Source organism: Rhamphochromis sp. 'chilingali' (genome assembly GCF_963969265.1).
Source record: "Rhamphochromis sp. 'chilingali' genome assembly, chromosome: 8".
NCBI lineage: Eukaryota > Metazoa > Chordata > Actinopteri > Cichliformes > Cichlidae > Rhamphochromis > Rhamphochromis sp. 'chilingali'.
The window spans coordinates 38,001,112-38,073,200 of record NC_137935.1 but is presented as its reverse complement, the minus strand read 5'-3'; the positions used below and the strand labels follow the sequence as shown (position 1 = coordinate 38,073,200).

At 42.0% G+C, this 72,089-nt stretch overlaps 1 protein-coding gene and 1 long non-coding RNA gene across 3 annotated transcripts; one reads left to right on the top strand and one right to left on the bottom strand.

Moving 5' to 3' along the window:
- Positions 1-22,944: 22,944 nt before the first annotated feature.
- LOC308400963 (uncharacterized protein) lies at positions 22,945-26,079 on the bottom strand. 2 transcript variants are annotated; one of them, XM_080889028.1, is made up of 5 exons: positions 25,291-26,079; positions 24,331-24,400; positions 23,748-23,922; positions 23,438-23,603; positions 22,945-23,285 (listed from the first exon to the last, which is right to left on the bottom strand). In XM_080889028.1, the coding sequence occupies exons 1-4, from the start codon at positions 25,366-25,368 to the stop codon at positions 23,438-23,440; spliced, it is 489 nt and encodes a 162-aa protein (XP_080745154.1). In that variant the 5' UTR covers positions 25,369-26,079; the 3' UTR covers positions 22,945-23,285. The 2 variants fall into 2 exon arrangements, with proteins under 2 accessions (XP_080745154.1, XP_080745155.1); XM_080889029.1 differs by having other exon boundaries at positions 24,331-25,097; positions 25,291-26,077.
- Positions 26,080-26,913: 834 nt separating this feature from the next.
- On the top strand, positions 26,914-33,415 carry LOC308401400. Its single transcript, XR_013972560.1, has 3 exons — positions 26,914-27,052; positions 31,841-33,287; positions 33,355-33,415. It is a non-coding gene; the product is annotated as an uncharacterized lncRNA (long non-coding RNA).
- Positions 33,416-72,089: the final 38,674 nt, after the last annotated feature.

The window sequence follows — 72,089 nt, the reverse complement described above, 5'->3', positions numbered from 1 at the left end:
TGGTTATGGCGTTCCATGTATGCCTTGCCTGCTAGCATCTTGCACCCTGCTGTTATGTGCTGGATTGTCTCTGGGGCATCTTTACACAGCCTGCACCTGGGGTCTTGCCTGGTGTGATAGACCCCAGCCTCTATGGATCTTGTGCTCAGAGCTTGTTCTTGTGCTGCCATGATTAGTGCCTCTGTGCTGTCTTTCAGTCCAGCTTTGTCCAGCCACTGGTAGGATTTCTGGATATCAGCCACCTCCTCTATCTGCCGGTGGTACATACCGTGCAGGGGCCTGTCCTTCCATGATGGTTCCTCGTCTCCCTCCTCTTTCTTGGGTTTCTGCTGCCTGAGGTATTCACTGAGCACTCGGTCAGTTGGGGCCATCTTCCCAATGTATTCTTGGATGTTCCTTGTCTCATCCTGGACTGTGGTGCTGACACTCACCAGTCCCCGGCCCCCTTCCTTCCGCTTAGCGTACAGCCTCAGGGTGCTGGACTTGGGGTGAAACCCTCCATGCATGGTAAGGAGCTTTCTTGTCTTTATGTCAGTGGCTTCTATCTCCTCCTTTGGCCAGCCTATTACCCCAGCAGGGTACCTGATCACGGGCAGGGCGTACGTGTTGATGGCCCGGATCTTGTTCTTACCATTCAGCTGACTCCTCAGGACTTGCCTGACCCTCTGCAGGTACTTGGTGGTTGCAGCTTTTCTAGCGGCCTCTTCATGGTTCCCATTCGCCTGCGGGATCCCCAAGTACTTGTAACTGTCCTCTATGTCTGCAATGTTGCCTTCTGGTAGTTCAATCCCCTCAGTTCTGACTACCTTCCCTCTCTTTGTTGCCATCCGACTACACTTCTCCAGTCCGAACGACATTCCAATGTCATTGCTGTATAGCCTGGTAGTGTGGATCAGTGAATCGATGTCTCGTTCACTCTTGGCATACAGCTTGATGTCATCCATGTATAGGAGGTGGCTTACAACTGCTCCGTTCCGTAGTCGGTATCCGTAGCCAGTCTTGTTAATGTTCTCACTGAGGGGGTTCAGGCCTATGCAGAACAGCAGTGTGTGTGTGTATGTATATATATATATATATATATATATAGGCTAGACCCCTTTTGCTAAGCAAGCCTACCGCAGACATGAGCGAGACAGATAAATATGAAGGCATGCCGGCTCGGACGTCGCCCGGATCAACAAGGTCCGCGTCAGGTGTTGAGGAACCAGGGCACCCTGACGAAAAGTGGGCTACTGGAACAAGAAGGCATCGGTGGGCAAGAGACGAAAACAGGGCGTTGTTGGAATGCTACTACGCAAGTAACCCCGGCGGAAGGGGCTACATGAATAGGATGAGGGACCTATGGATTCTTCGATACCCAACATCCACAATGACGGCGAAACAACTAGTAGCTCAGTGTTCCAACATTCGAAAGAAAGGACTGCTCTCACAGCTAGAGATTGACGAGGTACAACACAAATGCTACGGCAAGGAGGAGTCGCCAGGTCAGGGGGGCGATATCATCACCCCCACCCGAGATTGGGTACATAGCCCCAAGTGTGATAGGAGAAGGATCGTTGAGTGCGAGAGGAACTGACCTGAAAAATAGGATCATGGCCAAGCTTGAAACCTGGATCCCCCGTAGCCGGTTACCAAGATTACGTGAAGTACCCTCAGAAGGTCTGCTAGATGATGTTAATGCAGCACTACGGACAATACCTACAACCACGATTACCGACACTAACAAGCTGATCTACAATGCAGCAGCAGTGATCAGTGAGATGCTTGGCTACAAGTTGAACAGCCACAAGGGGCAGTACCCTCCATGGAGAAGGAGGCTAGAGGGCAAGATCAAAGTAGCACGGAGGGAGGTTAGCCAACTAACGGAGTTGCAGAAAGGTGCGACAAATAAGGTGCCTAAGAAATACAGCAAGCTGTCCATACCTGAGGCCTTGGAAACTGCCAAGCAAAGACTCACAGCCTTGGCCAGCCGCTTGAGGAGGTACACCAGAGAGATAGAAGGCAGGAGAATAAACCAGCTGTTCTCCACAGAACCAGCAAAGGTGTACTCTCAGTGGCAAGGGAACAATAAGAGAACAGCACCACCAAGGCTGGAGACGGAGCAATACTGGAAGAGCATATGGGAGAAGGATGCAACCCATAACGGCAATGCTCAGTGGCTAGAGGATCTGAGGGCAGACCACAGCGACCTCCCTGAACAGGGTCCAGTAACCATCACAGTGGCAGATATCCAAGAAAGGGTCTCCAGTATGAAGAGTTGGACAGCACCAGGGCCCGACATGGTTCACGCCTACTGGCTGAAGAAGCTGACTGCACTCCACGAGCGTCTGGCAGCACAAATGAACCAGATGCTAGTTAACGAGAGACACCCGGAATGGCTAACTGAAGGCCGGACGGTCCTGATCCCCAAGGACCCCAAGAAGGGACCGGTCCCCTCCAACTACCGACCAATAACCTGCCTCAGTACTACATGGAAGCTCCTTTCAGGCATCATATCGGCTAAGATGAACAGACACATGGGTCAATACATGAGCGGGACACAGAAAGGAATTGGCAAGAATACCAGAGGCGCAAAACACCAGCTACTGGTAGACAGAACAATCAGCCGAGACTGCAAGACCAGACTGACCAACCTGTGCACTGCCTGGATTGATTGCAAGAAGGCCTATGACTCAATGCCCCACAGCTGGATACTGGAATGCCTAGAATTGTACAAGATCAATGGGACCCTAAGAGCCTTCATCAGGAACTCAATGGGGATGTGGCGTACAACACTAGAGGCCAACTCCAAGCCCATAGCACAAGTCACCATCAAGTGCGGGATCTACCAAGGAGATGCTCTGTCCCCACTGCTGTTCTGCATAGGCCTGAACCCCCTCAGTGAGATCATTAACAAGACCGGCTACGGATACCGACTACGGAACGGAGCAGTTGTCAGCCACCTCCTGTACATGGATGACATCAAGCTGTATGCCAAGAGTGAACGAGACATCGATTCACTGATCCACACTACCAGGCTATACAGCAATGACATTGGAATGTCGTTCGGACTGGAGAAGTGTAGTCAGATGGTAACAAAGAGGGGGAAGGTAGTCAGAACTGAGGGGATTGAACTACCAGAAGGCAACATTGCAGACATAGAGGACAGTTACAAGTACCTGGGGATCCCACAGGCGAATGGGAACCATGAAGAGGCCGCTAGAAAAGCTGCAACCACCAAGTACCTGCAGAGGGTCAGGCAAGTCCTGAGGAGTCAGCTGAATGGTAAGAACAAGATCCGGGCCATCAACACGTACGCCCTGCCCGTGATCAGGTACCCTGCTGGGGTAATAGGCTGGCCAAAGGAGGAGATAGAAGCCACTGACATAAAGACAAGAAAGCTCCTTACCATGCATGGAGGGTTTCACCCCAAGTCCAGCACCCTGAGGCTGTACGCTAAGCGGAAGGAAGGGGGCCGGGGACTGGTGAGTGTCAACACCACAGTCCAGGATGAGACAACGAACATCCAAGAATACATTGGGAAGATGGCCCCAACTGACCGTGTGCTCAGTGAATACCTCAGGCAGCAGAAACCCAAGAAAGAGGAGGGAGACAAGGAACCATCATGGAAGGACAGGCCCCTGCACGGTATGTACCACCGGCAGATAGAGGAGGTGGCTGATATCCAGAAATCCTACCAGTGGCTGGACAAAGCTGGACTGAAAGACAGCACAGAGGCACTAATCATGGCAGCACAAGAACAAGCTCTGAGCACAAGATCCATAGAGGCTGGGGTCTATCACACCAGGCAAGACCCCAGGTGCAGGCTGTGTAAAGATGCCCCAGAGACAATCCAGCACATAACAAGATGCTAGCAGGCAAGGCATACATGGAACGCCATAACCAAGTGGCCTGCATAGTGTAGAGGAACATCTGTGCCGAGTACAACCTGGAAGTCCCGAGGTCAAAATGGGAGATGCCCCCAAGGGTGGTGGAGAATGACCGAGCTAAGATCCTGTGGGACTTCCAGATACAGACGGACAAAATGGTGGTGGCTAACCAACCGGACATAGTGGTGGTAGACAAACAGAAGAAGGCGGCCGTAGTGATCGATGTAGCGGTTCCGAATGACAGCAATATCAGGAAGAAGGAACACGAGAAGCTGGAGAAATACCAAGGGCTCAGAGAAGAGCTCGAGAGGATGTGGAGGGTGAAGGTAACGGTGGTCCCCGTGGTAATCGGAGCACTAGGTGCGGTGACTCCCAAGCTAGGCGAGTGGCTCCAGCAGATCCCGGGAACAACATCAGAAATCTCTGTCCAGAAGAGCGCAGTCCTGGGAACAGCTAAGATACTGCGCAGGACCCTCAAGCTCCCAGGCCTCTGGTAGAGGACCCGAGCTTGAAGGATAAACCGCCCGCAGGGGCGTGCTGGGTGTTTTTTTTTTATTAGGGGGTTCAACGATACACAAAATTCACGGTTTGGTTCGGTTCGATACTTTGGTGTCACGGTTCGATATTTTTTCGATACAAAAAAATGTTCATGTTTTTTAATTTTGTCATTTATTAAAATTATATATTTTAACTCATACATACAGTTTTTAAATTTAATGTTGCTGAAACAACATATATATATATATATTAGGGGTGCAACGATATTCGTATCGATATTGAACCGTTCGATACAGTGCTTTCGGTTCGGTACGCATATGTATCGAACAATACAAAATTTGTAATTTATTTCATCAACTTTCCTTCTGACGATGCTGTCTGCGTTGAGCGCTCAGTGAATCTGCGTTCGACTACTCCGCCTACACTGTCGAGCGCAGATCCACTGAGCGCTCAACACAGACAGCATCGACAGAAGGAAGAGTGCAGGGCAAGCTAGCGAGACAGAAGTTAAGCTCTCCTTGCAACATGGCAAATTGAACCTCCCCCACCCTCATTCAGATGTGGCGTTTGGAATTATTTTGGTTTTCATGTGATGTATGACCCTGAAGGTAAGCGAGTCATGGACTAAAGTAAAACAGTATGTTGGATGTGCCACGCAATGCTCAATTACATGGGTGGGAACTAGTGTGTTAGCGCAGTTAGCTCGTTAACGTGTTGGCCGTCTAGCCCCATGCACGGGGCGATCAGGGGTAGCTCGTTAACGGAGATATGCCGTGTTGTGGTGTTAACGTCATTTCAACGAGATTAACCTGAAAGCACTAGTGGGAACACAACGAATATGACTGCACATTTACATCATCCTAGTGCAAAAACAACAAGCATGCATGCTACAAACTTTAGCCGAGTCATTTAGACAGCCGTTAGCACATGAGTCTCCTTATGGGGACCTGATATGTTTAATATGCTGCTGAGAATATAGCCCAGAAGAAGCGGATAGTATAGCTTTTATTTTGGAAAGAGCCATTTCTCTGTAATAAACTCTCTTTTCCAAAGATGCATGATTCCTCAATCAGATACAGGGCTCGCAATATCGCTAGCCCGACGTCCAGGGGCTAGCGATTTTTCCAGTCGGGCTACCAAAATCTATCTCTGCCCTGCCCGTCGGGCTATTGTAGGAAGGAAAAATATATGTCAGTGCTTTTGCATTCTTTCAGAAATGTAGCTGGGTAATTATGTCATTGGCATCGGTGAGCCACTGTCAATATGTGACATATTGAAATCGCGTTTGAATTTGCGCTTGTTTTTTTGCTTTCACTTTGCAATCGTGCGAACTGTGTATAGAGAGCGACAGCACTGATTGGTGAGTGATGATAATTTGCGCACCAATTCCTCTGACATCGTCTTATTAATCGTTAGCTTACTACACTAACATGACAAGTGAAATCTCCCGCAGCAAGCTTAAACATGTGAGAGGTTGATCGCGCAGAGAATCGCTGAGCTTATGTGAGTGCGTGTGTAAAAGCAGCAGGATATATATTTCAGTTCTGCTGAGCCAAATAACACAGGTCAGGGTGAAGAAGTGACAGCCAAAGAAAAGCTTACCACAAAACGGAAAAGTTATGACAAATCAGACTATAAGGCAAAAAGTTGCACCCCTAATATATATATATATATATATATATATATATATATATATATATATATATATATATTAGGGGTGCAACGATATTCGTATCGATATTGAACCGTTCGATACAGTGCTTTCGGTTCGGTACGCATATGTATCGAACAATACAACATTTGTAATTTATTTTATCAACTTTCCTTCTGACGATGCTGTCTGTGTTGAGCGCTCAGTGAATCTGCGTTCGACTACTCCGCCTAGGCTGCACTGTCGAGCGCAGATCCACTGAGCGCTCAACACAGACAGCATAGTCAGAAGGAAGAGCGCAGGGCACCTCCCCCACCCTCATTCAGATCTGGCGTTTGGAATTATTTTGGTTTTCATGTGACGTATGACCCTGAAGGTAAGCGAGTCATGGACTAAAGTAAAACAGTATGTTGGATGTGCCATGCAATGCTCAATTACATGGGTGGGAACTAGTGTGTTAGCACAGTTAGCTCGTTAACGTGTTGGCCGTCTAGCCCCATGCACGGAGCGATCGGCGGTAGCTCGTTAACGGAGATTTGCCGTGTTGTGGTGTTAAGGTCATTTCAACGAGATTAACCTGAAAGCACTAGTGGGAACACAACGAATATGACTGCACATTTACGCCGACATCATCCTAGTGCAAAGACAAAAACAACAAGCATGCTACTAACTTTAGCCGAGTCATTTAGACAGCTGTTAGCACATGATTCTCCTTATGCTGCTGAGAATATAGCCCAGAAGAAGCGGATAGTATAGCTTTTATTTTGGAAAGAGACATTTCTCTGTAATAAACTCTCTTTTCCAAAGATGCATGATTCCTCAATCAGATACAGGGCTTGCAATATCGCTAGCCTGACGTCGTGGGGCTAGCGATTTTTTCAGTCGGGCTACCGAAATCTATCTCTTCCCTGCCCGTCGGGCTATTGTAGGAAGGAAAAATATATGTCAATGCTTTTGCATTCTTTCAGAAATGTAGCTGGGTAATTATGTCATTGGCATCGGTGAGCCACTGTCAATATGTGACATATTGAAATCGCGTTTGAATTTGCGCTTGTTTTTTTGCTTTCACTTTGCAATCGTGCGAACTGTGTATAGAGAGCGACAGCACTGATCTGTGAGTGATGATAATTTGTGCACCAATGCCTCTGACATCGTCTTATTAATCGTTAGCTTACTATGCAAACATGACAAGTGAAATCTCCCGCAGCAAGCTTAAACATGTGAGAGGTTGATCGCGCAGAGAATCGCTGAGCTTATGTGAGTGCGTGTGTAAAAGCAGCAGGATTTATATTTGACTACGATGACCTGGATGACTGAGAACCTTCACAGACAGATATATATTTTAGTTCTGCTGAGCCAAATAAGACAGGTCAGGGTGAAGAAGTGACAGCCAAAGAAAAGCTTACCACAAAACGGAGAAGTTATGACAAATCAGACTATAAGGCAAAAAGAAAGTGCAGCTTTATGGTTTCATGGACAAAAGAATTTCTGTGGCTGCAATATGACGAGCTAAATAACCAGGGGTGCACATAAGTGGTCCGCAGGTGCGCATTCGCTGTCAAAATAAAAAACACGCACAAGGGTTAGGGTTAAATTTAAAAACGGTACTTTTGAGTTAAAATATATATTTATAATTTTAATAAATGACAAATTAAAAAGGCATGAACATTTTTTTGTATCGAAAAAATATCGAACCGTGACACCAAAGTATCGAACCGAACCGAACCGTGAATTTTGTGTATCGTTGCACCCCTAATATATATATATATATATATATATATATATATATATATATATATATATATAAATATATATATAGATATGTGTGTATAAACATCTTCATGTTCATGTTCATGTAATATAACAGTTCTGTCTTTCAGTCTTCATAAAAAAGGAAAAAAGAAAGACTGAGCTGCTCGAACACACTTCATGATAGCCTATCGCTGGAACATTTGCATTTATGCAGTCATTTCACCAGTACTATTGTCTATTAAATCCAACATTATTCCTGGCAACATCTTTTCACTCAGCCTTTTTTCTTCTTCTCCTTCTTTCTCCCCCTACTCACAAGCTCCTCACCCTCCTCTCTTGTTCTCAGATGGCTTTCTCCACCTCTCTCCCTGTGCATTATGTAGATAACCCAGGACACCATATATCCCCAGCAGGTCAAATGGAGGTCGCAATCACACACTGTGACAGTGGGAGCCAATCCCAGTCCATCATGGAGGAGGGGAGGGGACTGTGGTTCTCTCACTAAATATGTGTGTATGGTTTGTGCGCATGTGTGTGTGCATGCGTGCTTGCTTGTATGTGTGTTTGTAAGTTTCTGCAGCAGGGATTTAGCAGAGGTGTCGGTAGTGAGCCTGTAAAACAATAAGTCTGGTGGGGGAGTTAGATGTAAAGTTTAAGAAGAAGAGGAAAGGATGTGAAACTTTCATTGCTGAGGTGAGCTTGAGGAGTGATGAGAACATGAAAGTAACATGGAGTAGTAATGAAGAGGGGGTGGAGAGGAATTTTTGATTTTTTAATTTACATCATTTAAAAAAAAAAACAGTGTTTGATTCATCATTCACGTGGTTCCTGAGTGAAGATAAAGTCAGACCTAGTTGACAAAACAATCCTAAAAAACACACAAAAAGTAACCACAGAACCTGGAAAACCTGAAAAGATGCACACCAGAATGGAGAATTTCACATCTGATGATGAGGAATTCGCTTTTGAAGCCTTGTTTTGGGGGCTAAATCTGGTCGGTCACCCATTGGATGTCCTCTTATATAAAATTTGGTTGAAAAGTTGTATGTCATCTATTGAGCCTATTCAACATAATTTCATCCATTCCCCAATTCAAATTTACCTACTGAGTGATTTTCTGGTTCCTTAAAGACACTTATATATCATGAATAGGTTCCAATCAAATATCTATGTCAAAAACTGTTTCAAAAATGCAACAACATTTTATTGACACTTTACTTGTTCACATACATATGCAGTTTAAAAGCATCAAAAATAAGAGAACTTATTTTCAGGGGCAACATTTTTGTACAGAGTGATAATGTTGAAAGTCTCTATGAATTGTTACATTTACTATCTGCCGTTGTGACCTAATTATGAGGCATTAATGGAAGTCACAGCTGACTATCTTCAGACCTGCTCAAGTCACACAATACAGGTAAATTGAAACGCTTGTTAAGAAAAGAAGAAACAGTTAATGATCCTGTGAAAACTGAACTGCTCTCAAATTATTTCAACAGATGTAAAAAGAGAAAGAAGAAGAAATAAATATCCACTGAAATTATGTGAAATTTAGAGCTCCTTTCAAATACTACGCCCTACAGAATCATCAGCAGCTATATATAATGGGGCTATGTTAACACTATTTACTGTAAAATAAATAATTAAATAAAAATAAATATTTGCATATTGATATGACACTGTGACCTTTTTAAAAAAAAAAAAAATTCATTCCTGATTTGTCCAGCAGAGGACTGCATCACACATTCCCTCACAGAGCTTGCACTGAGCAACATGCATTAAACCAGGATTTTGTTGAAGTGCACACAAGCACACACATACACGTAGGCAGACACACAAACAGGCACACACATGCACACTAAATGACTGATGCCTTGGTGTTGTTTTTCATATGTAGATCTGTGCTAATCCCTGCTCCTCCGCTGCTGTGATCAGGCCCAGACTGAGTGGATATGACAGGTGGGCACAGTGTGTTTACCCACCACGACGTGTGTGTGTGTGTGTGTGTGTGTGTGTGTGTGTGTGTGTGTGTGTGTGTGAGAGAGAGAGATTATAGGCAAGGGGGTGGGGTTAAAACTGAGCTGATAACATAGGTATCACTGAACCCTGACTCCTAAAGAAATCTGTTCATCTGTTCATATACTAAAATGCCTAAATCATTTCTCTCTGCCAGAGTACCTTACACAGGCAATGGACACGTTATGAATATGTATAAATATTTATTGCTCTCGTAAAAAGAAAATGTTTCACTTAACATTTGTTTTTTTAATTTAAGCTATTTTTTCTGAAAGTTTGTTTTGTTGGGTGTTTTCTTTTCTTCTGTGTGTCAATAGTCTGTTTTTCTTATTTTCTATTTCATCGTTTGTCTTTCTTTTTATTTTTTATGATTTTGTTTGCCTTTGTTTGCCTCTTCTTTTTTCATGCATTGATTTCTATTTGCTCTTTTCTTTTTTTGCTTATTTGTATTTAGGCTTCTGCTAGTTTAATACATTTGCTTGTTTCTGTCATGCTTTGTCTTACTCTACATAGCTTCTATTGAACTTGATGCTTTATCTTTCTTTCTTTCTTTCTTTCTTTCTTTCTTTCTTTCTTTCTTTCTTTCTTTCTTTTTAATAAACAGCTGGCCCACCTGTTCAAAGTGATCAAAGAAGCAGCAGGTATCATTGCATGTGCCTCTGCTGCCCCGTGTGGTGTCACGGTAGTGCACAATCTTTCATATACTTGAGTGTGGTGAAAAGGAGGAGGAGAGAGGGGGGAGAAGAAAAGCAAGAGGGAAATCAGGAGGCAGTCTTACCAGAGATTTGCTTTTGAGCTGCTGGAGTCTGGATGTGTTGCACGGTCACTAATGCTGTGTCTCTGTTTGTGTGTACAGGTACTTAAGTGATGAATCAGCTGCTCTGAAACTAACCTGCAAACTGACCTGGTTTGAACACTGGCTGGGATCTTTTTATGTGGAGATTTGCAATATAAATGTGAGTCTATGGGTTATTTCAGCTGGTTTTACTACAGTGCATTGCAGATTCCAAATCCTTTTTAATTAAAATGTTTAAACAACCTTCCCAATTAAAAAAAAAGGAGAGAAAAGCAAGACATGATTAACAGTCACCATGCAGGACAGCAAAAGGACAGTTTCAGCCACTCTCAAGGAGCTCTCTGATTACCACCAGTGTCATATTTTATTTTTTAAAGGAAACAATGCATTAACATTTAACGTGGTTTTTCATGTTCCATCAAATGTAATCACATTCTGTTTGTGTGTGTGTGTGTGTGTGTGTGTGTGTGTGTGTGTGTGTGTGTTCTTGACAGACAAACAGAAAACACACACAGTACTTTCTTGATATTTTTCTTTCTTTTTCTTTTTGAACTGATCTTGAGAAACATAACATAGAAGCATAAAGACACATCGAAGTCAAGGGAGAATAGACAACTTAGCAAAGAAACTATTTTAAATAGTTAAGGTACTTTGTTAATGCCAAAGACAGCACAATATGACATTTTTTTAAACCAAGCTGATTCTTAAAGAGTCAAAAAATGTCATCTACTCTTGAGTTCCTCATGAACTGGTGACTCAGAATATGCTTTAGCAGAAATGACTGCATATTACCTTTTACTACTAATAATTTCATTTTGGTGCATTTAATATAAAATAGTGTCGCTTCTTTTATTATCAAGTGCAATCTGTTTCACAACTTGATTAGAAGTACCATCACAAGGCCATCACAAGTAGCCAGTGGTGCTTCTGGTCCATGGATGGGGATTTTTCTACTGTTTATTCTGAAAGGGGCAGTAAATTTCTACATACATGTCAAGTCTCTGACTGATTAATATTTAATGTTGGACAGAAATCAAGAACAGAGAGAAATAACAGAGAGCGCGAGCAAAAGAGAGAGAGAAAGAGAGACTAGACTGATATTTATTCAGGATATTGTGAAAATATGAATGGAAATTTGCAATTTTATTGGTTTTCCACAACTAAAAGAACCTGTGTGTGTGTGTTTGTGTGTGTGTGTGTGTGTGTGTGTGTGTTTAAAGAAAGCGAACAGTTTTAGCACTGTGCACCTATGATGTGCAACATATGAATGTGTGCTTGGCAACTCCTTCAGCCTCAATCAACTATTACTTTCACACTGCCATTCAGCTGATTTTACTTCAGAGAAAACATGAATGAATAAACAAACAACTATAGTAAATAAAAAATGAATATATATATATATATATATATATATATATATATATATATATATATATATATATATATATATATATATATATATATATGTATTAGATATACATCACTGACTATTTATACATTTTTCCTGTTGTCAGCAAAGTCAGTTAAATAATTCCATGCGGAATGCAGCAAATTATCAAATTAGATTGGCCATGTCCTAGCTATGGAAAAAATATTTCTGATAGCCAAATAAATTGTATATGCATAAATTTTTGAACATGGACGTTATTTGGAGTTGTGGTTGCTCGTTTTCCTTTTGTTTGCTTTGTTCATTTGTCTCTTTTAATTCTATTTTTTTTTTATACTTTTTCAACATGTTCAAAATAAAGATTCAATCAATCAATCAATCAATCAATGTACACTGGTGTCCTATAATGCAGTAAAATTTCATTTGCAGATCAATTTCTTATGAGAAAACATGATATATGTAATCTTTGCTGTGCTGCAGCAAATAACTGAATAAACAAATATATGGATATTTAAATAGTGAAAGAGGTTTCCAAATTCTACAGTATCAGCCAGACATACAAAGCAGGACCTGGTTGCATTACTTTCCCATAGTGTCCATTTCACTGTGGGATAACTTGACCTGTTCACCCCTGAGCTTGTAGCCTCTGCAGCTTGAGACGAAATTGTTCACTGAACCAAAGGTGTGCACAGGTCACTGGCATTTTCCATCCACTCACCAGGATGAAAACAACCCCCACGTGCCTCAGAAACTGAAAGAGAAGGGGAGAAAAAGCAGCCACTAGGAGATGCAGAGCCAGCCGGTGAGATGAGGAGCTAGGATTGTGTGAATCAAGCACACGGAGTGCAGCGGAAAGCAATTTTACCAACTCTAACTTCCTCCACAAAATTATGGCTAAATGGAAAAATAATGGAAGTGGCATCATTGGCCTCCTAGCATGGCGCTATTAGTATGCTGGTGACATGGAGCGGGGAGACCGACAGCAGTTATGTATTTTTGCAAGTATGCATATAATTTATTGTGGGGAACACAATTTACATGGGTAGTCAATGCCTGTTTTATGGGCTCACAAATAGATGTATGAATTGAAGCATATAATGGTGGGGAGCAGCAGGCACAAATACATTCTAAATCTTGCAAATGTGCTCCACGAAATATGTAACCAAGGAATATAAAACAAATTAGTTCTTGCATGTCTTATGTATTAGTTTTTGATTTACAAATCTAATATGGGAAAATTTGCCTTGACGACGTGGCCTTTGTATCTGGATGTGACATATAGTACTGTTAGTACATGCAAACACTATATAAAAATGCCCCATCTGCACCCAAAACCAAAACAGACACCACACCAAAGAGTTGCTTTATTCTTTTATTAATAGCATTCATCAATTAACTTTAATGACAAGTGAAAAAGTGATCTCTGCAGTATAGATGCATTAAAATGTGACATTACAGAGCATAGGTGGCCTCTGAGTTAGGGTTCATATTACATATTACTGCTTGTTGGAAAACACACAACAACAATGTTAAAGACGAAAATCTCTAAACAAATGCAAAACACAAGAATTCTGCAAAATGATATCACATCACAGAAAAGAAACAACTGAATATATTAGAAAATGAAAGGTGCAAAGCAATGAAAAAGCAATACGTAAAAAACAGGATGAATCTTCTATTTAAAAAAAGTTTTAAAAAAATCTGATTATAAAAAATATAATATAATATAATAATATATAAAAAAAATTAATGTGTAAAAAAGTGCAAAATTATGACTAAAACATAAAATTACCACTGAGGCCCAACACAACTAACTCAAAACTAAAGATGATTAATAAGAGATGTAAACTTAAAACTTACTAAAAAGAATAAAAGAAAACACACACAGAATTGGACAAAATAATACAAAGAACTGCTGCCTTGCTACATGAACTGAGTCCTGTAAGATATAAACTAGTAAGTGCAACATTTTCTGTCTGGCCAAGCTTTTCAGTTGTAATATTAAAAGTTAGAACATCTGAAATCTAAAAGAAAAACTAAAACATGTATTTTGTTCATTTTGCAACACAAAAATCACATTTATTTTCTTCTTGCCCAGGGAATCAGGAAGCAACAAATGAATTGCACTGAGAAGCAGGAGAATTTACATTTTAATGTGAAACGCAAACATTGTATTTTTGTTGGAAACCCTGCAAACCAGCTTCTTGCTGCAATAAGACAAAAGACCACACAGTACACAGAGTACAGATGACATCTTCTCACATTATTTCCTCTGCAGGGGATGCTGCTCTAAATTTAAATATCCTCAGGTTACAGAATACACTTCCAGTTCAGTTCAATTCAGTCTTATTTGAATAGTGCCAATTCACGTTGACAGTCATGTCTAGACAAATTACAGGGACAGGAATTCTGTGAAATATGAATAATACTCTCACCCAAGCGGTCTTCCTGTCAGTTGTTGCTGGAACAATGCTAATATCAATATTAAGTACAATCAATTTGAACTTAATGACTTTAAGACCCCTGAAACCTTGTATTTTGCTGACCTCCAGTGGTTTAACTCTCACCTTGATAAAGTTGGGATCAGGTATTCTTTAAGCCCTTATGTGATTACAATAGCAACAGAGGACATTTTTGACCACACCAGGGACACCTTGTCTTTATGGAGAATCAATTGTGTGTCCACATACTTCCCCCATATAATAATTTTTTCATTAATAGTCCCTGAGAGGTGCTACCATATGGCATTGTGTCTGACCAAAGAGACATTCATTTACTTCCTGAAACACTCCTATCTCCCTTCCACAAAAAAGACTCTTATGAGGGGTTATAGCTGTCTGTCAGTGACCCAGGAACAGTTGAATCTATGATGAATTTGAGATAAGATACCCATAAGTCCTTACCCTTAAGTACCAAAGGACAGGTGAGGGCATCAAAAGCATTTTGTGTTACAAGAGAAAGCAGGGGTGGAGTGGGAACAGTGTCGGAGTAAGACTTGCAATTATTTCATATAATGGGGAAGAGGTGAGAGGTTGTTTAAGCTGTTTGGAGGCTATGGAAGGAGGGGACAATTTAGGATTTTTTAAAAGAGGACGTTGTTAGTGCATTAGCCTGTTAAGGGTTTACACCACTCATATTAAAATCGGATGGCAGCAAGCAAGCTTCCAATATAAATCATGCTTAGCAGCAATATTTGGAGGAAAGAGAAAAAGACGAGATGAAGGATTCTGTCCTTAGATGGGTGAGGAAAAGCATGTTCCTCTTGTTCTCACTTTTTAATCAAAGGTCCTTGTATCTCTGTAAAACAGACCAGTATACATTATTCTCACGCACCAAAATAATTTTGATCACTTTAAGCAACAAATAATTTGACATTAAGTGATATACATAATACTTTTGTAACGCTAATATATCTTGGAGAGGTTGTGCCATATCCACAGTGTGTCTGACCAAAGTTCAAAATGGTCTGCCTTACCATAATTCATAGGAAATAAGAAAAATCAAATGATAAAACTGATTCTATCCCTGCCATTCTGGCTGCTAATGAAATTAGGTGACACTGTTCTCCAAACATGAGTAAAATAAGTATTTTTACCACAAATACTTATGCTATCTACTATAGATTCACTTCCTACAGTAAAAAGCTACTTTCAGCTGCTCCTTTGTCACAAGGGGTCACCACGGCGATATCCTTCTTTGTTTGATTTGGCAGAGTTTTATACCAAATTCCCTTCCTAACGCAACCCCAAAGGGGATTTGTGTCTCTGGCTGGAATTGAATGAGTGACCTTTCACTTGCCAAGTGAAAGATAAACATGCAGACACTTTCTGCAACTGGACTGTATCAATGTACCCAACCTATGCAGTGCTGAAATGTAACGATTTTTTAGAGTTTAAATAAATATAACAGTACAAAAGATGTTTGTTAAAACTGTTGCAATGTTTTCAAATGATGGGACGATGACCGTGCTTATGGATTCTGCGCCAGTGGTGACTTTATTCATTATTATTTGTTTTTGTTAAATTTGTTTTTTTTGACTGTTTACATCATTAATTAATTTTGTTTATTATCGTTTTTTCTTATTCAATGTTTTATATTTCATTTAATACATTTAATAAATGATTTATTATTAACTTGCATTCATTAATGACACATTTAATTAATTATTTAATGATGTGTTTAGTTTATTCATTTTGGCACTCATGGCCCTCCACAGTACTCCACTGGTTTGGGTCAGTTTTCTACGGCAAATTCAGAAACTTTATTTTTACTACTCTTAATGCAGTTCTCAGTAACTCATTTCCTCATCCATGTTAGCTTTTTCTCATTTCTTTTTTGCGCACTTCTATGGTTTTTGCGCATACCTCACTGCTAAAGGTAATTTGCTATTATTGTGTTGATGCATTAATCTGAATCTCAAAATAGGTCTGTTTGTACTTTTGTCAGTCAAAATAAACATCCTGTTTCTTTTACAGCCATCCAGCTCAGAAAGCAAACTCAGCATATTTCTATGAAATAGTCCCAAAAGAAGGTATTCAAAAGAAGAAAACAAGTTGAGGTGTACCATTTACCACACATATATATATATATATATATATATATATATATATATATATATATATATATATATATATATGTTGCAACAAAGCTCCGGATAAAAGGAAATTTTGGGAATAAAACTTCCAGACAGTTATATTGAAAGATGATCGAGATTTAGCAGAAAAAAATCTGCTCATTGGCATTGTTGGTTGTGCGGTTATGCAACTAAATGACTTTCCTGACATGACAAAAATAATTCCTGTGCCTACATGGCATAAATAACATACAGCTGACAGTTTAATGAAAGGTAAAAAATCTATTTAAGTGTGAGGTTAATTCAACTGACTTTTAATATTTAATTTTCTGTCTGTTCGCTGCCTTCTCTACCACTCCACCTCCCATCCTTCATTACGGTCAACTCAGCAAGCCATGTCCACTCTCCACTCAGTCCCTCTACTTCTCTCTTTCTCTCTGCATGGCTGATCTTGTTCTTTTTGCTTCCCTCTCTTCAGACACCTGGTCAGGCTCAGGCAATCAATACCAGCCGTGGCCCTGAAGGAGAACCCTGACAGCCGCTACTCCGGATCCATGCCATTCCGGCTACTGCCCCACCATCAGTCAACCTCATACCACACATACAAGATGGATAGACTTACCTACACATAAATAGCATATTTACACACGTAGAGTTAAGAAAAGAAAATGAGAACTGAGCCACTGGAAGAGAACAGTGACGATAACAACAAATGATGCTGTCAGATACTGTTACAGGGTTATGTCAAGTAAAAACTGTCTATAATAATTAATAATATGAAATGTGTATTTTATCAGTGGCTCAGTAGCACAACGTTTAGCACTGTTGCCTCACAGTAAGAAGTTTCTGAGACTGACTCCACTATCTGGCCGGGACCTTTCTGTGTGGAGTTTGCATCTTCTCCCCTTGTTTGTGTGAGTACTCTCAAGGTACTCCAGTTTCCTCCCACGGTGGAAAAAAATGAAGTTAGGTTAGGTTAATTGGTAATTCTAAATTGCCCATTAATAAGTATCTGTCTGTCTGTGTTAGTCCTGACAGACTGGCGACCTGTTGAGGGTATACCCTGCCTCTTCCCCTATGATAGCTGGGTTAGGTTCCTCTACCACAGACAGAATAGATGAATGGATTTTATCTTTGTCTCTAGTAGTTGAAGTGCTGTGTATACCCAAAATTAATAAATTGCTGTATTTCATCACACCATTTCCTATTGTGACATCTTTTGTTACTGTGTCCACGTGTAGTACTCCCCAAGGTTCAAGGTTCAAGGTTCTTTATTTGTCACATGCATAGTTATACAAGTATAACACACAGTGAAATGTAGCCTGACACGCTCCTCGACATGTGCAAAAAAATTGGGGGTGGGGTGTAGAGGAAGAACATTATATATATATATATATAAAAAACACCCAGCACGCCCCTGCGGGCGGTTTATCCTTCAAGCTCGGGTCCTCTACCAGAGGCCTGGGAGCTTGAGGGTCCTGCGCAGTATCTTAGCTGTTCCCAGGACTGCGCTCTTCTGGACAGAGATCTCTGATGTTGTTCCCGCGATCTGCTGGAGCCACTCGCCTAGCTTGGAAGTCACTGCACCTAGTGCTCCGATTACCACAGGGACCACCATTACCTTCACCCTCCACATCCTCTCGAGCTCTTCTCTGAGCCCTTGGTATTTCTCCAGCTTCTCGTGTTCCTTCTTCCTGATATTGCTGTCATTCGGAACCGCTACATCGATCACTACGGCCGCCTTCTTCTGTTTGTCTACCACCACTATGTCCGGTTGGTTAGCCACCACCATTTTGTTCGTCTGTATCTGGAAGTCCCACAGGATCTTAGCTCGGTCATTCTCCACCACCCTTGGGGGCATCTCCCATTTTGACCTCGGGACTTCCAGGTTATACTCGGCACAGATGTTCCTGTACACTATGCCGGCCACTTGGTTATGGCGTTCCATGTATGCCTTGCCTGCTAGCATCTTGCACCCTGCTGTTATGTGCTGGATTGTCTCTGGGGCATCTTTACACAGCCTGCACCTGGGGTCTTGCCTGGTGTGATAGACCCCAGCCTCTATGGATCTTGTGCTCAGAGCTTGTTCTTGTGCTGCCATGATTAGTGCCTCTGTGCTGTCTTTCAGTCCAGCTTTGTCCAGCCACTGGTAGGATTTCTGGATATCAGCCACCTCCTCTATCTGCCGGTGGTACATACCGTGCAGGGGCCTGTCCTTCCATGATGGTTCCTTGTCTCCCTCCTCTTTCTTGGGTTTCTGCTGCCTGAGGTATTCACTGAGCACACGGTCAGTTGGGGCCATCTTCCCAATGTATTCTTGGATGTTCGTTGTCTCATCCTGGACTGTGGTGTTGACACTCACCAGTCCCCGGCCCCCTTCCTTCCGCTTAGCGTACAGCCTCAGGGTGCTGGACTTGGGGTGAAACCCTCCATGCATGGTAAGGAGCTTTCTTGTCTTTATGTCAGTGGCTTCTATCTCCTCCTTTGGCCAGCCTATTACCCCAGCAGGGTACCTGATCACGGGCAGGGCGTACGTGTTGATGGCCCGGATCTTGTTCTTACCATTCAGCTGACTCCTCAGGACTTGCCTGACCCTCTGCAGGTACTTGGTGGTTGCAGCTTTTCTAGCGGCCTCTTCATGGTTCCCATTCGCCTGTGGGATCCCCAGGTACTTGTAACTGTCCTCTATGTCTGCAATGTTGCTTTCTGGTAGTTCAATCCCCTCAGTTCTGACTACCTTCCCTCTCTTTGTTACCATCCGACTACACTTCTCCAGTCCGAACGACATTCCAATGTCATTGCCTTATAGCCTGGTAGTGTGGATCAGTGAATCGATGTCTCGTTCACTCTTGGCATACAGCTTGATGTCATCCATGTACAGGAGGTGGCTGACAACTGCTCCGTTCCGTAGTCGGTATCCGTAGCCGGTCTTGTTAATGATCTCACTGAGGGGGTTCAGGCCTATGCAGAACAGCAGTGGGGACAGAGCATCTCCTTGGTAGATCCCGCACTTGATGGTGACTTGTGCTATGGGCTTGGAGTTGGCCTCTAGTGTTGTACGCCACATCCCCATTGAGTTCCTGATGAAGGCTCTTAGGGTCCCATTGATCTTGTACAATTCTAGGCATTCCAGTATCCAGCTGTGGGGCATTGAGTCATAGGCCTTCTTGTAATCAATCCAGGCAGTGCACAGGTTTGTCAGTCTGGTCTTGCAGTCTCGGCTGACTGTTCTGTCTACCAGTAGCTGGTGTTTTGCGCCTCTGGTATTCTTGCCAATTCCTTTCTGTGTCCCGCTCATGTATTGACCCATGTGCCTGTTCATCTTAGCCGATATGATGCCTGACAGGAGCTTCCATGTAGTACTGAGGCAGGTTATTGGTCGGTAGTTGGAGGGGACCGGTCCCTTCTTGGGGTCCTTGGGGATCAGGATCTCGTTAACTAGCAGCATTTGTGCTGCCAGACGCTCGTGGAGTGCAGTCAGCTTCTTCAGCCAGTAGGCGTGAACCATGTCGGGCCCTGGTGCTGTCCAACTCTTCATACTGGAGACCCTTTCTTGGATATCTGCCACTGTGATGGTTACTGGACCCTGTTCAGGGAGGTCGCTGTGGTCTGCCCTCAGATCCACTAGCCACTGAGCATTGCCGTTATGGGTTGCGTCCTTCTCCCATATGCTCTTCCAGTATTGCTCCGTCTCCAGCCTTGGTGGTGCTGTTCTCTTATTGTTCCCTTGCCACTGAGAGTACACCTTTGCTGGTTCTGTGGAGAACAGCTGGTTTATTCTCCTGCCTTCTATCTCTCTGGTGTACCTCCTCAAGCGACTGGCCAAGGCTGTGAGTCTTTGCTTGGCAGTTTCCAAGGCCTCAGGTATGGACAGCTTGCTGTATTTCTTATGCACCTTCTTTGCCGCACCTTTCTGCAACTCCGTTAGTTGGCTAACCTCCCTCCGTGCTACTTTGATCTTGCCCTCTAGCCTCCTTCTCCATGGAGGGTACTGCCCCTTGTGGCTGTTCAACTTGTAGCCAAGCATCTCACTGATCACTGCTGCCGTATTGTAGATCAGCTTGTTAGTGTCGGTAATTGTGGTTGTAGGTATTGCCCGTAGTGCTGCATTAACATCATCTAGCAGACCTTCTGAGGGTACTTCACGTAATCTTGGTAACCGGCTACGGGGGATCCAGGTTTCAAGCTTGGCCATGATCCTATTTTTCAGGTCAGTTCCTCTCGCACTCAACGATCCTTCTCCTATCGCACTTGGGGCTATGTACTCAATCTCGGGTGGGGGTGATGATATCTCCCCCCTGACCTGGCGTCCTGACTCCTCCTTGCCGTAGCATTTGTGTTGTACCTCGTCAATCTCTAGCTGTGAGAGCAGTCCCTTCTTTCGAATGTTGGAACACTGAGCTACTAGTTGTTTCGCCGTCATTGTGGATGTTGGGTATCGAAGAATCCATAGGTCCCTCATCCTATACCTGTTCAGATTCAGCTCAATCCCAGCCACTAGTTTATTGTGGATTCATCCATCTCCAGGGTAGTTGCAGTAGTCTAACAACAATCTGCTCCAAGATGTAAGCTTCAGCCTTGCACTTTCTTTTATAGTCAGTTACAGTCAGTTGAATGACAAAACTCCAGGCAAGGAATTTCTTGTTTCCTTATTTAGACAGGGATGTGAGGGAATATATTGTGGCCTGTACCACATTTGTGTGTAACAAAACCATGTGTCTACTACCAGAAACTCCCCACAGCAACTGAAACAGCTAATCTGGTAGTTGAGCATGATTTCAGACCTCCCGGTCTCTCTCTGAGAGTTCATTTCCTATCCCATATATCTCAGATTAAACATCATCTTTTCTGACCTCTGTGCACTCCAGCTACGGCCCGGATTGCGGGCGATCACTCTGCAATGTCTGTCTGTCGGATCCTGGATATCAGTCCTTTGTACAGAGGCCTCTAATATGTCATCAATTAGGAAAGATATGGCCCTGAGGAGAGGACTTGGTTTCCCCACTCACTGATGTCAGAACCCACGTTCATTATGGACTTCCACACATAGGATTGGGACAGGTGAGTCCAGTGGGCCACTTCGAGCCAGCCAATAGTGGGAGGGTACTGTCATAGTCTGCTACTGGTTTGTGTGCTAACTCTCTCAGGGATGTATTGGCAGGCATTCTGGTAGAGTCCAGAAATTCTCGCTCCTCAGTCAGACCAACTGCATTTCATCAACCTCAACAGCCAAAATAGAAGAGAGGTATATTATGATAGACGTTCAACACAGTCAGGGTTGATCCCATGTTCTCAAGTCAAAAACATTATCAGAAGATAACAATAAAATTGTAATAATAATAATAATAATAATAATAATAATAATAATAAAAACTATAAAGAACATAAAAAAGGAACTTTCAACACTGTTGCAAATAACAAAATATATTATTTATTTATTGATTATTAAATCAAATGACAAAATGACGTTACCAACCCAAAATGAACCCATAAAACTCAAAACCCATGGTCAACGACCCATGGATCCAGATTGCTTATTTAACTGGAATAATACTACAGTATATGTTGATTCTGTAAAATTTTGAAATTTTTACTAAATTATAAGTTATAACTGTTCTCCATTAAAATATATGTCAAACTCTATATAACTGTGAAGTCATTAAAGTGTGCCACATAGCTGGATATAATTCACACCGTAATTTAATAAAAAGGATTAGAGCTTTAAATAGAGTTTAAAGTAAAATATTTGCCTTTGCGTAGTGCATCTTTTTATGAGTAAATAAAAAAATCACCATGAAAGAGTTTATCTGTACTACACATCACTAAGTTGCTGTCTTGAAGAATATAGCTGTTACTATAGCTGTTATTTCTCCTTCACTTTGATACTGAAATAATCTTAAAAACTGGGGAATTGTAAGGGATATTTTCAAGATCTCCCATCCAAATATAATATGTGTAGTTACATTTGCTGACGACTGAACACTGAGCAATTTTTGTTGGCAGATTAGTATGTCTATGCACCCTTCACTGTTAGACATTTTATTGTATTTTTACAGCAACTTACTGGCAACACTATTGCCAGTAAGTTACTGTAATTACTAATCTACAGTATCTTTACTGTTGTGATGTTTTACAGTTCAACCACTTTACTGTAAACATATATTACAGTATAACAGCTTTACTGTAAACGTGGTTTACAGTTAGAAAGACTTACCGTGATTAAGTTTTATAGTATCACTGTACTGCAAATGTGGTTTATGGTATAACACTGTAATTGTGTACAGTATAATTTGTTTAGACTGTAATTGTGTTTTACAGCATATAAAATAATATTAACATTCATATTCAATATAAGAACATTTACAAAAAACAATATAATTCAATAAAGTAGTCTCAGAATAGTGAATTAAACCAACATTTATTGTTGATATTTTTTTAACAAGAAAAACATTTTTCAACTGAATAAAAACAATGTCAATAACCAAAATAAATAGAAGCGTACATGAAAACTACACAGTCCTTCACCTTTCCGTGTCTGATTTTTTTAAGGAAAACAGTTTTTCATTCCACTAAAAACAGGACAAACCCACCAGCATGAACATTAAATAAACTATTACAATTGTAAAACAAAAATCATTTACAAAATGTAATAATTATCAGTGGGTCCCAGGAAATAGAATGTGACATGGGATTTAGATTTCCGTTACCAGGATGGTCGGGTTCAGCGTAGTCTTTATCACCACCTGTCAAAGACACATCATCAATATTCATGTTTGCTCAGGTTATTCACTTGTTCACATCTGTCTGAGATCATTCATACTGTCGTATGGATGTGTGTACAGTATGTATATAATTATCAGCTATGTAAAAGATATTATCATCTCTGTATTCTTACCTAGTTGGAAGTCCTCCATTCAAACTCAGAGAGCCGCTGGAGGAAGGTGGTGATCCGAGGGCTGATGCTTGTAACCTTCCTCTTTACGACACGACCTGTCTTGCAGCTTGTACCAAGTTTTGCAGGGCATTTTGTTCCCATGTCTGGATTGATCCTCACAAAGAACCTTTTAACGGAAAAAAGGCTGCTTTAATTTCAAAATTAAAACATACATTACAGCAATCACCTATATGTTTCTGCAACTGTAGTCAAGCTATCACATATATTTCATTCTTAAATGGTGTAAGCTTTAATGGTGTAAAGTATTTACCTCTGTATCATCTCCTGTGTGATGGACGCTGACTCCTGATACTCAAGGTTGAAAACGTAGTATGACGCAAAGAAGACAGCAAGGGTGCTGGCAAAGTCATGCATCTGCTCAGGCTCATAAAATACCTTGCCCTCCAAACTGATCATCCAGCGGCTTGCAGACATGAAATTATTCCCTAAAAACAGACAAGAGTCCAATAAGACAATGTGCTCACCCTTACAAATAAGGTTTCCACAAGAATGCTGGATAGCAGGCCTCACACTGTAAAAAAATAGAATCCACACAGTTTGCTGCTATTTCTCTTATTATTTATTATGTAATGAAAATTATGATCAATTACAGGAAAAAACTGCCTAATGTTTTGGCATTTTGGCCTGTGCTGAAATGTTAGGCTGTTTTTTCCTGTTGGTCATTGTGTATAATAAATAATAAGAGAAACAGCAGCAAACTGTGTGTATTCTATTTTTATACAATATAAAACAGACAAACCCCTGTTAAGTAAGTTGTTGTGGGTACAAATACCACAATAATTACATAGATTTTTTACAAAAATATTACAAGAGGATTGAAACTATTTACTTACCAAGCGCTATTACCCTTGGTGTGATGGGTAAGGTCATCTCTCTCTCAACAGACATCTTGGTGGAAAAAGCCTTTAAAACACAAACACTGAGGCTACATCACACTGTCAGCGCAGCCAGCAAGGGCAGGAGGACAGCACTGCACCACACTGGGCGGGAAAAGACAGAGAGACAATTGTTAATTTAATGTTGCATTTATTTAACCCTTGAAAAATATATTTACATAAGTAAATAAAAGAAAAAAAAACACACAACCCATCTTTTCAAGAATAATTCAACTAATTGCTCTTTTGACCAACCTAACACAGACGTTACACGGTTTTCCTATGAAAAAGACCCTGGAAGACGTTGTATTAAAGGAAAAAAAACATGCTCCCCTTCCCACTTAAAAAAATAATAAATATTAAACTTAGGTTGGAGTTCCTCATGCCACCAACCTAATGTTATATTAACTTTTTAGTGTTGTGTACTGCAGCTCACACAAAATTAAATAAAGCAGGCTAACCTACATGAGCAAGCTCAAAACTGGATAAGATTGTTTTAGCAGTCTCTAAATTTCCAAAAAAAAGTTGTCTTTCTTTATTCTCATTAAATGTGTATTTTTACCTGCTGCTTTAGCTGAAGCTAAATGTCCCACTGTTAGCATGGCCAGCTTCTCAATAGTCATAGAACAGAAGCGCAGGAGGACAATGCACCACACTCGGCGGGAAAAAGACAAAGACTGTCGTTGTGCCTGTGTTCTTCGCCCCTCCCCGTGGAAAATATATATCTAAATATATATTTAAATAAGAAAAGAAAAAAACACACACAACCTATTTTTTCCAGAATAATTCAGCTAATGTGCTATTTCGACCAAGCTAACACCGATTTTAAGCCCCCCCCTCCCCCCCACACACAAAAAATATATATGCTCTTAAGAATTAATAAACGAGTATGTTAGGTAGGAGAGTCCTTTGCATTACCTTATGACGTCCTGTTTGCAGTTTCCACACAGAGGTCCAACAATAACGAGGTGCAAAATCTTTTGTCCTCTCGAGCATATCGTAATGAAGAGTTAACAAAGTTGGACTGTCTTTCCTCTCCTGTCAATCACTGGATCACAGGTCATGTCAGTCAGGATATGGAGTGGTGGTTGGTAGAGGTAGGTGGGTGGGCGGGGCCAGCATGCATTCAGTGTGTGTTTCACTAAGTTGGGTTGACTAGTTCCCAGAAGAGTTCTGTACATGTTGCACGTTCAGTAAATGAGCAATTCAGTTACTGCTCGACTGAGAAGCCTCCGCCAAATTATTACAATATTCTCCACTGACTGAAGTTCGCCTTTGGCAACGCAGTGGCAAGCACACATTTGCAGCAGCTGTGCATGTGCATACAACTGCATGCAGCAGATTAGATGATCAGAATTCTTGAACCTTACACACAGGCAAGTCCCCTAAAAAGTCAAAACCATAATACTTTCACTGGTATCATACTGACAAATGGCATAGGTTGGAGGAAAATCTGGAAATGGTTGGCAGTGAAAGAGTTAAAATGTAATGCACTATTGCAACCAACCACTGAAAGAGTAAAAATACACAAACAGTATGATGAACCATTCAAATCACATAATACAGTAGCACTACTGCTAATGTGTTAACGGTAGGTATAACTACTACCGCAATTTTAAAAAATACAGTAAGTAAATGTAAATAACCTTAATATACCCATAATGCAAAGCAAATTACAGTAATTAACTGTAGAAATGTTTTCAGGTAAGTTACTGGGCATTTTGTGGTATTTTACTGTGAAAAATACAGCAAAGGTTAACAGTGTTCCTTGATCCTTGCTATAAGTTTTTTGTTTTAATAATAAAAGCTACATGGTACAACAGTACAATGAAAATGAATAATACACATTTCAGGTTGATCATACTTTCTGTATCCAGGTTCTTTGTATTCACACTCAAAAGGAATCATTAAACCCATGTGAACCAGCTCATAATGTCCAGCAATGAGCTTATATGAAAAGGTACACAGATAAATCACACATGAATCCACTGTCTGATCTTTACTGGGTCACCACTTTATCCACCATCACCCTTCTACCATGCTTTTATGGGATAATAGGAAATGCGTGCTCATGGGAGGTGGGTAAGGTAGATGAAACATGGACCCTGAAGTAGTGGAAGGTAGAGTACGCATTCTAAAACTGTGGTGGGCCGTGGGCCAGTGACCATCTATATAATGAAAACAAATAGCTTGTCATGCCACAGGAGGAAATCTATTGCCATGTATTTTATGCCATGAAGTCTCTCCGTAAAAAACATTGTATGTATTTTTCAAAGGCTGATGACAATAACATCGGTAGTATCTGTATTATCTGCTGTTCAGTGTCTCCTCTCACTCATGAATGCATGAAATGGAAACTGCCACTGACAAAGGCCATTTGAAGTCATCAAAATTGTGAACGTTAAAGCATAAAAAGTGATCTTGTCTCATTGTGTCTTTATTTCTCCTGGGTCTTTTACAGAGTTTTCCCCCAACATTTCTTGGTCCTTCGAGCCGGAGCGCCTCCATCGTGTCCCATCTCCGTGACCAGTCCTCGTTGTTCGTCTGTCGACAGCTCACACACCAGGTGTGTGATAAAAGTCCAAGAGCGTTTAAATTCGGGTCTTGGCCAACGTCTTAGAAAGCGACCCACGGTGGTGGGACCCGATCGAGGTGGACCAGACCCGGCGACACTGACCAGGTAGATACAGACACACTGACACAATCTTGCGTAAAAGCGCATTTTGAATTCAGGGAATTTAAAATAGCGGAAGTAGCTCGTCGACTGGTAGCTCTGGGAGCTCATCGACTGGTAGCTTTGGAGCTCTGGGTAGCTCCCCCAGCTGGGTCTAGACTGGGTCTAGGGAGTAAGTAGCTCTGGGAGCTCCCCTTATCATAAGGGTTCTGGTCGCGCGCGCGTCGAAGCTGTGAATGTGAATGTGTGTATTGTTTTAATTAATGGAGCAAGCTGAATTTTCACGGTCCAATAAGAGACTGAGCTGCTCCTACTGTGTTTTTCTTTTACTGCTATTCACTGACGTGCTGGTGAGTTGAGAGAACGGTCGAGTTCCGTCTCGTAAAGTTCACACCGCTTTTGGAAATAGTCCGAAAGTAGAAGGGCGTGTGAGCAACCACTCTCGTCTCTAATACCAGCGAAGGTGATAGCAGCTGTATTGTGTATATATTACTTAAACAAAAATAAGTAAATACATAAATAAGATGGGTAATCAAGCAAGTGAAATTAAAACTCACTCCTGCTGACGAGCAGTGGTGAGAAAAGAAAAGTCCAGACGCCGGACAAAAACAGTGTCTGTAAACTGAGAGATTTAAGAAAACAAAATATAAACAGTCAGAAGAACAGAACTCAACTGCCAGTTTAGTAAAACCAGAAGACGAGACACTGTGCAGTTCCCACAATCCTTTTAGTAAACCATCACTCACTCCTGCAGCCGCATCTGCAGCAGCACCCATATCAGGAAGAACATAATAATCCCTTATTAAGTGAAAACTAGAGATCACAGTAGTTTTGTAGTAGTTTAAAAGGGTTGAAAACAGACCCCACTGAGTAGATATAAATATAAAAAGTACGAAATAAAGATAAACAAAGGGAAAACTACAGTAGAAATTATCTTTAGAGTATTTGAAATTAATAATAGCAAGGATAACAACCTGTAAAGTGATATTAACAATGAAACACAGTTGGCATGATGACCATGCCCAGCATGTATAAAATGAATATAAAGCAAATAAGTCACACGAAAATATTTTAATAAAATAAATAAGGTATATTAAGGCTGTGTCACTGTTCAGCCAAGGACAGTGTGTGAAAAGGTAACTGTCTCCACCCTGGGAAAAGGATGATTCTGCAGGTCATCTGAAGCCCTTGATGGATACAAAATAAAATATAAATAATACATTATAATAGAACTGCCTGGTCCGCCATGCAACAGAGAGAACAAATGTGACCGCAGATTGGATGAATTCTAAATTATCTGTTTGCTGAATAAGATGATCCTAACTAACAAATTGGCTCAGGAGTAGTATAGTGGTACACACTGATAAAATATTATAATATGCTATTGCTGTTATATAAGACAAAGAGGATAATATTAACAATGACATAATATTAATATGAAGAGGCACCTTAATCGGTTATGATGTGAAGTGGATAATTGTTAAGCAGTAGTCTGCATCAAGCTTAAGGTTTGCTGAAACTCAGTGTAATGACATGTGAGATGAAGACAATACAGAGAATAACTAAACTAATGAAGTGCATAGAGGCACTTGACCAGCTTGAAACCTATCATCCTAGAATGACACATTGCTGAGATATAGAGCACACCTATAATAACAACCAATAAACAAAACCCTGTAGACAACAGCTAAAACTACAGGATTGAGAAGCTGAATTAAATATGTAGACACTGCTAAGCTGATGAGCATGTTACACATTTTCTTTTCTTTTTATTTATTTGTTTCTTTTAGAGCAGAAGCTGCTGTAACACACCCAAAGAAAGACTCTAGGTCTGACCAACCGTTTCAGTCATGGGCAAAAAGATGTCAGTCAATAAAATTCTAAAAGATAATTTATTGACAAAAAATATATCAAGAGATAAAAGATAAAACAGTCCAGTGTCCCACTTAAGAATTGTATAAAAACACACAGTCCCAAGGCCAGAGCCAGCTATGCCACACAGCCAAGTTGCACTCCACATGTTGCCTTTAACAGGGTTAGAAGTTGTCCTTGGAGACCCACCACCCTGCAAGCATATAGTCAGTGGTCACTCAAGCCTCTGCAACTCTGCTGCCTTTAGGCTGTGGCATATAATAGGCCCTGGCCTGCACAGAGAGACAAAACGACACACTTAATATAAAATTCATAGGGCAAAACCCATCCATCCCAAACATATCTGATTTCATCACATTACATACCTGCACAGAGAGACAAAACGACACAGCAGTGTTTGTAGTGTGGGCTATAAGAAGACCAGTGTATCAGTGCAATCAAGTACACCTGCCTCTAATTAGTCCAACCCCATTCCAGCCATTGGCTCACCAAAAATGTGACACACACAAAACCACTCCCAACCCAGTGCAACTTCACACAATAATATGGAGCTGAATTAACACAGGCACATTAGTCTACCATGTTACAAGCTGCATGCTATTACAAGCCAACATATGCAGACTTCTGCCTTGTTCGGGTGGCAGCATTTTTCTTTTTTCTTTTGTGTCCTGACACGTTTATGTTTTTTGTTTTTGTTTGATTATTTTGTTGGTTTTGGAAACGAATTTAAACGAACTTGTGACAATACTTGAGAATCACAGTGACACATAGTGATTAGGCATATGATTGAAAAATGCCTAGGTTTAGAGCTGTGAGCTATGAGCTGTGAGCAATGCAAAGTTAAATATATATATATTTGTATAAATGGGAAACAACCCTAACTTGAAAGTTTGAAATGTGTGAGATCCATGAATTGTTTGAAGAACTAGAAATTATCTAAAAATGCCTTAAGTGAAAATGTAGAGTTGCATCTATTCTCCCAAACCAAAAACAAAAAAAAAAGGAGAAGAAGCATTCTGTAACTTAGAAATAAGGCTGACGTGTTGACAACAGACTAAAACACTAATCCGCAGGTGGCTATCAGGAACAGAGAGGCGAGCAAAGTCACAAACACCAAGGCTGCAGACAGCCACGCAGAAACAGCAGATAACATAGAGACAACGCCTGCTAGAACCGTGGAGAGGAAGGTCACTTCACACGAGATTGTAGGAGTAGGCCACAGAGAAATAATGCAAAACAGTTTTGAGGCAGCCACTTAAACTGACAGTTTTCAAAGGACAAATTAGTTGTAAAGTCAGCTTCAGGCCACACAACTGTACAACAATTAACTGCCCCTTTAGAACTAGTACATACAGCAAGTGGCCGCAGGTGCTTTATTAAATGCATATATGACCCGTCGTGTCCAGTAAATTTGCTAGGTAGAGACGCTCTGACAAAACTTAAGATAGCAGTCATGCCATTCTTTTCTGGTATTACACCTGAGTGCATGCTAAATGACACCCGCCACATCCACTTTCCAGAAACCGACCGAGTATCACAACATTCTGAGATTTAAACAAACTCCAGGCCCAGATCCACCTTATGATCAGCAAGTGTGGAAGCTAGGAGAACAGCATTTGACCTTACAGCACAGGCCGAAATTGTGTAGGTTACGCAGTAACCACAGATAGTAAAATAATAGAAGCAAAACCACTTTCTTCTTCATATTCTGCACAGAGCGCTGAGCTGTCAGCTGTGATTTGCGCATGTGAAACACACAAAGATAAACAAATAACCATTTATATAGACAGCCAGTATGTTTTCTCTGCTGTGCATCATTTTGCAAAAAATCTGGAAAACCAGAGGAATGATTACACCAACCGGAAAACCAGTTCAGCATGCCAACCTCTTACAACGCCTCTTTCATTGCTACAGGCAATAACTTTGCTGACAGAGCAGCAAAACAGGCGGCACAAAAGACAAACATCACATTGATGGCAGTAAACACACATCAGATTCCACTGGATGTGTTGAAAAATGAACATAAAGCAGCAAGCACAGCAGAGCAGGCAAAATGGCTAAAACACGGTGCAGTTCTGACAAACGACTTAATGATGTGTTATGGCAAGCCAGTGCTGCCAAAATCTCTCCACAAGATGGCGGCATTAGTGACTCATGGCTATACGCATTTGTCATCGGGGGGAATGACCTGTATTGTCAACTCTCATTTCTACACTGTAAATTTTGAAACTTCAGCAAAACAATTTGTCAGAACGTGCATGACGTGTCAAAAATATAATGCTCAGGGAAATCTGCGACCAAAAAGAGGCCGTTTTCCCACTCCACCTTATCCTTTTCACACAATTCATATGGATTTTATTGAACTAAGCGAATGTCAAGGGTCAAAATACGCCCTAGTGGTTATAGACGTGTTCTCAAAATGGCCGGAAATCTATCCAGTGAAAAAGGCAGATGCAATTTCAGTAGCAAAGTGCCTGTGCAATCACTTCATACCCACATATGGCATCCCAGCTTTGATACGATCAGACAACGGCACTCATTTTGTAAATGATGTCATCACTAAGGTCTCTGAAGCACTCGGTTTCAGCATAAAACACCACTGTGCTTATCACCCTCAGAGCGCAGGCCTTGTAGAGAGAACTAACGGCACTATAAAACAAAGGCTCAGGAAATGCATGGCAGAAACAGGAAGGCCGTGGCCTGAATGTTTGGGTTTAGTGAAAATGTGGATGCGCTTAACGCAAGGCTCCCATAAACTAACTCCATTTGAAATCATTCATGGCAGGCCGTTCCCACTGCCGATCACCAGTCAACCAATAGACAAAGCAATCAGAGAAAACACATTAGCAGAATGGATGTCTAAGCTATTGGAAAACAAAGAGATCATTGTACATAATCAACAACCTGATGATGTTTCTCCAGTGTCTTGCAGACTAAAGCCCGGTGACTGGGTTCTGATCAAGGTGCTCCAAAGGAAAAACTGGAGCACACCCAGGTGGGAGGGGCCATACCAAGTCCTCCTCACTACACCGACCGCTTGCAAAATTGCGGAACGACCATCCTGGATCCATCAGAGTCACTGCAGGCGAGTAAGTGAAGCCATCTAAACACAGCTGACAGCAGGCTTGCCCACTTGTTGTGATCTCGCCCGGTGGAGGGGTCAGCTTTCCTGGCCGGGGGGTCTACTCGCGACAGGAGGGTGTGTCCCGTCGTCATGAGGTGGTGGCTCTTAATAACTGCAGTGGCCCTGACCATGGCCGGGCTCCTCATCTTTGCTTCCGTGAGGGACAACAAGTCACGCAATATGAAGAAAAGGCAGACACTGTATGACAAAGGACAGTACACCAAGTTTCCCCATGGCTACGCCACTAACTTTTGGTGGCAGTTTATGAACACTACAGCTCACTGGAATAATAAAACTGACTGCTATGCATGTACCCATATGCCCCTATCCTCGCAGACGTCTGGCCTGTGGCCGTACAGCATACCTGAAGATCGCAGTTGGTGTCTGTTGGGCCTGGCAACACATCCAGGCTACGATACTCTTTGGTCCAAGGCCAACTACAGCATCCCAGCAAAAGCAACCTGGAGGTCATCATCACCCACAAATGTGAACTGTTCCGGACAGACCTACCTACTGACCTGGCCCCAAGTCTCAGACCCACTGCCTGATGTAATTCTACTGAACAAGCTGAACGCAGCGCAACTGCCAGTATGTGTGATGAACAATGGATCACGGGCAGTGGGGGAGCTGCCTACTCACCTATCTACCGGATGCCACTACAAACAAAGACTCAGTACCAGACAGGATGTGCACGGACGGCACCAAGCAGTAAAGGAACCAGAGTTTCGCATCTGAGGAGGAGTGAAATTCTTACAGAGCTTGATCCCCGGCATTGGAGCTGCCGAGGTGCGGGATCATGTGGAGATCAACCGATATGCTCTGCTACGACGCATCAACTTTGACAAAGACCCTGGGACCGGCTTTAGCAGGAGAACAGAAGGCCATCAGAACGATGGTGCTGCAGAACAGACTGACTCTAGACCTGCTAACAGCATCACAAGGAGGAGTTTGTAAGCGGAGACATTTATGAAGCTTTGCAGAATTTGACCATTCTGCAGAAATATGTCACTGACCACACATCTGGAGCAGCTACACCGCCATGTCTAAGAGTAATGATTTCAAAGATGATAACAACTACAATGACTGCTTATGTTGCCGTGCCTCAAGAAGAACAGCATCCCGTTGCAATTCTGTTAGAGGAGAACTTGTAATAACTGCTAATGAATGACGTGGTGATTAAAAATGACTTGTCAAGTGATCATGCACTGATTAACACATTAGTAGTTTATGCAGGTACAATATAAGGTTTTCATCCTTTTATTTGTTGTAGTTTTCATTTTAAATATAAGGTTTTCATCCTTTTAAACATAAGGTTTTCATCCTTTTATTTTTTGTAGTTTAGTTTTATTATTTTTTCTTGTTTATTCCACTTGTTATTTCATTTACTATGATTTTCTTTGTTCTTTTTATTATTTTATTTTGTTTTATTCTTTAGACCAAATGATTTCCATTTCTGCTATGCTGACATTTTGAAAATTAAAAAATTGCTTAAGATACTTAATAAATAACCTTCACAGACAATTGTTGTATACATTTAAAATAAGTTAAAACAGGAGGGAATGTTACAGGAAAAATGATTCTATGTTTCTTTACCTTCTTTTAAATGTGCAAGCATGCCCTTTTGTCTATGGTTAGATTAGTTTAGAATTATCTTTTTAGACTTTCTCAGCAAAGACATACTGTTTTGGGACATATTGTTTTAGATTGTTTTATCTCTCACAGCTCTCTGCTGACGAGACTAGCGCCACATATGGAGTTGTTTATTTTATCTGTTTTGTATTTTCTTATCCTGTTCTCACTGTCTTTCCTATAAAAAGTGCCCAGCCTCTGTACACGTTGTGAGTTGTTCTGAACAGCTTACCCGTGTGCACGTTAAAGCATAAAAAGTGATCTTGTCTCATTGTGTCTTTATTTCTCCTGGGTCTTTTACAGAGTTTTCCCCCAACAGAGACTAACTTGTGTAATTGAGAGATGATATTTGTAATGTTGGTATTTTATTATGCTCCATATTTAAACTCTGTCCTCTACAGCTGTTTTACAGTAAAAAGCATTTTGCAAAAATTGCTGATGATAGGTGCACTTGGACAATATCCCAGTTAGACTATATACACTGTATACTCAGAAATCCCAGAGGAATTAGTTTTATCATTGGCAAGGTTTGTGGTCCATTGAGTATTAAAATAAAATTCAAAACTGGAACAAAGTCGCGGGCTAACATTAATATTTATTGAAAAAAAAATCTTCCTCCAGATATAAGAATGAATCTTTTCTTATGGACTCAAAAAAGTTTTGCTGGAAAACTGAATATGGAACAAGCAAAGCTTAATACTAAACAATATATATATTAGCTGTATAATACCAGTAGGCCATCTCTAATAGTAATTTGGTATGGCTTCGTGGGCCAAATGTAATTAGGCTGCGGGCCAAATTTGGCCCGCGGGCCAGAGTTTGACACCTATGCTCTAAGCACTCAAAGTGCTTTATGCAAAATGCCCCATTCACCCATTCATACAAGCACTTTTATCTATGATTAAATACTTTCTCTTATTTTCTAGTACTTTTTACTCTGATGGATGCATTGGAGACCAACTTGGGGTTAGTATCTTGCCCAAGGATTTTTGGTATGCAGATTGGAGCAGCCAGGGATTGAACAACCAACATTGTTATTAGGAGATGACCTCCTGTAGATTGGAGTATCATCTCATACTCTGACACACTGCCATAATACGATGCATGGCAGTGTATCAGGTGAGTACAGACAAACAGGAGGGGATGTAGCAGAGGTGAAAAATGATGTTGACCACTTTTGAACATATGTAGGACTTTCGCCATTTGAAAAGTTCTCTTTTAATATCCTAAGATATTGAGGGAAAGCATTCGGCAGAAACAACTTGAACTGTGATGTATGCAACAGGGCAAGATCATATATTTACAAACACAGTTATTAACACACCAACACAATATTTGCTCACCAAGTGCTAGTGATATTATGCTTGATACTGATGTTTCAAAGCTGTGCCGAGCTTACAGATCACAGATGTTTGGAACCCTGCTGCGGAGTCGATCATGTGACATGGGTGTTTTGAACCCTGTCACTACTGCTAATTGAGGTCTTGGTGTGTTTCACACCAGTTTCAACTGGTGACTTAGCTACTTCTTCTAGGTTTGATTGTTGATGTCACTGTCACTATGAGAAACCTAATCAGCAGCAGCAGGACTGGCACCAGCAACCACAGCACAGGTTTCAAAAGATAGCTTGTGGAAACTTTTTGACACAGTGCATGCCTCACTGAAGCATTTTTTCAAGGGGCATATGATCCAGTAGTTTACTGGCAGTAATGATAATGTCATAATAGAGCTGTAATACAGAATTACTGCCAGTAGTTTACTGGCAGTCAGGCTGGAGCTCAGGTCTTGTCATCACTGGAGACATGTTAGTGTTAGTTTCTAGCTTCTTAAATGTTGTTCGTGAGTGAGTTTTTCCCTCCTTGTGACTAACCTTTTCCTATGAACAGTCCCCTCCGGACCTACTACCTATTTCCCGTTTTGGAGTCGGTGTGTGGAGTTGCGTGGCGGAGCACAAGTGTGTGAGAGACCTTCTCTTTTTCGAACCTCCCTTGGACCCCTGCAACCCCACTTGTATACCCGTATTGAACTGAGAATCCCGGTCTGAGTCCACTCCTTACCTGTCACACTACTACTTTATGACTTCATATAAATTTTCACTATGGCCTTCAACATTGTCATTGAATAACATGGTCTAATAACTGGTTGTCTCCTCGCATCACAGTCTCTTCACAGCTGAGAGAATCAAAAATAATTAGTAATCAGTAATTACACATGGACTCTAATTTTATATACATGTTACCACATCATATATTACAATTAACAAAATAGTGTGACACTGCACAGACCATGTTTGTTATGGGAGTTTGTATGTTATTCCTGCGCCAGAGTAGTGTGAATGTCCACAAAGGCTAGATTAAGTAATGACTCTAAATTATTACATTTTTAAAATTTTTTAATATATTTATTGATCCTAAATATGCATAGAAGAATATGAAATGACATATTTCAAAAAAATTATTGCATCCTCTTTAACTTATAATTAATCTATTAAAAAATGCACAGTCACAGATGCTGGATTGTGGATGCTGCCATGTTCCCCTACAATATTTGAATACAGTGGCCAGGAAAGATCATCATTCCGACTAAACACATTTTAAGAATGTGGCTAGAGACCAGTGACTTACGTAGTATGCCAAAGGCACAGAAGAAGAAAAGTTGTAGGTCGTAGTCGTTTCCATGGAAGGACATTTAAATTTATGCCTACTCCTTCAGACCCATAAAGGTTCATACCTGTGTTTTAGTTGGATAAGGGGTCCCCTTCACCAAAGAAGTGAAAATGCAAAGGAAACTTATAATGTGACCTTAATTTTAATCTTATTAAATTATAGATAAACATGCTTATTTATTCCTAATATCGTCTCAATATCTGATTCTCAGCACATTCAACTCTCCCATCTCCGGACAGCTGACAAAAGCTGGCTTGAGTGTCCTCGAAATTACACTCTCCCTCTGATAAACAGTTTAATTGCATTCTCATATTGTATCAGAGTTTATTCACTAAGCGTCAGAGTCCAACGTTAGATCCAAAGCAAAGACAGTTTCATTAACATCGGCTAACAGCAATTAACAGAGGCTAACAGTGGCAAAAGCAGCAGCACTTACCGACAAAAACAGTTAACATATCCTCTCCAACAACTCACCTCGCTATTCAAGGTCAAGTTCTCAAGTGGCTTTACTGTCATTTCAACCATATACACTGGTACAGTACACAGTGAAACGAGACAGCGTTCCTCCAAGACCATGCTGCTCCAGTAAACACAGGACTACATAAAGTGCAAGTATGCAAAAATTGCAAAAAAAAAAAAAAAAAATGCAACATCAGACGGGACAGAACAATGCAGACACAAGACCGTGCAGACACAAGAGATGCTGTTGAACTTTCTTAGTTATGGAGCTGGCATTGAGGGACCAGCTCTTGACGACTTCCACAGAGGATCCATCAGTGTTCAGTGGACAATAATCTCTCCATGCTCTCCTGAAGTCGACAATCATCTCTTTTGTTTTGACCACTTTTAGAGACAGGTTGTTGACTCTACACCAGTCCATCAGCTGTTGTGCCTCCACTTTGTATGCTGACTCATCACTCTTTCTGATGAGACCCACCACAGTCATGTCATTGGCAAACATGATGATGTGGTTCAAACCGTGCATTGTTGCACAGTCGTAAGTCAGCAGAGTGAACAGCAGTGGGCTGAGTACACAGCCCTTAGAGGCTACAATGCTCAGTGTGGTAGTGTTGGATATGCAGTTACCAATTCGGACTTACTGAGGTCTCTCCATCAGAAAGTCTAGGATCCAGTTGCAGAGGGAGGTGTTTGGGCCCAGAAGGCTCAGCTTTCCCATGAGGTGCTGAGGAATGATTGTGCTGAATGCTGAACTGAACTCCATGAACCACATTCGTACATATGTGTCCTTGTTGTCCAGGTGGGTGAGAGTCAGATGTAGGGTGGTGGCGATGGCATCATCTGTTGACCGGTTGGGGCGATAGGCAAACTGCAGTGGGTCCAGTGTCGTTGGCAGCAGGGTCTTAATGGCTAGCCTCTTGAAGCACTTCATCATGATGGTATGGGTGCAACGAGACGGTAGTCGTTGAGGCAGGACACTGAGGACTTCTTTGGCACAGAAACGATGATGGTGGCCTTGAGGCACGTTGGAACAACAGCAGTTCTCATGGAGAGGTTGAAGATGTCAGTGAGGACTTCTGCCAGCTGCTCTATACATTCTCTGAGTTTTTCTAACATCAGCCTAGGTCAGACACAGAACCTGGTTCTTATGAGGAGGGGTGGTCTTCCTCACCATCATGCCAAACTAGCTCTACTACACAGAACCATCCTCTACTCGGTGGCAGGGGAGGAATATGAGAACATCCTCACCAAAGCTGGAGGCAGCTGGAGAAGAGCATGTGGGAGAAGGACGCAACCCATAATGGCAATGCTCAATAGCTAGTGGAGCTGAGAGCAGACCACAGCAACCTTCCTGAACAGGATCCAGTAACCATCGCAGTGGCAGACATCCAAGAAAGGGTCTCCAGTATGAAGAGTTGGCAGCACCAGACCCTGACCTAATTCACACATACTGTCTAAAGAAGCTGACTGCACTCCTTGAGTATCTGGCAGCACAAATGAACCAGCTGGTAGTCAGCAAGGGACACCCATAATGGCTAACTGAATACCGGACTGTCCTGATCCCCAAGGATCCCCAGAAAGTACTGAGGCAGGCCAGTAATCTTCCTCCATATCTCAGTACCACATGGAAGCTCCTGTCAGGCATCATAGCGGCTAAGATGAACAGGCACATGGTTCAGTACATGAGGGAAGCACAGAAAGGAATCGGCAGGAAGACCAGAGGAGCGAAGAACCAACTACTGATAGACAGAGCAGTAGCCAGTGACTGCATGACCAGATTCAGGCCAAATGCACAAGTCACCATCAAGTGAGGGATCTACCAATTAGATGCTCTATCCCAACTCCGGTTCTGCATAGGCCTGAAGCCCCTCAGTGATATCACTGACAAGACTGGCTACGGATACTGACTACGAAATGAAGCAGTTGTCAGCCACCTCCTGTACATGGATGATATCAAGACAGCAAGATGCTAGCAGGCAGGCCATACATGGAACACAATAACCAAGTTGCCGGCATAGTATACAAAAACATTTGTGCTGAATATGGCCTGGATGTCCCGAGGTCAAAATGGGAGACGCCACCCAAGGGTGGTGGAGAATGACCAAGCTAAGATCCTTTGGGACTTCCAGATACAGACGGACAAAATGGTGGTGGCAAACCAACTGGACATAGACAAACAGAAGAAGATGGCTGTAGTGGTAGATGTAGCGGTTCCAAATGACAGCAACATAAGGAAAAAGAAACACAAAAAACTTGAGAAATACCAAGGGCTCAGAGAAGAGCTTGAGAAGATGTGAAAGGTGAAGGTAATGGTGGTCCCCGTGGTAAATGGAGCACTAGGTGCAGTGACTCCCAAGCTAGCATAGTCCCAGGAACAGCTAAGATACTGCGCAGGACCCTCAAGCTCCCAGGCCTCTGGTAGAGGACCCAAGCTTGAAGGACAGAGCGCCCACAGGGACGAGAGGCGATTTCTTTTTAATTCAAAGTTCTCTCTCTCTCTCTCTCTCTCTCTCTCTCTCTCTCTCTCTCTCTCTCTCTCTCTCTCTCTCTGTGTGTGTGTGTGTGTGTGTGTGTGTGTGTGTGTGTGTGTGTGTGTGTGTGTGTGTGTGTGTGTGTGTGTGTGTGTGTGTGCTCATCAAGTCAGCAAGATAATTAATGGATATTTTAAATGTTATTATGATGAAAGCCAGTTGACAAGAGGACCAAAGAGAGACTTGAGGGTGGAGGTACGGGATGATTAAAAGCTCTTCTCCATTACTGGTCCATCTCACCCACAATCGTCCATGCACTCGCAAAATTGCACACATATAACTCACACACACCACAGAGGATAGGCTACCCAGGGCTCCAACTTAATTTCAAATTTGAGGCATTCAGTCAACCATCACCTTAACAACATCCACCTCAATCCACTTTCATCTGCAGCCACTGTGGGAGACTCTTCCCACAACACAAAATCATCATTCCCCCTCTTGCTGTCCTATCTCCTCCATTTTCTACTCACACCCTCCTTCTTCTACCTCCTCCTAACGCATGGGATGTGAAATGCATAGCTATTGTATTTTAGTTAAAATATGTGTGAATCCCTAGTAATTGGATGCTTTACTTGCTGGGAGGACTGGGAGTGAGATAAGAGGAAAGGGAAGAAGAGGGGGAGCCATGTAACAGGTGGAACGGGAGATTTGAATGAAACAGTGTAAGGTGTTGATAATTATTAGAAGAGGAGAACATTCAGAAGATCCATTTTTTTAGTCACAAAATATAATGTCAGTAAAATAACTGTGGTCATCATCACCTTTAGTTAGTGGCTGCAATTTGCAACTTTGTATCCGTGCAGAAGATTTTTCAAATTTTCCATGGACTCACTTATTCACATTATGTTTTGTGAAGGTCATGACCTATTATTTTTACTGACAATCTTTACTTTATACAATACACTCTGCCTGAGCCTGTGAGTCACAATTCAGTGGGTTCCTCTCCAACTGAGCATGTGAGTCTAGGGCCAGTTGGGCCAGACTCTTTGTTCAGATTTCTAGATATGACAGCTACTCCATCCAAAGTGGGATGGATGCCATCTCTCCGAACAAAACCAGCTTTTTGTGTGTAACTTTGCCAAGCTACACACCGATTTTTGTGACCTCCAATAGGCATAACTGGATGTCATTACGTTCGACTTCACATGTCTTAAAACAGAATTCCCAATTAAAGGGGTTTGTTCCTTATTTGTGAGTAAAAATGGTTTGGGACATGGGTAGATTGGTGGTGGGCTGGGGGCTTCCTTTCAGAACTATTTCTCATCACCATCACCCAGCTATCCTGTTTTCCCAGCCACTCAGGACAGCCTACTGGGAGCTAACGGTGACTACCCTACCTTCTGCTGCACTAGCTTTTTTAAAGAGAGTGATTGTCCAGTTCAGTGAACCTGACCTCCACAGCTGTAAACAGGCTATATTTATCACAAATATTGATACTAGGTTCAGTTTTCTATGGTGGTGATCGCAGGGTGTGCACTGGACAAATGCCAATAACACACTCAAGCAAATGACAAGGCCAGGTGATGATCTTCCAGCTCGCTATTTGGCAGATTTAGTTGAACACTTGCATAGGTGGGCACATGTGTGGGTGGGTGTGTGGTTCTACAAAGCAGAATGAACAAAACAGAACACAAATTACAATCCAATGTAAAATAACTCAAATCAAACTTAGCTTAGCAATAGCTTAGATAAAATGTGTAAACAGAAGATAATAAAATGGACAGGCTATCCTTCTTAAACAAGAAATATCCTGTAACTCACCAATCTTATGGACGCACTTTCTCAAAAAGAAACTACATAAACTGCCCCCAAGCATAACTTCTGTTGATTCACACTGCTTCCATGAACGCCATTTTTCATCCCAACAGAATAAACTCACAAAACAACAACGCCCTTTAGTGGCGAGGCTAAAAACGGCACCATAGTCCTGCCTTCAGAACTTAAGCTGTTGGTCAGTCTATCTGGAAAATTGCTAAAAATTTGAATGTGTCCTCAAGTGCAGTCACAAAACCATCAAGGCTACGATAAAACTGACTCACATGAGGACCACCCCAGGAAAGGAAGACCAAGAGTCACCTCTGCTGCTGAGGATAAATTCATCTGAACCACTACTACCACTACTAAGGAAAAGCAACAAGCAGAAGGGATTTGTTTGGGCCAAGAAACACAAAGAATGGACATTAGACCAGTGGAAATCTGTGCTTTGATCTGATGAGAAGAAATTTGAGATCTTTGGTTTCACCCGCCGTGTCTTTGTGTGACGCAGAAAAGGTGAATGGATGGTTTCTACATGAATCGTTGCTTTGCTAATGACACTGTTGGGATTTATTCAAAACTGAAGGCACACTGGCTAGCTAGCATGGCTACCACATCATGCCACAGCATGCCATCCCATCTAGTTTGTGTTTAGTTGGACCATCATTTATTTTTAAACAGGACAATGACACGAAACACACCTCCAGGCTGTGTAAGGGCTGTTTGGCCAAGAAGAACAGTGATGGAGTGCTGCACCTGGTGGCCTGGCCCCCACGGTTACCTGACCTAAACCCAATCAAGATAGTTTGGGATAAGATGGATCGCAGAGTGAAGCCAAAAGGATCAGCAAGAGCTCAGCATCTCTTAGAACTCCTTCAAGCCTGTTGGAAAACCATTTCAGGTGACGACCTCATGAAGCTCACTGAGAGAATGCCAAGACTGTGGAAAACAGTAATCAAAGCAAAGGGTGGCTATTTTGAATAATATAAAATATAAAATATGTTTTGAGTTGTTTCACACTTTCTTTGGTTTACTATACAACTCCATATGTGTTCATTTATAGTTTTGATGCCTTCAGTGAGAATCCTCTATGTAAATCGTCATGAAATAGTTATTTAGACAAATCTGTCTAGATCACCTTTCAGGGCTTTTCTTCTTTGACTACTACCTGTATTTGTCATGTTTAAAGGTCATATGAATGCATCTTCACTGACATATACATGTGCACACAATTTAAAAAGCAACTCAAAATTCTTCATGAAGATTTCATAATTTAAAGCAAATGTCATAATTTGGAATTGTGAAAGTTTGATGAGTCTTCTGAAAACACTGATAAATGTTGAGTAGGGGGATGGAAAGGTACACTGGAATTTGTGAGGGCAGGCTTTGTCATTAAAAGCTACCATAGCACCATCACCCACTACCTGGACCCCTCGCCTCTGTGGAAATGTCAGACAACAAACCTCAGTTGTGTAGGGACCTGACAGCAGCACTCTTGACAGAGCTGGCCCTTTAAACACCCCCACCTCTGTATTCAGAGCAGAGGCCTGATTTCTTGCGCCACGCACGATAAGAGGTTTGAAAAACAGGAACCCAATTCCCATTATCTGCCTCCCTTATTGTCTGTATTAACCTTCCCCCATGGTAACTTGTTCCCCTCGTAATGCTACACTTGTCTGGCCATAACACACCACCACTGAGAGCCAATTGCACCATGCAAATGAATAAATCTAATGCTGCTTTGGGGCTGGGGTTGTACGAAGAGCAAGAGAGAGGGTTGCTTTATTGAGAAGACATAGGCTCTGTCAGCTGATGATTGTCTTGTCCACACTCACGTGCAAATCACTTGGCAGTGTGTCAGTATATATGTTTGGCCTGCTTGCTTGTGTGTCTATAGAGATGATATATCCCTGAGAGAGAATGTGAGCAGACACATCACCACCATCATCATAAAAGAAACACTGTAGTGGTATGGAGATAGGATAGCTTCTCCCCCAGTACATACTAAAATGCATCACCTCTAAACTGACAACTCTCCAAGAGGTTACCTGTGACATATTTAATTCTAATTAAGCAAAGAGTAATAGGTACTATCCACTATAACCAAGCAAAACATTTGCCACTAGAGATTCAGATGAACATGATAATGAGGAAGGTGAGCACCACGTGCAAGATATTGAACACAGTATGTACATTTCAGTTTAAGTATTTTAAAGTAATGTATTTTTTCTGGTAAGCAAATAAGAATTAAGAAAAAGCTCATTCGGGGTATTATTTGCACATCTCATCATTGTTACCTTGTATTGTATTGTTATCTAACTGTTTGGTAACAGAAAAGAAGGCACTGCATTTTTTTTAAATAAATGATTGCATTAGAAAATATAATAGCAGAAATAAGGGTTGTATATATGTATGGGTTATGCCATGTCAAGATGTGTCATTATCTTTGCTGTTGTCCAAGTCTGCTGTAAATTTAGAATTATTTCACTGCTATATCTCTTTTTTATCATGTTTTTTGTTACTGTCTGTGCAATATGTTTTACTTATTTGCAACGAGGAGGCCCAAAGATTAATCTTGTTTGATTGTTTTGTTTTATAAGGTTTTCTTATTATACTGCTTTTGTACCATTGCAGATGCAGCTGACGTTCATTTGTGGGACTGTTGCATAGCACAGTGGTTTACAACCAAATATGGATATAGAGTAAAAATGACATACTTTTGCATTCCAACCAGTCCACTTTCACACACACTCCAACCTGTGGTCAGAGTGAATCCAGGCAGATGAGAAGCAACTGTACAGTGCTCCAGTCTTTTGCTTTTCTGTCGTTGACAACACGCCTCCTCATCTTCAGTCCCTCCTCTCCCACCCTTTCCACTTGCTCTCTGTGGGTGCATTTTAATTTATGCCCAGCATAGGAAGCACTCAATACAACCCCACTGTCTGCAGTGCAGTAGATAGCTGTTAATGAGAAGAGGTCCCCCCCTCTTTATCTCTTTTCTTCTGCCCCCCATTATCTGGGTGCAGTCTATAAGCGTGCAGTTACCTTACTAGGTCCGATAACGCCCCAATAGGCAACCAGCACTGATGAGCTTTCTATACAGTGTACTGTGCACAATGCCACTATCAGGAGAGCAGACCTCTAGTTTAAAAAAAAAAAAAGATGGATGCAGTCACACAAGCAGAGCTAGCTCACTCTGAATAACCAAATTTACAACAACGGCCCCCATCGAAACACGACTTCTCACATGCCTGATTCACTCTCTCTCCCTCTGTCTCTCTCCCTGTCAGCTGCAGCAGTTTCTTATCTCCCCCCCTTCCCTCTTCTGCCTGGGAGATAACAGTAATTCTTCGCTATGCTGTAACCCCCCCACCCATTCGCCTCACAGACACACACACACGCACACGCACGCACACACACACACCACAGTCCATCCATCTCTCATTACGCTTACCAATTCCAACACAAAGTTACATGTAGGCTGCACACAAATATTACTTGCAGTTGGTTGCAAACACACACACACACACACACACACACACACACACACACACACATACACACACACACACACATAAATGCCCCCATCTCCCACCATCACTCAGTCCCACCCCTCCAAGACCTACACAGAGAGAGATGCTGGCAATGTCTTTCTGCTTAGTCAAGATAAAGGGTTAAGACTCCACTCGGACAGCCTTCTTTGTGAGACTAAGGATGGGCTGGAGGGCGAAATCAAATATTCAAGTACAGATTATTTTATCAGTTGCACAGTGTAAAGAAACTGTACTTTCCTCCATTTACTACTTGATCATCCCTTCCTCTTGGTCTTTCTTTAAAACACACACACACACACACACACACACATTCATTTATCTATCTATCATCTGTCTCCCTCCCTCGCTATATATATATATATATATATATATATATATATATATATATATATATATATATATACATATACACACACACACACATGTATATATGTGTGTGTGTATGTATTCAGTGTGGTTGAGTCCCGGAGTGTTGCAGCCAGATAAAAGAATTAGTGGTTGCACACAGGGACTGGGGCGCTAAGTATAGTGGCGAATTAGAATGTCTATCTCTGTCGCTTGTGGCTCATCCGCTCAAGCTAGCCGTGCTTCGCACTCGTAAACAATTTAATCTTTTCACTACAGTTTAGGAAAAGAGAGAAGAAGAAATGTGTGTGTGTGAGAGAGAGAGAGGAAGAGGGGAAAAAATAAGGAGGATCTGTGGACATTACCCCCCTCCACCACCACCTCTGTCCCTCACTCACCACACTTTTCTCTCTTTCTCTTCCTCCACATCCTCCTACCGACCTCTCATTTTAAACAAGAAACCTGACGCAAACGCTTGTAAGGTGCTTGAAGATTGAATCAGCTCGCTTTCATTTTCCTCCCCTGGCCGCCATTCTTTTGGGCCCTTCTGTCCCTCTTCTTCTTTTTTCTATTCATTTTTTCTCTACCCCTACTCCCACCTCTCTCGTCCTCGTCTCGCCACCTTTTTGAAATTGAAGATGTGTAGACGCCTGGGCTTTGGGGCCCAAGTCTATTTTGGAGCTGTAATAAAATTCATAGCCTGACACACACACACACATACCTGGCCAAGGGAATCACACCACAGTATATAGTGGTCTCTTGCTGTATTACCTTAAAACCATCCTTCATATGTGCAGCACTTCAACAGCTACACCATATTTTGTAACACTCCAGCAGTATACTGTCTTTATTCATAGTAAACTATCAATTCATTCTGGCTATATACTTCACAGTCAGCTCTGGGGATAGGCTGTAGTTCAGGTGGAAAAATTTATTGGAGATGCAAACATACACATTCAACAATGTTGATTAATTGGCCTTCTCGTTTCATAGTGCCAACATCTCCGGTGCTTAAAAGACATTTTACTATGACTGTGGAAACATTTGTATTTTTCTGCTAAAGCAGAACCAACATAGGGCCGATTAATTTACTCTCCTGATGGTGCAAGAGGTGGTGTTTGTGTTCCTGGGTGTCCTTTTAAAGAGCAGTCATTGGAATGGTTGCTTAATATACATTTGTACATGGACAAGACCCTTAGAGACACAAGGAGTTTTTGATTTGAGCAGTATGATGTGCGTCCAGTACCTCAGAAATTGAGACAATTTTGCTTTTGTGTCATCTTACTAATACCAATGATGATGCTTGATAACATCTGACATCAAATTTAGCAACATGTTGGTGGTATTACAAAGACAACAAAAGGTCAGGTGAACTAGTAACTTTGTGAATGTGAGGTTGTTAAAGTGTTAAAGTAATATATAAGTAAATGTTGCTTATAGTCTAAGGTTCTTCAAGTGGTCAATGAGCGTTGCAGTGCAGCTTTGCAACATTGCAGTTGTGGCCCAATCACTTATTAGATTTTGGGGGCAATCACCATCATGATTTTCCCCATAAATAATAAACATCTTCATTTATAAACTGCATTTTATGTTTACTTGTGTTATCTCATTGATCCTGAATGTGATCGATATTTGGATTGATCTGTGGAACAAAATGATGTTTGCCAAGAAAAATGAAAATGAAATGTTCATTTCATGTTTGTTACAATTACTTTATCATAATTTGCTACACATTTGCAAATACAATGATACATATATATAGCAAAAACTAGATCATAACTCTCATACTCGTCCATGTCAGTAAATTTCTGAGGTGCTGAAAGACTAAGTAGAACCTAACTATGTAACATGTGAAATTAATATTTATCTTTTCATGTCCTTACAGATGGAAAAAAGCCAATCAAAGAACTTTGCCACACACTGTTAAACTGTTCCTTTTTTAAAGACTGCTTTTGGTCTGTTATAACCAGAGATGGGCAGAAGCATGTAATCTGATGACTTTTTCAGGTAATGAGTAAAGTAAGGGATTAGTATTGCAAAAAAGTAATTAGATTACTGTTATTTTCCCATAAGCACCCTGCGTTACTGCGTTACTAAACCATGATTTTGTTTGTGAAAGTGTCTCATGACAATGACGTACGAGCGTGCGACGCCTGTGGCAGCAACAGACGTGTGTAGATCAACATTTTTTGATTATGCAGAAAGAATCAAATTGGGCTGAAAGGTCTATTGCTTTATTACGTATTCAGGTTGTGTATCATGTTTTAAAAAACTAACAATGTAATAAGGTAACTAATTACTTTTGAAAATAAGTAATCAGTAAAGTTACAGGATTACTTTCTTGGAGAAGTAATCAGTAATTAGCAGTGTTGGGACTAACGCGTTATTAAGTAACGCGTTACAGTAACTACGTTATTATTGTGGTAACGAGCACGGTAACTAGTTATTATGCCAAAATCAGGAACGCGTTACTCGTTACTGGGATTTAGATTACTTCGTTACTTCGTGTGGTGGCTATCGCGGAGTTTCCACAGATTCAGTAACATTAGCAAGTGGTGGAGGCCAGCAGGTGGATGAAGGAAAAGGGACACAGAAGGAAAAGAGACCCGAGGCGGCCGCCGGTCCAAGTGTGAACTGAACTTCAGGTAAGAAGTTATGACCTGCAGTCTCTCTGGGTCAGATATAAACCAAGTTTAGGTGGAGTTTATTTTCGTTATTCTGACTTTTTCCGTACTGCGTGCTAGCTAGCATGACGGAGTTTCTATACAGCTGGGTGGGTGCTATGAAGTTAATGATGTTGAACTTTATTTTGTTCATAAGTTATTAGAGTTGCCAACCGTCCCGTCTGGTATTCAGAGAAAATATTACGCGTTTCTTATTGAGGTGAAAAGGAACAGTTTGTCCCGTAATTCAGCTACAATGGAAAAGGCACAAAGCTGGAGTTATTCTGTCTTTGCTGCACAGCTGCCTCTTCTTTCATTCTCCCCCTCCCTCTCCCGTTTCTACTTCAATCATGAAAACTGATCAATGATCAGCTGATCGTCTTTTCTCTCTTGTTTGTTTATCGCTCACTTTGCGCCGAAAGAGGAAACCAGCGGATGTCGCGCTAAACAACAGCAGCACATTTAAGCTTGATCAGCTATTGTTAGAATTTATTTAATATTAATTTCTAGTATCAGCTAATGTTTGCTGGAGCCACAGCTGTAAACCTGCTGGTCATGATGTCGGTTTGGTTATCTGGTGAGAGGGAAACATGAAGATGAAACCAGGAGATGTCCTTACTGAATCATCAGAGCTGTGATGGAGAAACAGGTTTACCTTTTAGTTAACATGAATGAGTTGAAGGGAAGTTATGAACTGTTTCTGAGAGACAAATAACACCAGGATCCTTTTTTAGGTAGCTGACAGCTGGTAACTGTGCAGGGGCGGGTCTAGCAAAGTGTTGCCAGGGGGGCAGGTAGGGCATTAACAGGGAAAGGGGGGCACAAAGAAATACTTTTCTTTCTTATTCTCATTTAAAATGTCTAGCTTTTAAAAAATAATTATCTGAGTCTTACAACAAACGATTGATAGATTGATGCATATATACCATCAAAACAGTATACATCACTGTCACAACAGTGTTTATTTTCATTCAAAGGCTTTATGATTTTTCCTATAATGGTGGGCCGGTCTCTAGTCAAAATGCCCGGGACGATTTTTTTGTCCCAGTCCAGCTCTGTATGCAGCTCATCTGCAGTCTGGTGTTTCTCCTTGAATTAAATAATTTTATCAATGCTGAAAAAGATGGCAAATTTGGAGTTGCTGAATTTTGATTTTTGGACTCTCTTTCATGTCCATCCAACTTAATCTTGTACTTTTCACATTAGTCTGTTAGAATGAATCATGATCAATCATATTTAAATGAAAGAAAGCAGTAATGTATTCTTCCAACACCCTTCATCCATTTTGAAGGGAAGACTGCACTATCCTCCAATTTGTCTCTTACTTTTAAAAACTTACTGTAGGTCTGGAGTCTACACTTTAAAGGTAAATTTAAAACTCAAATACCAGTGGGAAAAAGTGTAGACTCTTTATAGAAACGAATTATTACTCAGGTAGTGGTTTTACATTACTTATCATTATAAGAATATATAAGTTTTCCTCTATATGTTAACTGACTACAACGAAATTGAATCATTGTCATGTAGTAAGTGGAGGCACTAGCAGTTTCTTAACAGTTAAACGAGCTAATGTGGGATAGGAAATATAATTGGCTTATTATTATATTTCACTCTACTTGCACAGTGGTTTATTATCTCCTTAATAGTGCTACATCCTCGGTGCTCTAGATACTGTTGCTCCTTTGAAAAAGCCTCAAATCATAACTTCTTGACTCCCTGTTAAAACTATAAAATGTGCACCTTAAAACAGATAACCTGGAAGCTGGAGAGGAAATGTTTTCTCACTCCTGGAAAAGGGTTTGTTACTCTATTAAAAATCCTCTGTAAAGCCTAGACATAGCCTTTACCTCAAAAATGGTTTATTTGAAGAGTTACCTATACTCACACTCATACTGAGCTATTACTGAGGTAGTGTTTTTACATTAACCATTATGATATAATCTCATGATCAAATCAGCAATAATCAAATAATATATAATTTTATTCAGATGTACAACTCAAACATGCACCCAATGCAGAAACTCATAACCTGGAGAGAAAATGGTGTCTCACTAATTTAGAAGATCTTCATCATAATGCCTGACTTCTATCTATTTCACTTGTTTAGTACTGAACGAGGCTCAGACAGAAATAGAGAAAGATTTTCAACAAGAAATTAACTTATTAGGGACCCAGTATGACACCATGAACCATATAGTACATATTTTGAACCATATTGGAAACATGTTTTGTTATAATGTATATAAGCTAATATGTGTAAATGTATCAATTTGTGTATATCAGTATATTGTTGAACCTTGTGACTGCATCATTTACATACATATATATAAGCTAATAAATAACGTTTTTCTGCAGTGGCAGCGTGGTCTTTCCTCACAGTCTAAAATCTCTTAGGCAAACTTTCGCTCTTCAAGTAGTCTTCACAAATATTTCTCCAGGCTTCTTGAAATGCATTCCAAAACTCTTCTATGAATGTTGGCTGCCTTTTGTTCTTTTCTCTGTTAAGATGATCCCATTTCCCCACAGGGGAAGACTCCAAAATCCAGGTACCAAAGTACAAACAAGCATACCCACCACTGCCCACCGCCCCTCACCAAGGACAGCTCCAGACTGGAACAGAGATAAACCCTTTTCCAGGAAACTGGTTCTTGAGCCAAAGCTGTGGTTTGAAGCAATTCTGATGAAACCTCTTTGGTATCTCTGAACCTCGCGCACCAGCTGAGAGTCTTTCTCTGCCAGAAATGTGAGATTCCATCTACCACAGCTAGTTTTGTAAGGTGGGAATGAGTGCTAGGACCTTCATCCCTGATTGCTGCCTTATCCAGAAGGCACTTAACAGCAGACCCATGTAGCTCTGGACATGTAGCTAAGCCTGGTCAGGCCCCATGGGCTTTGGTACTGCCACCAGACACTCACCCTTGAGCAAAAATGCCTCTGTTCCAAAATATCAAATACAAAAACAAGTGCACCCTGTGGCACTCCACAATAAGAAAAGTGGGTTTTATAAGATTCAGTGTAAAAGTAGTTCCAGAATTCAAAAGACTTTAGTAAAATACCAAAATACATGTGAAATATAAACTGGGAATGGTTTCTGGTTTGATCCATGTAATTGTGTATATCTGATTAGAACAATCATATCTATGCATAAATATCAACCAGTGTTAATCGATCATGATTGTAAAAAGGGAACGACTGGCAAACATTTCTAGTGCTTCAACATCTGTTGGAGTGCTTGAAGTGTTGTCTTGTCTTTAAGTCTGTAAGACATTTGTTAATTTGGTGAATTGATTTTCAGTCTTAGAACGTGGAACTATGAAGTGCACCAGTAGTAGCAGGGAACACCCATGATTTGTTTTTTGTATTTTCATAATTTCAGCTTCAATACTGAAATGTTTTGATTACCACACACACACACACACACACACACACACACACACACACACACACACACACACACACACACACACACACACACTAAACATACACTGATGGCTTTCCGCAACTCTTACCATGACTCCTCCCTCCAGTTTTGTATAACCCTTATTTCTTTCCTGTCTCTCTCACACACACTCTCTCTCTGTGTATGTCTCTCTCTGAGCTGTTACTATGGGTTCCAGTGAGATTCAGGTCAAACACGGGGAGGCGAAGAGAATTTGATTCCAGCCCCCCGCTGTCCAGACATGTTGTGGGTGACAGATTTAGAGGGAAGAATGTGATGGTGGGAGGAGGAGGGTTGGAACAATAAAGAAAAAAAAATCACTTCACTGCCAGCCCACAACTCTTATCCTTGCCGCCTTGTCATTTCAGATCTGGTTCAGACACAAACAGAGATGGAAGATGACGATGGAAATCATGAGGACTGAGGAATCATAAATAAATATTGTACATTAATGGAAATAAAAAATCAACTTGCGCATATATAACGCGGTGGTCTTTCTCCGTGGGGTTTCCTTTCAAATGAGGAAAATCACACTTTTGCAGATCTGAAGTGTCAGCTTAAAAGAGCAATGTGAATAGTTAAAGAAAACAAACAACTCAATATTTTGCAACAAGAAAGAACTTTTTAACAGGGTCATTTACATTGCACAGTGGGATGTCCACTTTTGAGGTTGTTGCTGATTCAGTGTCAAATTGCCCCTGCCATATCAGTGTGAGTGTGTGTGTGGAACAGATGGGGCCAATGTGAATGACTGAATTTAACTTTCATTTAAAAAGCACATTGAGTCGTCAAAGCACCATAAAAAGGACAATCCATTTACCTTGTACACCATCAATCATCTGACTAATGTTGCCGTTTTAACATATGTAAGTCACAATCTTTTCTGAGCAGTGGTTAGAACAATAATTATTTGTATCTGCTATGACTTACAAAAGCAAAACATGTTTTATTACCACAACTTTCTTTTATTTATTACTGTAGGCTATATGCTAGCCCAGCAATCTGAAATTGTATCAGCACATTTGTGTTTGTGTCATAAGGCAGAATGTGGATGTTGTGATTTGCTCATTTTAAGTTGGTGTGTTTTTCATAATTTTGCATGAGGTAAGGTTTTATCTTTTTGCTTTTAATAGCAGATGTTCTTGTTCTTATGGTTTTTTAATGATTTTATTCTTCTTTATGTTTGACTAGCTCCCGGGAGACACCCCAACCTAGACACTAAATAATCTCACCTGCAAGAGTTTATGCACTTAACAGACTCTAGTGCTAACCAATTAGGATGAGCATGGCAGGCACCTAAGAACAACAAGGGGGCATGGCAGGAGGGATGAAGAACACCACGAGTGGAGGAGGAAATGACGGCGGTGACGTCTGACTCAGGGAAGCAAAGGGACACCGTTCGGTGGATTGATGGGAGGTAACAGGAAAGCGTCCGATCTCTTCGGGACGGGTGAGACACTAACCGTTGTTGTAAAGCGGGGGCCGTTCAGGGTAAGTACCGACTCAGTTGATTGATGAGGGAAGGTCTGTATTTATAAGCAAAGTGACTGCCACTGTCCTTGTTTCCTTTAGTTGGCACCGAAGCAAAGGAGTGAAGAGGACGTGTAGGGACGCTGCCTACCTTTGTATGTTAACAGATTTTTATTCAACTTTTTAGGTTTTGTTTTTTTTTACTTTGTGGCTACTTGCTGCTGGAATTTAAAAAAAAAATTGTATTTAGATCTAAATTCTTGTTGCCTGTCGTGGAGTCCTCTCCTAAACTTCTCCCAAACAAATGCAGGCGTAGTCAGGAAATGTTCAGTGTGTATAGTTTATTCTGCCGACTTAATTCAAAACAAAACAAAACTTTATACACAAAACACAAGTGGCTGAGCCAGTCTGCACGTTACCCTCACTGTAACATCTCACAGAATGCACAGGTGGGCCCTGACGGACTCCTTTTATACCCCATTGCCCCTCCCACTAGGCATAATAGTCATCCCTTAATAATTTCTTTCCCCCAAAACACTCTTTTTTCCTCAGCTTATTTCCAGCTGTATTCCTACAATACATATATATTTATGTATACACACATTCATGGCCACTTCCAGGCAGCCTACAGTGTTTCACAATAAATAAAAAAACAAACTAAAATAATGCAGTTCACGTGACCTTTCCAACCACGCGTGAACCCACTATTTAAACCCCTGAACACCATACCATCGGCTTGCCCAACTACTCGTATTATTGGCGGTCACGGATGACGTGTATGCAAACAGAACCCTTTGCATTGAAACCAGGAAATCTGAGTCTGAATCTGAGGATGCAGCAAAATAACGGACCTGACGAACCTGGAGCAGCAGCTAGCTGTGTGTCAGACAGAAAACAGGATTATTGTACTCTCATCATTGTATATTCAGTACCCAGTGTTGGGGAATAACGGAATACATGTACCGGCATTACGTCACCTCTACTTGCAGCCCGCATAATGACCTGAAGAAATATTTTTAAAAATTATTGTTCAAAAAATTATTTAATATGAAGGCAATAGGCAGAGTGTTACAGGCATAGCCCTATAGAATGTAGCCTCATGGGCAGTGTAGCCCAGCTGTAAGTAAGCTGTTAAGACTCAACTGTACACTGTGTTCGTGTTTTCCTCTGAAACAATAAGTTCTGTTGGAGCAGCCTTTCAACGCCTCTCTCTGTCTCTCGCTGGCAAAGTTTACGCAGACAACAAAGTAAAGCTAGTTTTCGGCTACAAGCCCGACACGGAACCCGACGTATCAGCCAGAGGTCCCTTTACTACGGTTCGGAGCCGCGGACCTGTTTTATATACACTCGGAATACTTTTCTATATGAAATCGCTGCAAAAAGTGCAGCCTTACTTAATGTCCACCTTACTGTTACTCATTTTATATTAATAATAGTAATAAATCACTCAGCAATAGTACATTCATGTAGTTGTAAAAAGCATGATAATATATTAAATAATCCAAAGTATTCAGAATACGTTGCTCTCACTGAGTAACGTAACGGAATACGTTACAAAATACATTTTGGGGCATGTATTCTGTAATCTGTAGTGGGATACATTTTAAAAGTAACCTTCCCAACACTGTCAGTACCGGTGCATGCTTTGAGTTATGAGCATGCTTTTGGCCAAATGCAGTGATCTGATTGGTCAGATCTATTTATTTGCATCCAAAAATTTAAGCTTGTTCAAAAAAAATAAACGCTGTAGGTGAGGTTAAAATATTTTTAACCGACAAAATATTTGCATGGATACACGCATCTGGTGTATAAAGGCCTTTAAAGGTAGCATATAACTTACAGCTAACAGACAGGTCTGGTGTGTGACCTAACCCCTTACAGCAAACTCACTCAAAGTCCGCCCTACCTGCCTTGTCTAAGCCCCACCTTCCACAAAACATATTTATAGTGATCCTTCAAAGCATCACTTTGCTTTCCATTTTGTTTGTTGAACACTCATCCTATCTTCATAATGGCTGACCGTACTCAGTAGGTGCCATCTGCTCATCCTATCTCCCAGGTCAAGCCCCACTACCCTCCTTCCATGACTAATCCTGCTCAAACACTGATGACAGTGCATTTTAAGGAAAAGGGTCATAGATGAGGATAGTGACAGAGATGATGCATGGAGGGTGTAGGGTGGAAAGGTTGACTACTCAGAGAGGAGAGAGAGATTGAGGCAGAGGGTATTTTGATCCCAACGGTGGATGAGACTCAATTTGAAAAGCCATGTAGTAGGAAATAACAGTTTTTTGCCCCATCATGTCATACAGCGAGGGCACCTACGTGCTTGCCACTGGCTATAAACTGGAAGGGGGTGGGAAGGGGGAGTGTGTGTTTGGTGAACCCCCTACTTTTTTTTCATGTGGGATTTACTTGGTCTGCAGTTAATAGGTGATAAAGTTCAAGGCGGAGAGAAGGGTGAAGGGATTAAAGATGGAGAGTCATTAGAGTGGGGCGGGGGTGTAGATGGACAGCATGTTTATCCATCCAATGATAGACAGGCAGACATGCAGAAAGGAAGTGGTTCGGTGATGTTGATACTGAGCCCTCTACTGGCAATTAAGCCAGCAGTTAAGCCATGGTAGGTTGATGTAATAAAAAAAAAAGACAACTGCCAATGAAATCAGGTTAAATTTGTTAAACCCCTGCAAATATAACTGTCTGGAGCTGGGACCAGTAGAGTTGCAGCCTTATATACCTCTTATATACACCTCTGCTCCTGTAATCCCCCAAACGCCATCATCAGAGAGAGTGGTTAATCTCAGACTACCAAAAAACAAACCAAAAATCAGCAAAAAAAGTATAAAAATTCATAAAGAAAGAAAAATACAGCATCCTCAGCTGCACCAAGGAATAAAACGGTTAAATGTAGATCAGCGGTTCCCAAACTTTTTTTGCTGGACTATCTTCAGGTTTTGCACGCTTACATACACACACGCAGTTACTGTCCCTCCATTTAGAAAGGCAGAGGCGTCACGGTGTAATTATTTTACGTGTAGTTTTAGTTTTTTTCCTGTGTAATAATATTCAACATTGCTATCAATGCATTTTTCAAAAAATGCCTCTCTGTGCAAAATGGGTTTAAAAACATAAACAGCTGTGGGATACTGTTTGTCCGTGATTTGAACCGGGGGAACAAATCGTGGCAGGATCAGCCTGATATTATTTGTATCCCGCTGTAACTTTACTGTATAAAGCGCTAACATCTCCGAAATGTCAGGAGTAGTTAGTCATTACAACAAGTGTTTGTGAACTAAAAATCAAGAATGTGGGATACTGTTTGTCCGTGATTCGAACAGCCCAGCGCTGCTCCAGACGAAGGGAAAACCAGTTCTGCAGGGAGACCTACCTCGGCACTTGTGCAGGTGAAACCAAAGGGAAGATAAGCTTCACCATATTTTCTAGTCTTTGGCTTAGAATGAAGTTGGTTTAGAAACATATTCAGCGATGCTTCATCTCCTGCTTTGCGTTTGTGTGGGCGCCCCGTGCTAGCAGTGTCCAAGCGTTTTTTTTTTCCCTTTTCATACCGCAACCCCCCTGCAATGGCTCTGCGCCCCCCCCAGGGGGCGGGCCCCACACTTTGGGAAGCTCTGATGTAGATTATTAAACATTAGGGCTGTCTTCAGAGTCCCTGTTACTAAATGATTTAATAACTGATCAGCATATTCATTTACTCTGGCTTTCAGAAACCTGGTTACAGCAGGATGATTATGTTAGTTCAAATGAGTCAAAACCCACGAGTGATGCTAACTGTCAGACTCTTCTAGCACAGGCCGAGGAGGGGGAGTAGCAGCAATCTTCCACTTCAGTTTATTAATCAACCATAAACCCAGACAGAGTTTTAATTCACTTGAAAGCTTAACTCTTAGCCTTGTTCGCCCTAATTGGAAAACTCAAACTAAATTTATGTGGTTCTTACACAGAGTTTCTAATTTCTCAGACTTTTTATCTGATTTAATGCTTAGTTAAAATAAAATTCTAACATCTATCTAAATACTGACTATTACAGCCTCAACACTGCATTTAATCATCACCCATCACTTTAATAACACTCTGGATGTTGTTCTGACATATTTACTACAGAGTGAACGCTTAAAAATATTTCCTGAAAACCCCCTTTGTCTGATCATTTCTTAATATTATTGAAATATACAGTAAAGGATTTCATGGCAGTGGGGAATGCATTTCATTACAGTAGATGTCTTTCTGAAAGTGCTGTAACTATGTTTGAGGTAATAATTCCTCCACTGTTGCCTTATTCTATGCTGAGTAATTACCTAAACTTTACTCTCACGGGTAATGAGGTAGTGTTACTGAGGTAGTGGTTTTACACTACTTACCATTATAAGATAATGCGATGATTAAATCAGCAATAATCCACCTGTGGCTCTGTCGGGCCCCTTCCGGGGGATGGGGGGTCCTCGGACCTCTGGACCAGGGGCTCGGTCCACTCTTGCACAGCTGGCTGCTGGCAGAGCCTGCAGGCACGTCACCGCAGCCCGCTGTAGCTTCTGCATCATGGCGCGGCGCGGCTGTAAAGCTAAGAAATAGCCTTTACCTCAAAAATGGTTTAGAGTTCATCAGGTTTTAGAGCTCACAGTACAGAAACAGTATTAATGAAGGTTACAAATGATCTTCTTATGGCATCTTATGGTAGATTCCTCTCTGTGGTGGTTCTGTTAGACCTCAGTTTAGCGTTTGATACTGTTAACCATAATATTTTATTACAGAGATTAGAGAATGATGTACAATTTAAATGTACTACGGTGCAATGTTTTGAATCATGTCTAATTTATTTATGTAAATGTGGAGTCCTCTTCACACAGTAAGGTTCCACAGGGTTTCATGCTAGGACTAATTCTGTCCTCACGTATAATTCATTATACGTGTTTTCCCAAGGCAGTATCATTAGAAGGCATTGCACACATTTTCACTGCTATGAAGATGATACCCAACTCTATCTATCCATGAATCTAGATATCGCACAACAATTGGTTAAAGCGAGGAGTGTCTTAAAGACATAAAGACCTTCATGACCTCTAGTTTCCTGCTTCTAAATTCGGATAAAACCGAGGTTATTGTACTCAACCCTAAAAACCTTGGAAATGTGGTGTCTAAGCAGTTGCTTACTCTGGATGGCATTACCTTGGCCTCCAGTAAGACTAAGGAATCTTGGAGTCGTTTTTGACCGGGATATGTCCTTCAGTGCACATTTTACAAAATTAGGACTGGTTTCTCCCATTTGTATAACATACTCTATCTCATCTTAAAAACTTCATAGTGCCAAATCACCCCAATAGAAGACTTCACTCTCAGACTGCTGACTTACCTGTGATTTCTGGGGTATTTTAAAGTAGAATGGGAGTCAGAGCCTTCAGCTTTCAGGAACTCTAGGAACCACAAGTAAATCAGCAGTCTCAGTGCTATATCGGGGTGATCGAGTACTTTAAGGTCTTTAAGCTAAGACAGACCCTGATTCTTTAAAAACTAGCGCTTTTTCCGTACTGTGATAGGTTATAATTCTTCAAATAAGATCGGGGTCACCTGATCATTGGAGTTTCAGTACAGTCTTTACAGTCTTCACTTTACAATATAACCACCTTAAGGCAACTGCTAGGTTGCCTTAAGGTTCATAAAAAACCTGAAAATCAGGCAATTTTTTTCTAATCAGAGAATACATGTGTACAGCATGCATGTGTGCAAGGCAAGGATTTGGGAGCTAACAGGGTATCTAGACCCTCTAATCCTGGTTCTTAGGGTCATCTTATTAGTCCACTTCTTACAAGTATACATAGCTGTGGTAACTTATGCTTTATCTTTCTCACACCTGCTCTGAATCAAACCCATAAATATTTGAAAGCTGGATGAGCAGCAGATCTCTGTCAGATTTTCTTTACCTCTCTAATGGCAGTCAGGTTCACCTTTCTAATAACCCGAATTCCTATTTTTTGCTGTTGTTCTCTCTGCCTCTCTCTGCCTAGCTCGGTTTTCCTGTTTGTTGCTCTGAGGAGATCTTTGTCACCTCCAGCTCCACTTTGAAGATTTCTGTAACCTGAAAGAGAACACGCACATGCCTGCATGTTCTCCACTTCTGTTCTCTTCTTCGTGTGTGGGAACTCGCCTGCCCCCACCCAAGCGCACGCGTCCTTTGGTAGTAAGAAAGATATTTCCTCCTTTTTAACAATTAAGAACTTAGTTCAATTCTCCTGGACCCTTGCTAATTAACTCTCTCCTCCTTTGCAGAGTTCCCGTTAGACCCAGTAAGCTGAAGAACTCATCATCACAGTATTCGTTTCTCTTTTGTAAATAAAGTTTTTCTGCTAATCATAACCATACATTTAAAGTAAATTAACATCAGATTTTTTTCAAATCATAGATTTTACTTCACAGTATGCACTTCATATTTGCATTTCGTTTTTTTAGCACCAAGTCAGAATAGCGTTTTCTTTTTATATTGAGTCATCTAGATCAAAACAGTCAGGATAAATTTGTCAATCACTTTCAAGTATCCTTGGGCAAGATACTAACCCCAAGTTGCTCTCCGATGCATCCGTCGGAGTATGAATGTAGTTAGAAAGTGCTTCTGAGAATGGGTGTGATTGGGTGCATGTTGTATAAAGCGCTTTGAGTACTCTGGGAGAGTAGAAAAGCGCTATAAAAGAATCAGTCCAAAAAAGAAAAGAAGTAACAGTTTTAAATATTGTTTGAATTTGTTTGAATTCGTTAATGTCCATTTCCACAACCCTTAGCACTGCCTCCTTTTGCACAACACATCACTGACTGCATATCATCCTTTCTGTCTTCACTCACTGTATTCTTTTGCCCCCTATCTGCACTAAAAACTCTCTCACCCTAGGGCCTCTCAGTCCATCCCCTTTCAGTCCTGGCTTCTTTGGACACAGTCTGCAGGCATCAGGTTGTGTATCTGAATGTCACAGTGGACTGTTGGGTGCCATGATGGTTGGATGTGCCGGGAAGCTCGCTGCTACTACTTGTTATGCACTCTGCTGACAATACCTTTGCGTCATCAGACCTGGCACCCTCTGCCAGCTTCACAGGGTGGCTGAAAATTAAACAGGGGCTCCCTTCCCTGCCTGTGGCTCAAGGAAACATATGTGTATGCGTGAATATTCAATTACAGTGGTGTTTTAATAATATAATACAATGATACATGCCGATATGTATGTAAAAGTTAGTTAGTTTAGCCTAAAGCTTGAACAATACACACCAGTGTGACTTATTTCTGTGGCATGACAACATAAACATTATTTGAATGTATTTATGAGGCCTTCTTGTGAAGTGCTAAACAAAACCCTCTGATATCTCTTCATTTTGTCTCCTTTTTCATCTTGCTATATCCACTTGGCTTCTGTAACTTCCAACACTTCTCTTCAGACCGTGAAAAACACCACCAAATTTTGAGGTACACTGACAAAGAAAGCACAAATACACATGCACTCACATGCACACACAGCATGCTTTTAGCTAGCCAGCACAACAAGCCAAAGCCACACTTCACACCTGAGCTAGCTGGCATTTACTGGGTAAGCTCCCACCCAGTTGGAGGGAAGGGAAGAACAACACCTCACCACAGCTAAAACAATCTCACAGCTTTGTGACTGAGGAGGAAAACAAAAACAGCAGTGCAAAAACTGAAGAAAGAAAGAAACAACAAGCATTTACCAAATTTATGAATGTTTAACAGAGAATTGGGTTGACAATTTACACACAGTGTTGGACATTTAATCTGCTACTGGCTTGTAAAGGATAAAGAATCAGCTTTACCTCTCAGGAAGTGGTGTCAAATTTTTCCAGTTTCTATGGGGATGTCAAAGTTGATGTTGCACATAAATAAAAAAAAATCACAACATAGAATGTAAAAATGTGACTCTTATGGTGACAAAGTCGCAAGCGATATCACGCAACCGGAGTTTCACTCAGCTCATTGTTTTGTACAGATTTCCATTGAAAATACCACATTTTGAGTATTTCCTAGGCAAAGATGTAAACACGACATGATATGAAAATTTATACAAAAGCATTGTCTGATAACACAGTATTAGTTTGTTGTTGTTGTTGTTATTATAAAATTGAGTTAAATTATATATTTTCAGATTAATTTACTACTCTTAATTCAAGTCTTCTTTTGTCTTTTTCTGCTTGATTTTACTGTGTTCATGTATGTCTGTGAAGGTTCTCAGTCATCCAGGTTATCTTAGAGAGTTTTCTCCAAGCATGAATTTCAGACTCAGCAACACACTCAGACAAAAACTGGTTCACCCGAAAGACAAAACTCCAAAACACAAACTTAACAATGTGGTGTATGCTGTACAGTGCAGCGAGGAATGCCCAGACCTCTACATTGGAGAGACCAAACAGCCACTTCACAAGCGCATGGCACAACATAAAAGAGCCACCTCCACAGGACAAGACTCAGCAGTCCATCTGCATCTAAAGGTCAAAGGTCACTCTTTCGAGGATGCCAATGTTCACATTTTGGACAGAGAGGACAGATGGTTTGAAAGAGGAGTGAAAGAAGCCATCTATGTCCACTGTGAGCGACCATCTTTGAACAGAGGCGGTGGTTTACGACACCAACTGTCTGCCATCTATAATCCAGTTTTGAGATCCCTCCCCAGACACCTTAAGGCCCACTCACATCCTGGGCCATCTGACCTCAGGAAATCGCATGATAAGGTGGGGCCAGGTTTCACAATGAACTCACCCGAAACCTTGGCTGATTGGGACCCACACCCAGTTTCACACCTTGGCTCAGGCGATTAGAGGATCATCAGGGGGTCCTTTTGTCCCTCTGTGGGGGGATACTCCCACTAGGTTTATATCTGGGACTCTCCACCATTTGACCTTAGAACTGAAGAAGCTTCTCGGATGAGAGGTGAAACGTCTTCAAGCAACTTAAAGAAGTCCAGACGCTTTTCTTTGCAAGCTGTGTTCATGTATCTTCATGCTTGAGTTCTATTACTTCCTGGAATACGCATCATCTTCTGCATCTTTTCTTTTTTTCCTGCTTTTTGCATCTTTTGTTGTTTTAGTTCCTGTTTTGGATTCCCATCTGTATGGTTGCCAAAACTTTTTTTATGTACATTTTTAAGTTCTGCCTATTCTCAAATTTATTATTAATAATAATGGATTGCATTTATATAACGCTTTTCAAGTGTCTGTGTCCCAAAATCCAAACTGGAAGCTGGTTCCACAGAAGAAGGGCCTGAAAACTGAAGGCTCTGCCTCCCATTCTACTTTTAAATACTCTAGGAACAACAAGTAAGCCTGCAGTGTGAGAGCAAAGTGCTCTAATAGGGTGATATGGTAGTACAAGGTCATTAAGATAAGATTATTTGATTATTTAAGACCTTATAATAATAATGGATTGCATTTATATAGCACTTCTCTAGGCACCCAAAGCACTTTACAATTCCACTATTCATTCACTCTCACATTCACACACTGGTGGAGGCAGCTACAGTTGTAACCACAGCTGCCCTGGGGCAGACTGACAGAAGCGAGGCTGCCACCCTTCTGGCCATTACCAGTAGGCGGTAGGTGAAGTGTCTTGCCCAAGGACACAACGACCGAGACTGTCCGAGCCGGGGCTCGAACCTGCAACCTTCCGATTACAAGACGAACTACCAACTCTTGAGCCACGATCGCCCATAATGTTATTGTTACTCTTTGAAGCATAGCTGCCAAGAATGAGCTTGTCATCTAATCAGAAGGGCCATGTTGAAGTGTCCTTGGGCTACTGAACCTCATATTACCTTGATGCATCAGTTGGAGTGTGACTGTGTGCATGAGTGCTCAGATATAGTAGAAAGGTGTTATGTAAATATTAGTCCAGTTACCATATGCATTTATGGTCCTATGTCTCCTTTAGTTGATTCAGTTTTTGCTTGACCTGACCTTGTGGGTTTTTGTTTTTCTGTCTTATGTCCAATTTTCCTGTCATTAACCCCGAACCTATCACAACAGTTATAGTATAAAGCGAGTAAAATTGAACTGAAATGTACCTGTACTTTCTCCGTCCATCTCCTGCACTGCAGCCACCGCTTAGAACAAGGAGCCCAGAATGACATCCCAGCACAGGACAAGGGGAGACTGGGACCATAAACACCCAACAGGATGATCAGGGAGGCGGAGGCAGCTGGGAACAAGGGGAACAAATCAGGGATATTGAGACAGGGGAAGCGAAACTGAACACAATTCACATGAGACAAGGGAGTGACAAAATAAAACAGGAAGTCACACACATTGAGACTCAGACAAGGACACACAACCTTGACACCAGCATGGGATAAACAAACATGAGAGCACACGACAGACTGGGGAGAAGCTGAAGCTAAAGTAAAGAGCACTATATAAGAGCCAGTTTGACATTTATCTGAAGGGGACTATAAGATACTGAGCCCAAAGTTGCATGGATCCATCACACACATCTATCGCAGTATGAATGTGTGTATCAATGTGTGTGAATGTTAATTTTCACTAACAGTTTCTTCTGCTTGGGCAAAGAAAAATGCTTGTATGAATGGGTAAGTGAAGCATGTTGTAGAAAGCGCTTTGAGTATTCCAATGGAGTATAGAAGTGCTATATAAAAACAAGTCCATTTACCAGTCTTGGACCAACCATCACTGTTTATAATTAAGAACACAAAAAATCCTTATATACATTTAAATCTTAATTTTTAGATCACATAATATGCATTTATGACCAATTTGACACTAATTTGTTTCCATACAGTTCCAGGGAACTCTAGTCCAACTTATAACTCATCATTCAATGTCTTTAGCACCAGATGATTTTGGGTGACTTTGTTAAGGTCAAAGTATTTTTCTTGCAGCTTCTGCAATGAGTTGAATGTTCACATGACCTCCATGGCCCAGGACATCTCCAAACCCCTCAAAATGGATGTGAATTGCATTTCCCACTCAGCACTTCATTTTTATATCTAGCCCTTGAAAAGATGACGACAGAATGTATTAGAACTTTTATGCAATGGTTTGAAGAGAATGAGATGTTAAAAATCCTAATAAAATACTTGCTTCGCGAGTTCACCATAACCACAAGAGGTACTCGATGTACCTGTGTTTTAACTGTGTTCATTCTTTCTTTTTTCTGCTAGTGCGTTCAAATAAATTATTGCAAGGATGGGGGAAAAGGGGCACATGTAGGGTAGGGTTTAAAGGGATTGTGGAGCAAGGACATATGGTAGAAACAAATGAAAAGTTGAAGAGCAGAATCAGATGGCGATAAGGAAAAATGTATGGTTTACAAACTGTCAAGGATTGCCGGGGCAAGCCGTGTGGAATGTAGGAAGGACCCAAAAGGCAGCAGCTCTGGTGCAGGTGAGTGTTTATTAACAGGGGTGGGTAAGTACAAACAGCGGTGGCGACAAAACATGAAACTGGAAACCTAAACTGGGTAAACTAATAAGACACACCAGAACGAGGATGCAGGGAGGTCCGGAGAAATACATATGGGAAGACGCAGGGAGACCAAGGGGAAACAACACAGACGAACCAGCAATTACTAAGACAGAAAATACAACTTAAATACACTCAGAGAACACAGGGAGATTACACACAGGTGGGAAACACAGCTGGGAGTGATTAACATAACGAGACTAGGGAGGCAAACTGAAAACACTCACATAAGACGCAGACCTTCACAATAAAACAGGAACACACGGGCAGAACTGAGTAAACACTAAACAAAGGAAGAACAGAACCAAAATCGAAGAGAAAACACAAAATGCTGGGTCAAAAGGACCCAGGATCATGACAGAACCCCCCCCTCAAGGGCTGGCTCCCGACAGCCCAAAAACAAAACAAAAAAAACAGAAAACAACCCGACCAGGGCGGGCGGAGGGGGTCCAGGACGGAGGGCTCGAGGCAAAACAAAACAGGAGCACCAGAAGGCCAGAAGACAAAAAGAAAAACAAAACACAAGTCCAAAACCAAAAGAAAAGCACACCAAAGCACAGGAAAACCGAGTCCAAAACAGAAAAGACCAGGGGGCCGGCCAGGGGGCCGACAGCACAGGAGTCCAAAACAGAAGAGTTCAGGGGGCCGGCCAGGGGGCCGACAGCACAGGAACCCAAACAGTCCAGGGGGCCGGCCGTGCGGAAGGCAACGGCGGCCACTCAGGCGATGGCGGTCCGGGGGCCGGCCGTGCGGAAGGCAACGGCGGCCACTCAGGCGAAGAGGGTCCGGGGGCCGGCCGTGCGGAAGGCAACGGCGGCCACTCAGGCGATGGCGGTCCGGGGGCCGGCCGCGCGGAAGGCAACGGCGGCCACTCAGGCGAAGAGGGTCCGGGGGCCGGCCGTGCGGAAGGCAACGGTGGCCACTCAGGCGATGGCGGTCCGGGGGCCGGCCGCGCGGAAGGCAACGGTGGCCACTCAGGCGATGGTGGCCGGCCAGTAGCCTAGCCAGCGGTCTAGAAAACGGCCGCTTAGCTCCAGACCCAAACGAGGCCGGGCCAGGCGAGGCTGAGGCCACAGCAGGCGGAGATGATGAAGCCGGGCCAGGCGGAGATGATGAAGCTGCAGCAGGCGGCTGGACGGGCTCCTCGGGCCCCCCAGCTGATGAGGTAGGAAGCTGGACGGGCTCCTCGGGCCCTCCAGCGGAGACATGAGACGAAAACCGGAGCGGTCCTTCGGACCCTCCAGCGGAGACAGGAGACGAAGGCCGGAGCGGTCCCTCGGACCCTCCAGCGGAGACTAGAGACAAAGGCCGGAGCGGTCCCTCGGACCCTCCAGCAGAAGTCAACACTAAGCCAGCAGTCATGGAGTCTTCTGGCAAACACGAAGGCAACTGGCAATGCACTGAGCACTGGCTCTGCCCAGGCAACGCTGACATGGTGCAGTTCTCAGGTGGCTGCATAGACTTCAGGGGTCCAGAATCAGCTGGGGACTGAGACCTAGCCTCTGGGGAAGCCCTGGAGCGGCAAACTGTGCCAATGGCGGCTGAACCGCGAAAAGCCCCTTGAGGTGATATTAGACTTTCTCCCTGCATAGAGTGAATGAGTGAAACCGGGGATACTGGAGCCGGAGCTACTGGGACCTGCGCTACAGGCGGCACTGGAGCTACTGGGGCCTGCGCTACAGGCGGCACTGGAGCTACTGGGGCCTGCGCTACAGGCGGCACTGGAGCTACTGGGGCCTGCGCTACAGGCGGCACTGGAAGGGACACGGGTGGCTCTGGGGCCTGCGCTACAGGTGGCACTGGAAGGGACACGGGTGGCTCTGGGGCCTGAACTGAAAGGGACACGGGAGACTGAACTGAAAGGGACACGGGAGACTGAGCTGAAAGGGACACGGGAGACTGAGCTGACGGGGACACGGGAAACTGAGCTGAGGGGGACACGGGAAACTGAGCTGAGGGGGACACTGGAAACTGAGCTGAGGGGGACACTGGAAACTGAGCTGAGGGTGGCTGCGAGGGAGCTAACTGAGCTGAGGGTGGCTGCGAGGGAGCTAACTGAGCTGAGGGTGGCTGCGAGGGAGCTAACTGAACTGAGGGTAGCTGCACAGGCGATACGCAGCTCGCGTTGACATCTGCCACACAAAACACAGCCCCTGAATGAACAGTCACGTTGTCTGGAAAAGACACAGAGTCCTCACTCACCACAGCCGGTAAATTAGAAGTCCGAACGTCCGGCTGTGGGGTGGCGCGTCGGTGGCGCGTCGGCGGCGCGATCGGCGTTTCCTCCCCGCAGACGGCTCCGACGGGCCGGGCAAGATCACATCCGGCGAGTCGGGCAGCGAGGCAGGAGTGGCTGAGAGAAGGTGAGGTGTGTGCTGGAGAAAAGCCTGCATGTTCGGAGGAAGCGATTTTAGAAGCCATGGCAGGCCGGAAAAGAGCCGTTGTAGCCGGCTTTCGACGGTGCGGCGAAGCTCCTCTGGAGGGTTTTCAAGCCACAGCCCGAGGAGAATCTCCACGTTATATGTAACGTCGTCCTGGAGCTCCTCGGACGGATTTACTGCTGCTGGGTCCATGGTGGCTGGTTCGTACTGTCACGGATTGCCGGGGCAAGCCGTGTGGAATGTAGGAAGGACCCAAAAGGCAGCAGCTCTGGTGCAGGTGAGTGTTTATTAACAGGGGTGGGTAAGTACAAACAGCGGTGGCGACAAAACATGAAACTGGAAACCTAAACTGGGTAAACTAATAAGACAAACCAGAACGAGGATGCAGGGAGGTCCGGAGAAATACATATGGGAAGACGCAGGGAGACCAAGGGGAAACAACACAGACGAACCAGCAATTACTAAGACAGAAAATACAACTTAAATACACTCAGAGAACACAGGGAGATTACACACAGGTGGGAAACACAGCTGGGAGTGATTAACATAACGAGACTAGGGAGGCAAACTGAAAACACTCACATAAGACGCAGACCTTCACAATAAAACAGGAACACACGGGCAGAACAGAGTAAACACTAAACAAAGGAAGAACAGAACCAAAATCGAAGAGAAAACACAAAATGCTGGGTCAAAAGGACCCAGGATCATGACACAAACAAGCAGAGATATAGAATAAGAGAAGAGCAAAGGTGGAATACCAAATAGAAGAGCTTTGGCCTATGGAGGAACATTGTTAAAAACAGAGCAAATTGAAAATGTAGTCACACTTTTGTTATAAAATTCAAAACTGATTAAAAAAAATTAGCTATACTTTGCATCTTCACAAAGGTACTAAACATTCATAAATGAATCAGATTTCACTCATCAAAAGCCAAAACTATCATGCTTTCAGGGAAATATAAACAAATTAACGAATGTTTTTCAGGGAACAATTCCATTGCGCATAGTAGCCTGGTAAAATTTTTCATGAGCATCAATGAGAGAGTTGTTAAGCTGAAAAAGAAGTCTTATCTAGCTTGTCTAGCTTGTGGGCCTTTAGAGGCATCTGGCAGGTACCAGCAGGCCAAGCAGACCACAGGCCCTCGTAATGGCTGAATCAAAAACTGCAAAAGAGGTTTGGTAAGACCATGGAACAAGACTCTTAGTTGACCATCAGGTGACTTAAGAAGGGGAAACAGCTTCCTGTGCACACTTTATATGGTGGGGTTGGAGTGCTGGTGTCCTAAATGATATTGTCAGGTGATGGAAGGAACTTTGAGGATATTTTTGATTGTCTGTGTGACATAGTGATAACTTGCCATAGCAAGTACTGTAACAGGGAGCAGTCCAAGCATTTCAACAGCCAGCAGCTCAGTGTTGTCCAAGAGTACACCAGATTTCAATCACAACTTGTGCAATCCCTTGACATTTCTTTTTGCTGCTCAGATTAACATCCCTATACCTGAGGTCCTGAAGTCATGTACGGTCACATTATGGACCTCGAAATGACTGTTTGTCAATGTCTCACTATAACACTGCAATGCTCCATGAAGCACATCAAACTGCACTCACTGTGTTCCCTCTGGTCTTTATAAGCTCACCAAGCTCACCCATATTATTGTCCAAATTTCTCACATTCACTATGATGATTGCTGGAACAGCTCCAGCTCATTCCTCAGTAGCTCCTCTGGGATTACAGGCCAGGCAGTAGAAAAGTCAGCACGATCAGCTGGAGAAGATTCACTGTTGCCAAGAGTGTAGTGTGAAAAAAAACCCACTAGTACACTTGTAAAACCTGACTTTCCATGTTTGGTGAAACAATAACTAGCCATTTCACCTTCACAAACCATGATGATCAAGAAAAATCTAATGTTTTTAGTGACAAAGTTGGAAAAAACAAATAAGGGAGGTACAGGAACTGTTACAGCTCGCATCATTGTCCATGCTCAAAGGCAGCATTTGACAAATCATCTGCCTCTGCTTACAAAAATACTAACAAAGTAAAGTGAAGTGAATATTCAAAGGTTTTATTAATAATGAATAGCGGTGAAAGATCAAGGAACCAGAACGTAAAAAAGTAAATGTACAGTGATACCAGAGACTCGTGTAGAACTACTCCTTCCTGACAACCTGGACTCGAAATCCATCACTTGCAATTAGAAACAAAATGAGGTGAGCTATTGCTGACAAACACAGACTGACCCACTCAGGCACAGACAATAATAAACAATGTTTTTTTTCTTTAGCTTTTGTTGTCACCACTCTCCCCGTCTCCTTTTCAGTTGTGGATGGGGATGTTTGGATTGGGGTAGAATGGAGGGGAGGACTGCAGTGGAGTGGTTGGCGAACAAGGTCTTTCTGAGTGCTAAAATGATAGTTGTTGTGTGATGTTTACAATGGCCTCAGAATCGGAGCAACAAATTACACTGTCAGGGACACATCCATGCAGGATGAAGAGGAAGAGAAGCTTCAAATGTTCACCATTGACCACCTTCAATGGTTGGTAATACAAGAGGTGTGGCTGCTCCTATTAAAATGTGTGTCTGAATCAATAAGAGGCATAATTAGAGTTGTTAGAGTAAATTATAACATGGCTATTATGTGACTATACAATGTTGCTCTGTAAGCTGTTATTACAGGGGTAGAAGCTTTGTGTTTGTTTATGAGTGTGTGTGTGTGTGTGTGTGTGTGTGTGTGTGTGTGTGTGTGTGTGTGTGTGTGTGTGTGTGTGTGTGTGTGTGTGTGTGTGCGTGTTTCTTCGTCTGTATGTGCATGTGTGAGACAGAGCGTGAGGAGGATTTGGGTTGGGAAGTCAGTTAGAGATGCAGGATTAGATGTGATAGTTGCTTTTTTCCTACTGTAATTACCAGTCCTTTTATTGACAGAATGCTTCTTTTTCTCTAGCTTTTGTCTAAACTACAATTTCCTCCATTGTACAGTAGTAATTTTGAAGTGTATTTCAGCAGCAGTGGTACCTCTTTTTCAGTGTTTCAAATTGTTGCTATCCTCATCCCAGAGTAAGCTACACCCAGCACACCCACACATCATAAAGCCACTGCTTAATGATGTTGGTGGATATTTATCTATCTATCAATTCAATTTTATTTATACAGTGCCAAATCACAACAACAGTCCCTCAAGGCGCTTTATATTGTAAGGTAGACCTTATAATAATACATATAGAGAAAAGCCCAACAATCATATGACCCCCTATGAGCAAGCACTTTGGCGACAGTGGGAAGGAAAAACTCCCTTTTTACAGGAAGAAACCTCCGACAGAACCAGGCTCAGGGAGAGGCGGGGCCATCTGCTGCAACCGGTTGGGGTGAGAGAAGGAAGACAGGATAAAGACATGCTGTGGAAGAGATACAGAGATTAAGAACAGATACGGTTCAATGCAGAGAGGACTGCAGATGAGCTGCATACAGGGCTGAACTGGGACAAAAAATTGGCCTGGGCATTTTGACTAGAGACCGGCCCACCATTATAGGAAAAATCATAAAGCCTTTGAATGAAAATGAACACTGTTGTGACAGTGATGTATACTGTCTTGATGGTATACATGTATCAATCTATCAATCGTTTGTTGTAAGACTCAGATAATTGCTTTTTAAAAGTGAGACATTTTAAATGAGAATAAGAAAGAAAAATATTTCTTTGTGCCCCCCTTTCCCTGTTAATGCCCTACCTGCCCCCCTGGCAACACTTTGCTAGACCCGCCCCTGCACAGTTACCAGCTGTCAGCGACATAAAAAAGGATCCTGGTGTTATTTGTCTCTCAGAAACAGTTCATAACTTCCCTTCAACTCATTCATGTCACCTAAAAGGTAAACCTGTTTCTCCATCACCTGTTCAGCTCTGATGATTCAGTAAGGACATCTCCTGGTTTCATCTTCATGTTTCCCTCTCACCAGATAAGCAAACCGATATAATGACCAGCAGCTTTACAGCTGTGGCTCCAGCAAACATCAGCTGATACTAGGAATTAATATTAAATAAATTCTTACAACAGCTGATCAAGCTTAAACGTGCTGCTGTTGTTTAGCGCGACATCCGCTGGTTTCTTCTTTCTGGCGCGAAGTGGGCGATAAACAAACAAGAGAGGAAAGCTGATGAGCTGATCATTGATCAGTTTCATGATTGAAGTAGAAACAGGAGAGAGAGGGTGAGAGAATAACAGAAGAAGAGGCAGCTGTGCAGCGTAAAGACGCAGAATAAATCCAGCTTTGTGTGTTTTTCATTCTAGCTGAAGTCCGGGACAAACTGCGTTCATTTTCACAATACAATACAATACAATTTTATTTATATAGCACATTTAAAAGCCCGAAGGCACACCAAAGTGCTTCACAATAATATGGAGAGTCAACATAAGTCAATAACAGGGTACAAATCGGGCACTAGCACAGACAGGATAGAGGCACTAACAGACCAGGAGAGTTAGATAAATACAAAATCTGCTAAGAAGACAAAAACAGCAGTAAAATTAATAAAAAATAATACATTTAATAAAATCTAATAAAAGATTTAAACGTTTAAAATGTAAAAGATTTAAAAGGGTATTAACTGGTCAGGAAAGCCAAGTCAAATAGATATGTTTTTAATCTTGATTTAAAGGATTGGATAGAATCCAAGGCTCGAATAGAAGCAGGGAGGCTAATCCAAAGGTTGGGTGCAGCTGAAGCAAAGGCACGATCGCCTCTGGTCTTCAGTCTAAATTTAGGTTGGGCCAGGAGTAATTGACCTGATGATTTTAATGCACGACAAGGAGTGTACAAATTGAGGAGGTCAGTGAGGTAGCTGGGCACAATGTTATTCAGGACTAGGGATGGGTATCGTTTAGGTTTTATCCGATACCGGTGCCAAACCGGTACTTTTGAAATGGTGCCGGTGCCTAAACGGTGCTCGAACCGGTGCTTAAAGAATGGAGAACACAGACTTTGTCCAAAAACCTCTCATGTTCAGCTGGTTTTTGTAAAAAGATAACAATGTTAGCCTTTTCTGCAGCTATAGGGCATATATGGTATCACTCTTGGCTGGAAGCAGTGCTTAAACAATGGAAAAAAGCACAAACTTTGTCCAAAAACCTCTCATGTTTAGCTGTTTTCCACTTTTTCTTTGGTCATTTTAGCCTTTTTGGCCAAGGTGAAGGGAGTATCTGCCATCAAACAAGAAGACAGCCGCATGTAGCTATGATGATGTTTGCTAGTTCACCTTACATGCATTAATGTAATAACGTGGTTAGCCTTACTCGAGGTAAATTACACACAAACAACATTAAGCTACTGACCCAGAGAAGAACGGCTGCTGCTGCATCATCATCTGTCATAATTTCTGCTACACTGGCAGGGCTAGGGGCCAGGACTCTATTCTTCGGGTTTTTGGGGGATGTTGCTAACTCCGGGTCCAATAACAGGCACCACACCCGCAGTAGACGTGCACGGTGTGAGATCTCACAGCAAGCTATCAAATACGGCGCATTTCTCGGCTTAAAAAAAGCCGCTATGTGTCGCCAGGTGTTTCATCGGATTTGAGGTGTTACCTCCTTTGCACAGTATCACAGTATCAGCTTAAAGCACTTGTTGCAGCCTGCTTAGTATGCATATTTTGCTGTGAAGTACAGCCAGACTTT

What these genes read in the sequence shown, in the direction of transcription:
- LOC308400963 (XM_080889028.1), bottom strand. Translation starts at nt 25,368, where the DNA reads ATGCTCGAGAGGACAAAAGATTTTGCACCTCGTTATTGTTGGACCTCT. An exon ending in TGCAAACAGGACGTCATAAG is followed by an intron (nt 24,401 to 25,290) that starts GTAATGCAAAGG and finishes TGTGTTTTAAAG; the next exon opens with GCTTTTTCCACCAAGATGTC. An exon ending in ACCAAGGGTAATAGCGCTTG is followed by an intron (nt 23,923 to 24,330) that starts GTAAGTAAATAG and finishes GTCTGTTTTTAG; the next exon opens with GGAATAATTTCATGTCTGCA.